This window comes from Cibotium barometz, chromosome 26 (assembly GCF_041138505.1).
Source record: "Cibotium barometz isolate CiBa-2024 chromosome 26, ASM4113850v1, whole genome shotgun sequence".
Lineage (NCBI taxonomy): Eukaryota > Viridiplantae > Streptophyta > Polypodiopsida > Cyatheales > Cibotiaceae > Cibotium > Cibotium barometz.
Genome location: NC_141071.1, coordinates 39581559 through 39653647, shown reverse-complemented (window position 1 = coordinate 39653647; position 72089 = coordinate 39581559). Strand labels below are relative to the sequence as shown.

The 72089-nt window shown below is 37.8% G+C and overlaps 2 protein-coding genes across 2 annotated transcripts; both read left to right on the top strand.

The window, feature by feature from the left end:
* The first annotated feature begins 20575 nt into the window (after positions 1–20575).
* Positions 20576–23777, top strand: LOC147623955 (glucan endo-1,3-beta-glucosidase 13-like). Its single transcript, XM_086820604.1, has 4 exons — positions 20576–20843; positions 21223–22485; positions 23287–23314; positions 23459–23777. Exons 1-4 carry the CDS (start codon positions 20786–20788, stop codon positions 23577–23579), a joined length of 1470 nt encoding a protein of 489 aa, XP_086676730.1. The 5' UTR covers positions 20576–20785; the 3' UTR covers positions 23580–23777.
* Positions 23778–41175: 17398 nt separating this feature from the next.
* LOC147623954 (profilin-2-like) lies at positions 41176–42608 on the top strand. The gene is made up of 3 exons (XM_086820603.1): positions 41176–41410; positions 41787–41924; positions 42393–42608. Exons 1-3 carry the CDS (start codon positions 41285–41287, stop codon positions 42525–42527), a joined length of 399 nt encoding a protein of 132 aa, XP_086676729.1. The 5' UTR covers positions 41176–41284; the 3' UTR covers positions 42528–42608.
* Positions 42609–72089: the final 29481 nt, after the last annotated feature.

The window sequence follows — 72089 nt, the reverse complement described above, 5'->3', positions numbered from 1 at the left end:
AAAAGGTGGAAAGGGCTGAGAATATCAACTGGCATCCCTGTGCTTCATAAAGTTGCAGAGAGAAATTGCCCACCTGGTGAAGATCAACAGCCACACCATTTTCCCGTTCGAGCGATAGGCCGCAGAAAAATCTACCCGATGAAGGCGAGCTTTCTACTACAGTAGCATGCCCTACAATATTAGCCTCTCCTACACCTCACCCGCCGGCTGTGGCCCCTCTGGCTCCGTCTGAACAATCCGATCTGACTTGCTACCTACTGCTACTGCCAAACAATTCTTTTGGAGATGATGAGCGGGGTGGAGGATTAGTGCCTCCAGAGCCAAGGGATCAGGAACATCCCCAAGCACGTTCGGGTTAGAATTTCTAGGAAGCGCAATGCTGAGGATACCAAGGAGTATCCCCAATGCACCCAATCTACGGGTGATTTACATTACCATACCGACAACATCAAGGGAATACTATGGGTTCAAGTCATCAGATTGGGAATTTGCCCCACTGGGTGTGCCCAAGTGTTGGGGCGCCGAAAAGATGGAACACCACAACACTTGGGCACACACAGTCGTGGCTAGTCTAGCACTTGTAATGAATTAGCCTTAGCCATCATGGGTGTAGCATAGTCGTTGCTGTTCAGAGCACGAGAACTTCTTAGTTGTAACTGTGCCTTGAGCAATATAAAACATGTAATGGAAATAAGAACAAGAGTTGTTGTTGTTGGTTGGTTGATCAGTCCAGTGTCTACTTTGTATATCAATCTTTTTGGTAATATATCAATGCCGATTCATCTCTTGTGACTGTATTTATGTTTTGTCTTTTGCTCTTTTATGTGTATTTCTTTTATGTTACACTGGTGTATGCTACATACATAACCAAAGAAAACTTAGTAGGTTATTGGGTAAAAATCACTCGATAACATCAGCTTTATAATGGAGCCCATACAAGCCGTTTTTGGAGTTTTTCATAGCTTTAACTTGCCAAATTAGAAGGCTTATTGGTTAAGTTTTTGAGAGGTATTTGGTTTAATTATTAGACCATTTTACTGCTATTTAAATCTCAAGGAGAAGTAAAACATTGGTTTTTGGAAGCTTCACACACATTGTATTTGCAAAGATTTTGTGGAGCTTAGAAATATTTAGAATATTTGGTTGAATTTATTGTTTATCTCAAACTAATGGATATAATAGTCAATGTGTAGGATTGTTTTGATTTAAGGTCAAAGTATGGTTTGGACTTGGCATTGCTTTGGTGTTTACATTGACATTTGGTTGATGTGGTAGGGCTTCCAAAGGAGATTTTGGACTTGGAATTGCTTTGGTGTTTACATTGACATTTGGTTGATGTGTTAGAGATCCTAAAGGAGATTTTGAGGACTAGTTGGAAAGGTGAAACTCTCTTAAAGTGAGTACAGATTTGGTTCTTTTACCCATAGCTTTTAACACATGTACTTATGTTACTTGTTTGGTTGTTATGGGCTAGTCTCTCGCAAAAACCATGTGTGAGAAGCTAGATAGGAACAGCTTCCAAGCATGGAAGTTGTGGATAAAAATTCAATGAGAATCAGGCACAGCCGTTGATCTAATCATTTGAGAAAGTCTTTAGGTTTTTATTTAACTACTCGAATTCTAGGCGTATTCCTATTATTTCAATTTCATTATTAATACTCCACTGATTCCAGCCTACCCCATCCGGCCCATGGGTTAGCCACCACCCAACCACTGGAATCAGTAGAACCAGACAATTACTCACCCACCCATAATTGAATGCCTTTCTTAACTTTTGCTTTCGAACACACACTCCTCTTTAAAACTTTAACTTATAAAACAATCCATTGACAAATAGTTATTGGTTACAGATGTCATAACTCAAAATTTCCATCCAGTCCCTTGTTTCTTAAAAAAAAATAGTATAATTCTGGACTCTCTGTTGAGACCAGCTGGTCAACAACAAGATCCAGTAACAGATTACAATAATCATTCGTCCATCATACATATCTTCCACGACATACGCATGGGTGTCCTAGGCACCGCAAGCCCGTGCATCGCCTGGTCAGAACCCTCCAGGATCCTCCTTAGGTGTCTTGGCACTTCACTCAGGGACCGCTTCATCAGCCCTCGTCCATCGTACCGGAAGCGCACCATTTTAACCGTACTGAGGTTGGTCAAGGCTTTGCCGCGTGAGCTGTCCTTTGAATACTCCCCGCCAGCTATTGCAACCGAACTTCCCTTAGAAAAACATATACCAAATGCTCCCTTCAGCATTCTGGTGTAAGACAGTCTTTTAAGAAAACAGGGTTTCTATGCAAGTTTTCAGTTTGATTTTCTTTTGAATACAAGGAGTATTTCTTGAATCAGTATCCCCAAAACTTCTTGATCGTAATTCTGAATTTCATAACAGAATTCCTCGAATTCTGTAACCTTGATCCACAGATCAATTCAAAGGGTCCTAAACTTAGTTTTTGATTTGGCAGGAGATTTGAGTGTATTTTCCTGAACCGGTCACATCTTCTTTCCTCGAAATTGACGAAAGAGTTTGGTCTTGGTCATAGTCTGATTCAAGGTTCGAGTCTGATAAGATTTTTCCTGAACTATCTTTCTCGAAAAGGGTTGATAATTCAATTACTAGCATAGAAAATAAATTTAATAAAAATAACACTTTTATAATTTGAAAAAATTTCCATTATGCATCTTTCTATGCATAGAAATTAAATTTAATGAAAATGACACTTTTATAATAAAAAAATTTCCATTATGCATCTTTCTATGCATAGAAATTAAATTTAATGAAAATAACACTTTTATAATAAAAAAATTTCATTATGCATCTTTCTATGCATAGAAATTAAATTTAATGAAAATGACACTTTTATAAGCAAATTTTCATTATGCATCTTCCTATGCATAGAAATTAAATTTAATAAAAATAACACTTTTATAACAAAAAAAATTTTCCATTATGCATCTTTCTATGCATAGAAATTAAATTTAATGAAAATAACACTTTTATAATAATAAAAAAATTTCCATTATGCATCTTTCTATGCATAGAAATTAAATTTAATGAAAATGACACTTTTATAAGAAAAAAATTTCTATTATGCATCTTTTTATGCATAGAAATTAAATTTAATAAAAATAACACTTTTATAATTAAAAAATTTCCATTACGCATCTTTCTATGCATAGAAATTTAATTTAATAAAAATAACACTTTTATAATTAAAAAAATTTTCATTATGCATCTTTCTATGCAATTTTAATAATTAATGTCAGTGATATCCATGCATAGTCATAGATGAATATGTACATGGAGTAATTAGAATATTTCTTTTAGATGCAAAAATGGTGGGAATTACTCTTTTGGAATAATATAAAAACAAACTTCTTTTCCCAAAACTCTGGAAAATTTTGCCATAACCTCCTTTGTATGGTTGACCATTTCTCATTTTTATCATTCTTTAATTGACTTAATTTAACCCAAATTAGATGTATAGGACTCTAATCTACACAATTTTTAATTTTCAAGAGAGTAAACAATAAGAAAAGTCTAATTAATCTTTTTGTTAAACATTCTAGGATTAAGAAAGGCTGGAATGTAAAGAAGAGAAGGGGGTGGCCTTATTCTAGGAATGTAAAGAAGAGAAGGGGGTGGCCTTATCCTCAAAGGCATAGCATTAGAATTTAATTCAATCAACAATAAAACATGAAAATCAAGAAAACCATAGATTTAAAAATTAAACAAGTTAGAAAAATTAGCTTACATGGAGCTTGTAAGCTTTCCTTTAGCTTGAGGGATTGAGGGTTCTACTCTTGTTTGAAGCAATAGTGGCCACCAATTCTCTTTGGAGAGGATTAGGCCAAAAACAATTGAACTATCAAGAAGTTCAATGTAAATGGCTCAGGGCAGGAGTAGAGTAAAAGTGCATAAACACCATTAAGCTTTTACAAAGGTGGAGGCTTCTATTTATAGGAAAAAGGGAGCCTCAACCCAAGCAAAGTGATTCTAGAATTTTCCAGATGAGTTTGGTCAATTTTTGACCATTTTTGGGTCAGTTCAGCTTACTTTTTGGATCTAGTTTTGAAATAGGAGAGAGGAGAGATGAAATATCTCATTTAATTGATTTAAAATTGGGGGGTAATGATGAGAAAAAAGTGCCTCCTTCATGAGGGGAGATCCCCACTCTGAGGTGTCGAAATTTAGTTTTTTAATTGTTTTCTTTGGTCCTTTAGTCCACTCTTCATCTTATGCGAGTATTTACTCATTTTTTGGGGGGGTTTCTTTTATTCTTTAATTTATCTCCTCCCTACATTTTGATTAATCTTATTGGTCCATAAGAACCTTAATCCAAAATTTTCAAAAAATCTGGACCCTTAGGCTAAGGTCTTTTGTGCAGATTATAATTTATTTCTAATGCACCTTAGGAATTTCTTTTTAAACTTCTATTTTGGGAGAATTTATTTTAATAAGAAATGATATTTTTCCATCCAAAGATATCTAAAATCTGAATTATCTCTCTCTAGAACTTTTTCTCTCTCTAGGCCAAAACAGGTAGAAACAAGATCTTTTATTATTCTGAAAAGGGGATTGATTACAAGGGAAGAAACTGGACATCTTGAGGGGCTTGGGAGGAATCTTAAAGAAATGCCTAATTTCGTTAAGAAAGAGTACAAAAATGTGGCTCAATTTATCAATACTACATGCAACTCTCATTTGATGAGGATATTGATGAAGAGGATGTTGATGCAATGCAAGCAAGGAGCTATGCATTGTCAATGCTTAGCGATGGAGGAGAAATGAGCACTTGAATGTCCTCTAGGCAAGATATCTTTGATACAAAGAGACAAAGATCTCAAGAGGGGACAAGTGTATTGAGAATTCCTATGCAACAAGGTGGGACAAATAAGAATCACATACCCATGAATCAAGTTGATATACATGATGAGACACATAGTCAAACATAATTTTCCTCACCAAAGGAAGTGTTAGACCATTGTTGGGATTGATGCTCTACTCCAATAAGCTTCATTGGTCATCACAATGGAAGAATATGATGTGGGACATGTTTGGCTAAAGTGTATACATCATTTGCGTCCTATTTCATGAAGTTTTCATGAATAATTTTTCAAAGGATTTCATCTACAACAAGGGCTACCACAACAGTTCCACACATATGCATTGGAGATGAAGTTTTATGGACTTTCTTACATTTGGAGAGCATATTTGGGCCTTCACGGCTTCCCATTAATTTCATTTGAGACTATGTTGAATTGCAAATATCTTGTATGATTTTAAGGACAAAATCTTTGGGAAGAGATGGTTTTTAATGAAGCCAAACCAAGGCCCAAAATATATAGATAATGGGCCATGGGCAAGGCTACTATAAATAGGGCCTTGGGTTCATTATAGGGATCTTTTGATCATTCTTATCTTGGACATTTACATGTACTCTTAGCTCATTTCATGGAGATGGCCTTTCTTGGTCTAGGGCTCATGGTGGCAAGCTCGAGGTTAAATCACTTAGGCCTTATGCACATACCTTCTTTGCTACATGTGCATGTGGATTTCTTCTCTTTTCATCATAATCACATGGATTTCTCATATTTGTTATCAAATGGATGCTAGATTTGGACTTTATGTGTTGATTTCTTTTATATTTGGTCTAGATTCATTTCAGAGTACCCCTGCTTTCTTACTTAAAGGGGGTGGGGTCAAAGGCATGGCCTTTGGGTCTCCACACACTCTCTTGGATTTAACATTTAAGGGTGTGTTTACAAAGGCTCAAGGCATGGTTTTCTTTGATCTTGGAACCTTAATGTAGGGGTTTCCTTTGTATAAGCCTTGGGCTTCTAGCAGCTTTATTGGGATCCACCATTAAAGTGTGGCCTGCTCGGATCTTTTTGGATATTGGCTTGTGACTTGGATATTTTTGGCTTAAGGGGTTGTGGTGTGGAGAAAAAGGTTTTTGGAACCCAAACATAAGGGTTTCCCTCGTAGAAGCCTTGATTTTTCTAGGAACTTTTGATTGGGATCCACAATGGAACTCTACTTTAAAGAAATTGATTGGTTATGGATTGGAATTATTTTACTACAACAAGGGTTATTGTAGATGGTGTGAGGGGTGGGTGGCCTAATGAGGTCCACGTATCCCAAGATAAAATATTATGGCTAGCCTTGGTGTCTTGGGAGAACTCTAGCTCAAGGCAAGTAGGTTCCACCATTGTTTTTGTCTCAACCAAATCATGAAGATCGGTTGCATGTATAGAGATCTATACACTTGGAGACCTATTGGCCCTTTTTGGTTGTTCTTCTATATCAGGTGCTTGCCTTGAGATGTTCCCTTTATTTTTCATTGTCAATATCTCATGGATTTGATAGAGCATGTCCTAGTGAGAGATTTATAGTAGGTCTTCAGCATGCTACCATTGAAATATCCTTCCATCTCAACCCCATCTAGGGTCTCTATCATTATTGCACCTTGAGGAGCAATTTATATGACTTAGTAGTGTAGGGACCATTGAAATGTCCTTCCATCTCAAACCCATCTAAAGTCTTTATCATTACTACACCTTGAGGAGTAGTTTTTTCTATGACTCAGTAGGGACCTTGGCCTCTGTATTATTGAGTTTTTGTTTGGTGTCCTTAACCTTACACATAAGTACCATTTCTCTTGTCTTCATGCACTTGTCTTTGAGTTGGTCGTGCCGTTAAACCATTCCTTCTTGCATCATAGTTTTTCAACCATCAAGCAGATTTTAATATTTTTTCCCTAAGTTGCTTTAAGGCAACTAACCTCTCCGTGAGAGGGTTTCCTGTGAGGCTATGTCTTGTTGCTACAATTTGAAGGCAAGTGGTCCATTAGCATATGAGGCTATGTCTTGTTGCTACAATTTGAAGGCAAGTGGTCCATTAGCATATGATTATGTCAAGCCTGAATACAAGCTGAATAAGGTGTGATGTTGACAACGGTGTAGTGATAGGCCTATAGAGAAAAGTACAACTTGTGTTCCTAATCACTCCTTGATTCCTCTACCATCTTGGTGGAAATAGCGCAAAAAATATTGTGTTTGTGCTTTCAACTTGGCCATTTTTATGGATAGTAAGGTGTTGAGTTTCTATGCACCACAAGGAACTCTTTAAGCAAGAACTCTGCCACTTTATTTATAAAATGTGTACCACAATCGCTTACTATTTCTAGTGGGAAACCAAATTGTAATCGCTCACTATTTTCAGTGGGCAACCAAAATGATTAAAACACATTCTCATAGTAGAGGAACTTAGTGGTAGACCTCTCTTTATCATTATACATAGCTTTAGCCTTAGCCCACTTCATGGTAGATCTCGTGTCAATATTTTGCGTAGCTTTGGCCTCGTTCCACTTTGATAAGTAGTCTGTGGAGCATAATTATTATAAAGCACACTTGATTCCCTTAATGGTTGGGCTAATGGGATCCATGAAATCTAAATCCCAATTTTTAAATGATGGTTGTTCCAAAATTACAAGAGTTGGGGACATTCAATCCTTCTCTTGGACTATTACATACCTTTAGCATATCGTATAGCATTTAACAAATTTGGATACATCTCCAAAGAGTGTAGGCCACCATAGTCCACAACCTATGGGAAGTTGTATCTCTAGAAAAGTGTCCTCCCCCTTGTGCCAGAATGGGCTTAATCAAGAACAATGATGGACTCATCTTCATAAACACATTTCCTCATGATGCCCTTGCCTTCTTGTAAAGAATTCCCACTATCAATAATTGATAGGGGTGCCTTCCTAATGAGTCTTCTCACTCTATCATTCTTGATAGGATGGCCAATTGAAAATCTATTAGATTAAGAAGTGGGCAATGTCTTCACTCCATTCCAACACGTAGTCAACATGAAATAATGGAGCATCAAGAAGATCATCTTCCACTCCTAGAGGAGTTTCTCCATTTGGAATTCAAAAGGTGATCATGGGCAACATGCACGGATCCCTTTTACATAGTAATGGTGAAATAAGACTCCAAAAGCATGAGAAACCATTTAGTGATGTGCCCCATGGTGCAAGGCTTATTCACTAAGTAAAGTAGTGATTGTTGATGGTCGACAAAGAAACCAAACTTGGTAGCCAAGAGGAAATGCATATACTTTTTTATAACATATACCATGGCTAACCCTTATCTCTTAGTATACCAAGAGAAAATGCATATACTTCTTTACATCATATACTGTGGTTAACCCTTATCTCTTAGTATAGTTATGTAGTTGTATTCACTAAGTAAAGTAGTGCTTATTGATGGTCGATAAAGAAACCAACCTTGGTAGCTAGGAGTAAAAGCATATACTTCTTTAAAGCATATACCATTGCTAATCCTTGTCTCTTAGTAGTTGTGTAGTTGCATTCATCATTGAGTTAAGGACTAGCAAAATTCATATGGAACTCCATGTTCTTCCTCAGCTATGCTAGCATGCATCCAATAGAAAATGTTGCTGAAGCATTATTATGCATGTCAAAAATTGGATCCTAGATGTGTGTGCTTGTAACTCCTTCTTTAGTTTTTCATGTGCCGATTGGAATTTATCTATCCATTCATAAAGACAATCCATAACTTATATAAGGGTCTGATACAAGAAGATTATTCTTTTATAAAACCCTACGTGCCTCGTGAATCTCTATAGCCCCCTTGTAGTTGATGGGTGGTGGTGATGATGACTCCAAGATCACATAGATTATGTTCTCATCTACGGAGATGCCATTCTTGGAGACAATGTGTCCAATGATGACACCGTGTTTAACCTATAAATTGACATTTAAGTGGGCTTAGTGAGATGTGGTAGAGTTTGCATTTCTCAAAGACTGGCCTAAGATGAGCAAGATGATCCTTACACTTTGAGTGCATGCATAGATCATTAATGAATATCTCTAAGATCTTCAGAAGGAAATCCTTGAAGGTTGTAAATATCACATGTTGGAAGGTGGAGAGGACATCGGTCAAGCTAAATGGCATGACACATAGATCTAGCCTCCTTGTCACATACCCTATCCCATAGTAAATGTTGTTTTGTATTGATTGGTTAGGTCGATCCTCACTTATTTGTACCCTAAGAAGCCATCAAAAAAGTTACAATATTTTTGTTGGATTTAGGGTTGCAGGAAAGCACACAAAGCTTGGAGAAGAAGAAGCAAGAATGCACACAACACACAGTGTATTAGATTGTGTCAATGTACAAAGATAAGTTAGCCCTAGAATAATAGGCGTATTTACAAGCCGGGGGAAAAAACCTCCTAAAAGGAGGGAAAAAGTGCCCCGACGGTCCTAAGTGTGTTCACACACATCACTGCCTATATGTATGGCAACAAATCTCCCCTGGGAGAGTGATGGTGTGAACGAGAGCTGGCACTCATGTATAGGGAAGTGCCATGCCCAAAGTAGATCAGTCCACAAAGGGGAGCAAGCCCAAAGCTTTGCGGAAAGCTTCAAACTTCTCACGAGGAAGCGCCTTTGTGAAAAGATTGGCGAGGTTGTCCTGTGTTTTATATGCCAAGCTGATCTCTCCTGCTGAGAGTCTCTCCCTGACATAGTGATAATGCACCTCAATGTGCTTTGTGCGAGCATGAAAAACTGGGTTTCTCGCAACTGCCAATGCGAGCATGAAAAACTGGGTTTCTCGCAAACTGCCAATGCGCTCTGACTGTCAGTTATGGTAGATAGACGTGGCACACTCCTGTCCAACACCCAAGTCAGCCATAAGCCGTCTGAGCCACACACACTCAACTGTAGCTGTGAAAGCTGACCTGTACTCATCTTCACAACTAGAAGTGGCCATAGTAGGTTGCTTCTTGCTCAACCAAGATATGCATGAGCTATCGAGCATGAAACAAAAACCACTTGTGGACACTCTTGTGTCATAGCAACCAACCCAATTTGAGTCCGAGAAAGCATGTAAATCTGGCGGCAACGATCCCCCCTTGGGATAAAACAACCCAAGATGTATGGTGCCACTCAAGTAGCGAAAGATGCGTTTAACTGCCTTCCAATGCGGAGACCCTAGGCTATGCATAAACCTGCTTACCTGTGAGACTGCCAACTGAATGTCCGGCCTCGTAATGCATACATAAATGAGGCAACCAACAGCTGTTTGATAGAGCGTGACATCAAAGTGATCTCCAGCATCATGAAGACTCAACTTCAAACCTGTCTCCATTGGAGTAGCAATAGGCTTGCAATCTTCAAGGCCAAATCTCTGCAACAATGTCTCAATATACTTTGTCTGACACAAAGCAATACCTCCATCACACTGCTTAAATTGTATCCCCAAATAATGATGCAAATGCCCCAAATCTGACATCTCAAAAGAGGCATTCAAATCAGCCTTAAAATCAGCAATATGACTCTCATTTGGTCCTGTGAGTAGCATGTCATCGACATAGAGAGCAATGATTAGATGTACATCATCCACACATTTAACATACAAAGTGCTTTTTGTTGGACTATTCTGAAAACCATGTGCAGTCAAATATGCATGTATCTTTTCATACCAAGCTCGTGGAGCTTGCTTTAAACCATACAAAGCCTTTTTCAACCTGCACACTTTGTTTTCCTGCCCTCTTTGAACAAAACCACGAGGCTGCGTTACATACACCTCCTCATGCAAATCTCCATTCAAGAACACAGTCTTTATGTCTAACTGATGTACATTCCAACCATTATGAGCTACCAATGCACAAATGCTACGAATGGTAGTCATACGACAAGTGGGAGCAAAGGTCTCATCAAAATCAATGCCCTTTTCTTGAGCATAACCCTTTGCAACGTCTAGCCTTATAGCGATCAACACTGCCATTCTGGCTTTCGTTTCAACTTAAAAACCCACTTACATCCAATGACCTTTTTACCAATAGGCAAATCACACAAAGACCATTGTACCATTCTTCATTACAGCATCATATTCACTTTGCATTGCAGCCAACCAATTTTCTAATTTTTGTGCCTCATCAAATGAAAGAGGTTCTTCCTCTTCACACATACTAGACACCGCCAAAGCATAACAATTTGATGCATAAGAGGATGCTAAAAACCTGAACGAGTACGACTAGAAATAGGTGCATCAATTTTACTATCACGCAAGGTTTGCACCGGTCATTTAGGCATACCTCTAGCCTGCTCATTTTCAGTCCTATCCTCATAAATTACATCCTGTAAATCTGCATCAGAAATAGGTTGATCTATGATGTCGTTTAAAATTTGCATAGGCTGAATATTTGCATAATTAGGACTTACATTTGAATTCCCACCTATAAACAGAGGTAACAACGTATCAAATACATCCCGTGAGCTCACACCTGTCTCTTTGGTACATGATAACAAAGGCTGCACAGCATCTTCCACAAAAACAACATCTCGACTAATCAAGATACGCTTTGACTGTGGATGATACAATTTGTAACCCTTGCTCTCAACACTGTAACCAACAAAAATGCATTTGACAGCCTTATCATCCAATTTTCTACATTGTTGCACAGGCACTAAAGCATAGGCCAAGCAACCAAAGACACGCAAGTGACCAATAGAAGGCTTCCTGCCATGCCAAGCTTCGTATGGAGTAACAGACTACAAGGTCTTAGTGGGACACTTGTTGAGTACATATGCAGCACACTTGACAGCCTCAAGCCAAAACGCATGTGGCAAAGCTTGGCTCTTGACCATACATCGCGCCATCTCCATAAAAGTAACCTGTTTTTCCTCTCAGCAACACCATTTTGCTAAGGGGTATACGGCACTGTACATTGGTGTTTTATCCCACGACTAGCCAGAAATGCATCAAACTCTTTAGACATGTACTCCCCCCCTCGATCAGAACGGAGGGTGCCCACAGTACAATTGGATACATTTAGAGCTGCTAGAACCTGCAACATCCTCAACAACAGATCCTACATCCACAGAACCTGGACGTACATCCATACCCTGCACAATGTTCCACACTCCTTTTGCAACGAAAACATGCTGCATCATGTATGCCCAAAGTGGGTAGTTGCTGTCTCCATCCAATTTGTCATTAGCAGACAACATGCGAAATACATCATTGCTGTTATCAGCCATGGCCACTGACTGAAACTGATGCAAAAGCTACCTGTAATGAAGCAAAGACTAAACAGAAAACAACTCGTGCTATGTAGCACGGTCCACAATAGAATACGTATGCCTGTTTTGCAGAAAATGGCACTGTCAAAATTTTTGCACAAAATGACGAAAACACTTGTACAGAACTTGTAATGCAAAATGACGAAAACACCTGTACAGAACTTGTAATGCAAAAACGGAGCCCGAAATAACCTCAGATGCAATTTCTGAGAACGCAAAGCCTATGGGCTTATCTGCAAAGTAGGGGCGTGCAAGCGCTCGTAAAAGCTAACCTCAATCAGAGAACGTGAGTCAGAGGGTGCTAGCGGCGTAGCCCTGGGGCCTGCTCTGATACCAATTGTTGGAATTAGGGTTGCAGGAAAGCACACAAAGCTTGGAGAAGAAGAAGCAAGAATGCACACAACACACAGTGTATTAGATTGTGTCAATGTACAAAGATAAGTTAGCCCTAGAATAATATGCGTATTTACAAGCCGGGGAAAAAAACCTCCTGAGGAGGGAAAAAGTGCCCCGGCGGTCCTAAGTGTGTTCACACACATCACTGCCTATATATATGGCAACAATTTTTCTATGGTGACTCTTTCCGACATGTGGTCAGTGTAAAAGCTAAGGGGTAATGACTGCAAAGAATTGTGATGGTATTAACTTTTTTGAGTTTTGAACACACTCTAAGGTTTCCATTATTTTTGGGAATGACCACTATCAGCAACATCCACTTAGTGTACTTGATTTCATACAATAATCTTATATTAATGAGCTTCTCTAGCTCCTCCTTGACCATTTATCTGTACTTGGGATTCATGTGATAGGCTCTCTATTTGTTTGGTTCTGTACCTTCATGGAGAGGGATAGTGTGTTTCATGACTTTTGGAGGAACTCCCTGTCACTATATTTCTAGCTAAAAGCATCATGAAATTCCTTGACCAAGGCTATCGATTCTCCTTCTTACTCCACAAATGAGGTCTTTGGCACATTAAACATTGGATGTGGTTCTTCACTTGGGCTAGCAAGATTTACGTCTTTGACCTCAATGGGGTCGTCATATAAAGCATGTGGCTCTTTGCCTAGGCTTCTTTGAGCCTTCTCACCATGTGTCTCATTATGTATTATGATGTTGTAAGACTTAAAGTACTCAGGGGCTTGCCTCAAATCTTCCTCTTGAGGCTCGGTGAGCTTCTTAAGGTTTGCTTCTTTCTTTGCCGCCACAACCTTGACTTTATTGAGCTTGCGTTTGGAAGTTTGGTAAATCATGGCTTGCTCAAAGCTCATGGGCTCCTCATGACTTTTATTGAACACTATCTTGGTCAAAAGGGTGATCTTGTTTAGGTCAGCTTTCCACTATCTAGATAAGGTCTCATGTGACTCCATGACCTAAACATAGCAAAGCCAGTGAAGATTTGTCTACTTCTTAGGCTTTCAATGTGGTTTTCTCCTTCTTGGCTAGGTGGCTGTGGGTAATGTAAAAGTCATCCTTCTGCGGAGGAGTCACTCCTAGTTCAAAGTCATTGCTGACTATCAAAAGATATGTTACACTTAGCATGAAATACAGAGGTTGTTTCCATCCCATCTAGTCTTGCAAACCTTGTTCCACTAGCTATCCTAGTTTAAAGTCATTGTTATGGCTCTCCCGAAAGGGACATTGCACTTAGCATGAAGAGGGAGGTTATTTCCATCCCATCTAGTCTTAAAAACCTTGTTTTGTAAGCTTTTGTGAAAGAGTGTCTATGGTTTCCCACCAAGACATGGACCTAATCCTTAGAGTCATTAAGCTCTTGAAGAGGCTCATAGTCTAGATTCTCATCTTCAATATCCAAAAACTTGCAACATTTACACATGTTGGCCAAAGGCATTTGGACAGTTATATTAGACTCATTGGCACAAGAATGCCTTGACCCATGGGATGAGTCTTCCCTATTTTTAGGTTTATCTTCAAGGACAAATTTCCTTTTTGTGTATACAAATCATGAATCGGCCTTGATTCTCCCATGTAAGGCCTTCTAAGGATCATCATGTATATGACCTTCTTCTCTGAAAATCCATCACCATAAATGACCTTCTTCTCTCATGTAAGGCCTTCATGTATATGACCTTCTTCTCTAAAAATCCATTGCCACAAATTTGTGGTGGAAGCTTAGTTTGAAGGTCTTGATATTTACATCTTGCAAGATGCCCACCAACAAGGGTTGGGTTGTGTTCCCACATTGACAATTGAGACCACAATGTTTATGCTTATACCTATGAGAGTGGTGGGCTTCTCTAGGCCTCCTAGATATCCTTGTCAGTGATTATGTTGACACCAGCACCACCATCCAAGATTATGGAGACTATCAGTCATGGGATTCATTTCATCGCTCTTAAAATAATACCCTAGTTTGTTCATGGAGGGAGGGTACTCAATGGGGCACGGATCATCCTCCTCCTCTTCAAGCTTAGGTTGTAGGCTCTTAAGCTCCCATTCATCTAGTTGGATAAGTCTCTCAAAAGTTAAAATTTTCCTTGAAAAATAGAATTATTGAAACTCGGACTTCCGAGGACAAGAAGGTTGTGCTTGCTATGTCCCATGGGTGATATTTACATTTTACTAGTCTTCACTTGATCCATACTCACTTTGAGGTGGGCTAGGAGCTACCAATGTGTAAGGGATTGCATGGATCCTACCAATGTCCCATGAGTGATATTTACATTTTCTTAGTATTCACTTGATCCATACTCACTTTGAGGTGGGCTAGGACCTAGCAATGTAAGGGATTTCATGGATCCTTCCCTAGGAGGTGGTGCCAACTTTCTCCTCCCATTGAGTTCCCTTTCACTTCATCTAGAAATGTGGTGGGATCTAGTTGGATTGGTTCCAGAGGCAAAGACTCTAGAACTTGCTATTTTTTTGAATTCTTGAATGGTTATCATTTTAGGTAAGCCCTTTAGAAATCTCTAAGGTTCCCTCCTAGGTTCTATGATTAGCTCTAGAATTAGGTTAGGGATACACAGGGAAAACATAAACTAAAAGGACACAAAAGAGAGTTCAAATGTCTTTCTAATCATACAAAGTGAAAACACAAACTAAAAGGACATAAAAGAGAGTCCAAATGAGACTAAGAGTGTATGACACAACCTTTTCCTAGTTCTATGATGATTGATAAGGGCTTTGGACCTTAAAGTATGCTTGTAATTGAGCCCAAGACAATTACACATAAATATATGGTCTTTAAATTATTAAATAAACATTAAATTTGTATTGTATGAGTTTTTCTTCATGGATTACCAAAGTAAAATATTGAACTATAAATCTACAAACAACCTTGATACAAGAGCAGCATCAATTCCAAGTAGGTAGTGCTTTCTATAATCTAGAGGACTCAATGGAGTGTGTTGTCAAGAGTGTTTTCAAAGGCATATTTTAAAGTTATTTACTAATACCCACAAAGTAGTTGTTTTCAATTTCATTTGTCCTTGGTTACATTAGTAATGGGATTTACATTAGGTAAAAACACGTGGACATGTATCGAACAAAACATATGATTCTATTTTTTATATTAAACATGAAAAATAATTGCAAGCCTCACTAGCTAGATCCTGATTTACAACACTTGCGGTTAAAATTGTGAGATGTCTTAGCATGAGCTTTAACATTGATTGAATATTTAAACAAAAAAAACATTTTTGGTCATATTCTTGTGCACACCTATTGCTATACTTCTTGGTGTGTCCTATTGCTATTCTACACCTATTGCTATACTTATAGGTGTGTTCACCTATTGCTATACTTATAGGTGTGTTCACCTATTGCTATACTTCTTGGTGTGTACACCTATTGCTATACTTCTTGGTGTGTACGCCTATTGCTATACTTATTAGTGTGTACACCTATTGCTATACATCTTGTTTTTGTGTATACATGTTTCTATACTTCTTGTTGTGTACACCTATTGCTATACTTCTTGTTGTGAACACCTATTGTTCATTGAAATATATTGCTATACTTCTTGTTGTCTTGGTGTGTACATCTATGGATATACTTCTTGTTATCTTGGTGTGTTCATCTATGGATATACTTCTTGTTATCTTAGTGTGTACATTTATGGCTATACTTCTTGTTGTGTACACCTATTGCTATACTTCTTAGTCTATACACCTATTGGTATACTTCTTGGTATGTACACCTGTTGCTATCCTTCTTGAAGTGTACACATATTTTGCTATACTTCTTATTGTGTACACATATTTTTCTATACTTCTTGTTGTATACACATGTTCCTCGTTGAAAGATATTATGCAAAATGATGTATGCATTAAAGTGTTTAGGGCTAGAAATCCGCTTTTGTTTGTCTACAAAACTTCACGATCTACCACTGACTTGTGCACATGAGAGTATGACTAGAAATTGATAGGATGTGTCAAAATTCCATCATGTTTATAATCGAATCCATCGACACAAAATTTTCTAATCCTTAGTATATTCAAAATGGGAACTTTTTATAGAATGTAAGAATTTAGTGTTTTTTTTACGTGGCAATTATTATCTTATAAATTTACCTATTATCTTTTTGAATCAAGTATTAATTAACCTTCATTATTAAGATCACAACCCTAGTGAGCTCTAAATTATAGTGATATACTAATCATATATACTGATATCAAACCTTATGTGGTAAAGATAAGTGACAAGCTACTTGCAAAAAAATACATTTGATTACTAGTGCTAAAATGGTGTGTCAACTCTTAAATTTTAAAAAATATACTTAAAAGTTCAAGTGATAGCAACATGCTAGTAATTACTTCTTTATTTAATTAGATACACATATCCGTATAGATTTTAAGAATAAGTAACACATATATGTATAGATTTTAAGAAGAAGTAATACCTTATAAAGCTCTTTAAACATATGAAGGAATAATGCATTATATCAAAAGATTGGACTTGCCTTAAGAGACTACTTTCTTTGATGACTTGAAAAAAATAATAAAGGCACTAATGTATTATGTTTTTGACAAATTAAGATAAATAATAATAAAAGGCACTATTGTAAAATATTTTGGATAAATACCCTCCTTTCTAGAATGATTGATTTGTTATTGATGCATCTAGTTTTATTTTTCAATGTACCAATTGTTGAGAGCAGTGAAAAATTAGATAAGATCTATATATCATATTTTTATAGCATATCTTATTGATGCATCTAGTTTTAATTTTCAATGTACCAATTGTTGAGAGCAATGAAAAATTAGATAAGATCTATAGATTATATTTTTATAACATATCTTAAACCTTGAAACCTTAGGGGTGTCTTTAAACTTCTTTTAATGCATGCTTTAACACCCTACATTTTTTCTTATCAATTCTATTAAGAATATAGCGAGGACAAGCTTAAAAATTTAAAGACAACGTAAAGATTTTATTGGAGGAGGTGAGCTTCTATCTTATAAAAGGAAAAAGATGGAATATACCATTTAGAGTGCTTAAAAGTTTTACATTGATTGAATTGTTTATTTTTAAGACTTAATTTAATGTTATCGCAAAGGGGAGTATCAGTCTAAAGAAATACGCATGAATCAAAAAAGCTAATTTTTAAAAACGATAATTTTATTTATTTTTTACATTTATAATCTCTTTTTATGCATAATAATAAATGATTAGTGCTTGGTCGTTATAGAAATTATATTACAATTTGATGAAGCTTAGTAGTGTGAACTTTAGATTGACACATTCACTTATAAGGGGTTCTATAATGCTTTTGGTAGTTTAGGACACCCAAAGTTGGCCTCATATGCCATAATGAAGCCTATCTTTAGTAGATTTTAATATGTAGGGGGAAGACAAACCTTATCAACAAGGGGAACACATAATGAAGCTTTTCTTTAGTAGATTGTAATATTGGGAGCATGTAGGGGGAAGACAAACCTTATCAACAAAGGGAACACAAGCTATGTTTAGAGCTTTATGAGATTCTCTATAGTTTGGGATAAAATTGCAAAAAATAGAAGAAGCGAACACCACTTTTTAGAGGTTTTAAATTTAATAAAAGGCCAAGAAAAGTAAGAAATATAATAATGTAGAACATTTGGGTTAATGTCTCTCGAAGGGTAGTAAAACTGTGTGAATATCATCTAGCCTCTATGTAGGTATTTAACCGTTGACCTTTTTATAAGGTTCCTCCTTTGTTACTCAAGTACTTGGTTGGGCTCAAATTAGACCTGTACGTGTGAAAGATATGCATATTTTAGGGCAAATCTTTTTCCAATAAGGACATTAATCATAGCCCAACCAAGACATCAATTAGGATGAGATTAGAACATTAATTATTAGCCCAACCATTTTGAAAACCTCTTCAGATTCTAATATTACCCTCATAGTTTTCTCCTTCCTAGTAACACTTTTTGAGAGGAGAAGAGGCTTGGTTAGCACGTGAAAAATTCAATATGATATCCCTATGTTAAGTACCTTGTACTAAGCCCTATGTTACATGTACCTGGTACTAATCCCTATGTTAAGTACCTTGTACTAAGCCCTATGTTACATGTACCTGGTACTAATCCCTATGATATCCCTATGTTAGTACCTTGTACTTAGTACCTTGTACTAAGCCCTATGTTACATGTACCTGGTACTAATCCCTATGATATCCCTATGTTACGTACATGTTACTAATCCTCAAGATCAGTAGCCTAATTTGGCAAGGTTTGGGTAGCCCTCGGATTAGTAGAAAGCCAACTAATACCAGTGGTTAAGGTTATTATTAATTATCCAAATACTAAAAATAGCATCTATTTTTGCTCGCAAATTCCAAACTTGTGATTGAAATAATTAAGGGAGTGAAGCTAGACAACCTTAGATCGACTAAGCTTAGACTGATTTTTATGTTGTGCAAATAAAAATTTAAGCATACGATTCAAGGTTTAAGTAGAAAGTCATGAGGTGGATTCCAGCAAAAAGTTGTAGGTAGAGAGAGAGAGAGAGAGAGAGAGAGAGAGAGAGAGAGAGAGAGAGAGAGAGAGAGAGAGAGAGAGGAATAGAGTGGGGTGCCAAGGAACCTTATGGTGTTAAGTAATTGGTATGTTATAAATAACCTTATGCGTAACCTGAGGTGTTAATTAACTGGCCTAGCCCTTTTTTGTATATATCGATAATTATAAATAACAGATCTATTTTTCTTGCTAACAAAAAAAAAGAACAATTCAAACTTGAAAGAAATGTACCATGTATGTGTTTCATAGAAAACAATTTTCTCAATACATCATAAAACTTATGACAGTTAAAATTTACATTTAAAAAAAAGTTACAAATAGTTTAGAGCCCTATCTTGCTCAGGGGTTGTAAATTGTAGGGATAAGAGGCTTTTCCCACGGCCAGGTAATTGCGCCGTGTATGATGTCAGCAAACTTGGCCATAGCAATTCCTAATTATGCGAATTTCAGAAGAGTTAGAAAACTTTGTTCAATTAGCTATTTGAAATCAAAGATTTCTTATATGAGAAATTAGAATGTGAGGAGAATGTCTTGTTTTAATTCACATTGAATACTCACATCCCCCCATTAAGAGTGTTTGGTAAAGGTTTTATTGTACCCATACATATATCCCCTTGACATCTCACTCAACCTGAACATGCTTTTTTTAATAATTGCACTATTAATGCCACTTTAGTGGTGGCAAGTTTCCCTTTGGAGTGAGGATTCGTCGAGAGTTTAGATGGCTGAGGCGGGCCGTTAGCATCGGCTTTGAGCAAGATTATTTACAGAGGGGCGAGATTTGAACCCATCACCTAGGGACACTCAAACTCCTTCGTTACCAAAAGAGAGTAGGATACTTTCAAATTTTCAGCCAAAGCCAAAAAAAGGATAATTATTGAGAAAATAGATTTTTTTTTAAAGAAATAAAGAGAGAGATTATGTGAGCATATAATGTGCAGACCCTTCTAGGCGAGTGAAGTCATGGGAAAGCATGCATGTAAATGTTAACGTGATGGATGGAATTACCTTTCTATCCGCTCTGGAATCATGAAGGACATCTCAGAGATCTTGGGCTGCGTGAGGTTGAGGCAGAGACAGAGACACAGAAAGAGAGAGAGAGAGAGAGAGAGAGAGAGAGAGAGAGGAGAGAGATACTGTCTGAGAGGGGCTCGAGAAAGCTTTGAGAACTTTGCAGAGGAAATATATATATATATAATAATAATAATAAAGATTTGAATAATTTAAACTTTGCAGGATAAATAATAATTGCAGTATGAATAATTGAGGGTTTTGTGGCCGTTGGACAGTAATCTCTCGTCGTTCTCTTTCCTTCGGAGTTTCATATGGTTCACGGGGAGATGAAAAGTCGGGGGTGTATGGTTCCTCTGCGCTCTCTCTCTCTATATGGTTCCTCTGCGCTCTCTCTCTCTCTCTCTTTCGCTCTCTCTATATGGAACCTCCAGCTCCAAGGCCCACTGTCATCTCCGTGCTTTGTTGTCTGTGGCTTTTACCACATGTAACCGTTTGAATTTGCGCTCTCTCTCTCTCTCTCTCTCTCTCTCTCTCTCTCACACACACACTCTCTCTCTCTCTCCACATTCTCTCTCTCTCTCTCTCTCTCTCTCGCACACACACATTCTCTCTCTCCCTCTCTCATTGTCTACCCGCTCCCTCTACCTTCTGCATCATTCTTTGTCGCCCATTACTGAAGCTTCTTCTTCCAATGGAGCTTTCATCAGCCCCTCTCGCCCTCCTCATTCTCCTTACCCTTGCAGCCCCAGGTATCCCCCCACCTCCCCCTCCTCTCTCTCTCTCTATCACTCACACACACACACACACACACTTGTTAGTAGAGTGTAATCATCTGTCGTTGGACTCCCTCTAAGCTGCTTGCATGTTGTTGTCGAGCTTTGCTTTGGTCTGTCAATGGGCATTTTACAAGTTTTGGTCTGCCCGAACTGCTTGCTTTCAACGTGTGTCAAATTATAAAAGCAATATATTGCCTTGTGTAGACTATGTACCAATTTTAAGGCTTCACATGCCTTGTGTATGTAGAAGAATAAGGGAAACTTTCTGGGTAAGAAGCCTTAAAATTGGTACATAGTCTCCTGTAGCGTGTAAGAATTCACTTCTAATCATTTGCCTTTGGCATGGTTGCAGTCATAGTGCATGCAGGGAGTATCGGCTTCTGCTATGGGAGGAACGCCGACAACCTTCCGTCGCCACGATCAGTAGCTCAGCTCCTCGTAAAGGAGACCATCACCAAGGTTAGAATCTATGACTACAATGCATCTGTCATTCAAGCATTTGCTGGCTCAAACATAGAGCTCATCATCACTATCCCAAATGAGGAGCTGTCCAACTTCCAATCCGAGCAACCAGCTGATGAGTGGGTAAACAGTAATCTGGTCCCCCTTCTACAATCTGTTAAAATCACAGTGGTCACAGTTGGAGTAGAGGTACCCACTCTAAGCCCTGATTTAGGTCCCCTAGTTCTACCAGCCATGCAAAACATACACACAGGACTAACCAAGGCCAACCTCTCTGACCAAATAAAGGTCTCAACTGCCCATTCTATGGGCATTTTGAAAACTTCATTCCCGCCATCCACGGGTGCATTCAATGATAGCCTTGCAACCTCTTTTGTAAGCCCCATACTTGATTTCCTGAAGGCAACTGGGTCTTTCTACATGGTCAATGCATACCCATATCATGCCTACATGTCAAAGACAGGTGATGTGGCTTTGGATTATGCTCTTTTTGAGCCCAAGGATGTGGTGGTAGACCCGAATACCAACTTATCTTATTATGGTCTGCTAATGGCCCAAGTGGATGCGGTTTATTTTGCCATGGAAGCAATGGGCCATGGTGAGCTGAGGGTTTTAGTGAGTGAGACTGGATGGCCAACACAAGGGGATTCGGACGAGGAGGCTGCCAATGTGCAGAATGCTGCCACATACAACAACAACCTTATCGAGCTTGTGCAGAACAACACGGGGACGCCTCACAAGACTGGGCAGCCTTTGGATGCATACATCTTCTCCATCTTCGATGAGGATAAGAAGCCCGGGAAAAGCTCGGAGCGCCATTGGGGCGTGTTCGATGTGACGGAGAACAGTCTCTACTATCTAGATCTCACAAACTCTCGAAGTGGGTCTCCTCGGAGCTTCAATGGAACAGGGAGCACTTGGTGTGTTGCTCTGCCCAGTGCAAGCAATGATAGCCTGGAAAGTGGCTTGAATTATGCCTGCGGGCAGGGGAATGTAGATTGTGGGCCCATTCAGCAGGGTCGGCCGTGCTTCAACCCTGATACATTCGTCAATCATGCATCTTATGCATACAATAGCTACTATCAAAGGAGTGGAGACAACACTGCAGCTTGTGACTTTGGAGGGACTGCTATGATCACCACTGCAAATCCAAGTAAGAGAAGCTACATTTCAATGAAACTTACATTATAGATTTGTACTGCATCTGCATGTGTGGAGCATGCGTGTGCGCATGTGCATGTGTAGATGTATGTGTGGCACATGCATGTGCATGTGTGAATGTATAGATACTCAGACACATTTATGTGTAGCGCACGTGCATGTGTGTATGTAAAGATATTTACACATACCCGTGTATCTGTGGTATGTGTGATGCATCAACGCGCATGTGTGTAGGAATAGATGTGTCCCTGTATGTATTGTACTTCATACATGTATGTGCATGTGTTTACGTCTACATCTGTACTCAGAAATGTATATGTGTGATGCATTGATGCAATCATGTGTACGAATAGATGTGTATCTGTATGTTTAGATGTTTGCATCAGTCTAGTTGCACATGCACACATGCAAATGCATGCAGCACACATACACATGTACTGTGCATACATAACATGTGTATTATGTACACATCTACACATACATGCACCACGCATCCACATATACTGTGCATCCATACACATTGTACATGCATGCGCCACACGTGCATGTGTGTCATGCATCCATGCACCATGCATCCACATATACTGTGCATCCATACACACATTGTACATGCATGCGCCACACATGCGCGTGTGTCATGAACACATGCATACATGCACCACGCATCCACATATACTGTGCATCCATACATGCACGTGTGTCATGAACACATGCATACATGTACACGCATGTGCACATGTGAAGTAGTTTCTGATGATTAAAAAATTCCTGGTTTTGGTTGAATTGTGTTCAGGTTATGGGTCATGTATATTCGCTGCAGAGTAAGTTTTTCAGCACTAAGAAACTACTGTAATGACAAGAATGAAAGAGAGATGTTCTATTTTATTAAAGAAAAATTGTGTCAGCGTGCATTTTTTTAATTTAATGGACATGCAAGATGACCCTTTATTATGGTCTTGTGACAGTGCGGTGTCATCCTCTGCGAGCATGAATGGAACCATGTCGTCATCATCATGGAGAAGCACTCCTAGGCATGGGATGGTGGGCATGTGGGTCATGCTCCCTGTGGTCTTCTTCTTACTATAATACACTTGATAAATAGCATGGGGGAGACCACATGCATGCGCCACACACAAACGTGTGGTCTTCTCTCTCTCTCTCCCCATTCTTTTTTAACTCCTCTCTTTTTTTGAGTGTCGCGTGAACCCATTCTTATGTGAAGTGCTTCACAATTTTGTACACCCATTCCTTCGATTAATGTGCACATTAAGTTGAAACCTTAGCAGTCCTTGGATTTACTTCAATTTACTGTGTGAATATATATATATATATAAAAGCAGAAAATTAACCCCCCAAGTAAAACTAGGTAGAGCAAATTATAATATTCGAAAAAAGATTTAAGGAACGCCTAGCGCTAAGTTTTTTTTTTTTTTTGTTGCGCAATTAACTAATGCAAATTAAAAGGGTTAAACGCACTACTCCCCCTTGCCAGTATTATTTCATGTATCCTAGTATTTTTTGAAAAGTTTGAAATTTGTTTAATTCACACGTGTGACACACACAGGTAAACAATGAAGAGATCCAATTTTTGTGTAATCTGTTTAATTTACACACGTGTGGGCAAAGTTTTGAACGCTGTTTTCTAGTCAACGGCAAATTTTTAAAAAAAATTTGAGCTTAAACGGTAAATATTAAACGTGTGGATAAAGCCGACTAAAGTTATTCAATTTCAGCATCAAAGTCAATTTGTAAACAAACCAAATAATTAAAAAACTTGTCGTCGAGTCTGTAACTATACATAATTTGTAAACACAAATTGGGAATAATACATAATCTATTTACATTGTGTCACAATTCAAATCCCTCAAGGGCAAGATAGATTTGTTCCTTCCTTGGATATGATTTTGATTTTAAGTAGCTTTCAATTTGAAATAATTGAAGACTACATTTATATGAGGCTAATGAATTACACACACATCAAGTTGAGCGTCACTATGAAGCTTATAAGATCTTGTTAGTGGTTTCTTGCTCGAGTAGCTTAGCTTAGCTCATTATCTCCCACCCTACCCAAGAGGTCATGGTCAAGCCTTGACACCATAGGGTAGTGTGAGAGTGGTGGAGTCTCTAGCTCGGCCACATCCCCTCAAAAGGGGGCTTTCGACTGAAAAAAATGTGGAGGATCTTGCCTTGACACTTGACACCGTAGGTTTGTGTGTGAGTGGTGGAGTCTCTAGCTCGGCCACATCCCCTCAAAAGGAGGCTTTCGAAAGAAAAAAACGTGGAGGATCTTGGCCAACCCAACTAAGATATGCATGTTCTTGGAACGCAATCATGTACAAATTATGTCTAGACACCAATCCCAAACTCCTTGGTCCATTAGCTTACAAAATGTTAGGTGCAGTCAACTTGGAAAACACTTTGATTAGAAGGATCACCTTCCCACTTGCAAAATTTGGATATTATAGTGGAAAGCATACAACTATGTAATGCCTGTATATGTGCACAATCCTAAGTCCCTTGCTCCAATGGTTTTCAAAATGTTAAGAAGCAATGAACTTAAGGAAATACTTTGTTTGGGATGGTTATTTCCAGTTGCCAAATTATGTATGGACACCAATCCTAAGCTCCTTGATCCATAAGATGCAATCAACTTAGAAAACACTCCAACAAAAAGGGGTTTATTCCACTTACAAAATTTGGGTATAAAAGACTAAAAGTATATAGTTATCCATAATATGCTAAGGTGCAATCAACTTAGAAAACACTACGACGGAGAGGATTTTCTTCCACTTATGAAATTTGGGTATAAAAGAGCAAAGCATATAGCTATGTAATTTTTATATATAACACAATCCTAAGCTCAAAGAAAGCTCTATACAAGCCAAAAGTGTTTGTTAGGACCTTTACACTTTGAGAAGAATTTCTAGTTCTCAAACACAAAACTTAGATCATAGCATAGACTAGCATAAATTCAAAGTATAAATCTTACATAAACAAAATTAAATAAACAAGAGAGCTATAAATTAGGAAAGAGATCACTGTTGACACAAGATTGGGCTGAATCACCCTTGGATGAGTGTGGCCCTTGTACCATTCACCCATATTTTTATATATTTATTATTGAGGTTGAATTCACAGAATATTATATATATTGCCATGTTGTGTATTTATGGATTCTTAAAAGAATTCATGGAATATTTTGTTTCCAGGTTTTTATGTTATGAATTCTCCTAGAGAGGCTTAGATTGGGACATCTTTTTAAATCCGAGCGACCATAGCTTACTTTACATGTACACAGGTGAATCCGTACATGCATGGAAAGTATTGGTTGCATCGGCTTACTTTACATGTACACAGGTGAATCCATAAATATGTGGAAAGTATTGGTTACATCGGCTTATCGATATGAAATTTTATATGGATGTTTATTTTTAATCAATTAATTTATTAATTGATTAGCTTAGTTGATGCAAGATCATTGGACCAGATAATGGAGGCAAGCTAGTGTTGGTCAAGAATATCTTGAGATGATCAATTTTGAATATCGACAAATATTTTATTTATTGCAATCACTATTATGGTTTCATGTCAACCTCCCACAACTGTGGTATCAAAGCCAAGAGTGATTGCAATTGAAGCAGTGAAGAGTTAGTGGATAAAGAAGTGGAAGAGCTTGGCCAAAGGTAAATTTTTTCATACAAAGTATACAAAGCTTAAGGTTTTTCAAGAAAAGCACATTTCTGTCCAATGGGTATAAAAAGCCATAAATCTATTAGCAATGGTCCATCCAAGGTGGAAACTCACTTGTCCATTTTGAAAACCACCTACCAAGGCTACTTCAAATCCAAAAGCAGGTTTTATGTTTTCAAATCCTCTTCCCGATCGGCCACCACTGAGGAGATCCCAGAACCACTTTCTGTTAAGCCTTTGGCTTCACTTCATATTCTCCTTCTCCTCAATGGCGTTGGGCAATTAAAAATTCATCGTAAGTTACTTTTTATATCTGTGCTACACGATTTGTCTTCTTTTCCAAGTTTGGCTTAGTAAGACTTCCAAGTTTTAGAATTAAAGCATTTAAACATTTTAATTATTTTTAAAGCATTTAAACATTTTAATTTTTTTTTAATTATTCCCCCGTCTTTTTCCAAGTTTGGCTTGGTAAGACTTCCAAGCTTTAGAATTAAAGCATTTAAACATTTTAATTTTTTTTTAATTATTCCCCTCGCTCGTAGCCGTCCCGTCTTCACCTTTCTCTCTGCCTCTCTCTTTGCAACCAGCTACCGCTACCGTCGCTTCTCTCATCGTCTTTCTCTAATCTTGCACAAAAAGCTTTAAGTAATCAAAGCTTCTTTTTAACGAAAATAAAGAGAACATTTGAGACTGCGCTATCGTCTCTTCTTCTTTTTCATCTTCTCCAACCCGTTCCATTTTCGCAGTGGCTCTCACCTTGTTATGGTTAGGCTAGCTAAAGCATAGCTTAGCTATTTTATAAACTAATAAATAACGCTTTAAAAAAAATCTAAAGCTTCCATTCAAAAGATTTACATTTTAAAGCTTTAAAACAATGGAAACACAGCCTAGTGGTAAGGTGTTGAAGTTCTATGCATGAGGTGCTAGTTCAAAACCTGCTGGGCTGTTGTTGACGGCCGCATGAAAAAGCACACATGCACACAAGCACAAAGATCCTAAAGAAAAACCTTTATACTCTACAAACTTTAAAAGCTTTAAAGCTTTCCATTTCACAAAGACTTTCAACATTCATAAATCTTAAAGCCTCGTCAACATTCTCAAAATTTTTCTTTCAATTTTCTAGAATCTCAATTTATTTGATCTTCCCATAGCTTTCGCCCTTTTTACACAAAAATTCCTCAACATTTTTTTTCGAAGTTTCCACGACAAATTGGATACAGTCTCGACAACTTACACGTGCCAAATAAAATTGAGGTAGTATTATTTTACATTTCTTTTACCACTAACATATTTTGACTTTCTTTTTGTCAGCACAATTAGTAGCATTCACAATGACTAATCCAAATCTGCAAAATCCACGACAGCTACTTGAACTACTACAACTTATGGCTGCATACCTGCATCTCGCATACATTTCTACAGGCAATGCATATCTATTCTAGGCATTATTCCATATATTTAATGACAAACCCAGAGGACGAATGGATAAGAAATCTAGGCAAATGATTACGAATCATGTTATATATTAATACCCATAGGCAACATGCACATATTTTTTCGAAACATTTAGTTTTGTCAACTTATGGTGGAACAATACGGAATTATTCGTGTGTAAAGAATAGAAGACAATACCACTATATACCGTGAAAATTTTCTTGATCACTTATGTTTCCTACAATCAATCCTTCCCCCTGAAAAGATCTTTGTGACCATGGAAACGAATGTTTTTAGAGGATTGTAGACTTATTTTATTATCCATAACCTATGTCACATCATAACACTTTACTCTGACTATATAATATTTTGTAAACTCTTTACTGAATATATTCATTCGTAACTTTTTCTTTTAAGACTAAATTAGACAAGAATAAAGGTAATGTTTATCATCGATATCTAGTCAAGTATAAGGACACCCTATCAAAGATTCTCAATGGCTACCTGATTATGCCCTCGCCACATATCCATCCTAGATTACATCTTATAGGGATAAGTTAGCCCATGATTATTATTGATGATTTTGTGATAACTGAGGATAGTTGCTTATCACCCCCGAGACATATTATTGAGGATGAATTCATGGAATATTATATATATTCCCATGTTCTATATTTATGGATTCTTAAAAGAATTCATGGAATATTTTATTCTCAGGTTTTTATGTTATTAATTCTCCTAGACGGGTTTAGATTGGGTCGCCTTTTTAAATCCAGGATGATCGTAGCTTACTTTACGCGTATGCGGGTGAATTCGTACATGCGTGGGAAGTATTGGTTGCATTGTCTTATCGATATAAAATTTCATATGGATATTTATTTTTAATCAATTAATTTATTAATTGATTGGGCTTAGTTGATGCAAGTGCAGATCATTGGATCGGATAATGGAGGCAAGATGGTATTGGTCAAGAATACCTTGAGATAATGAATTTTTGATATCAACAAGTAATATTTAATTTTGTGACGACAAGTGCCATTAATTTAATTGGACACTATTCATATTTATTAACAATCTGTATATGTTAATTGGGACATGTGAAAGATCCCTTGTGCATACTTTATTTTTCAAGACATGCACTTTTATAAGGTTCAAGGCTCACACCTATTTTTAAAAGAAGCCTAGTTTGTACCTTACTTTTGAAGAATACCAATCTTGAAGAAGTATATATTTTTGTAAAGCATACTATTTTTAGCCCCAAAAGCTACTCATGAAATATATTTAAGTATACCAAGAAGAAGCCTGGGCTCACTCTGCCTAGGGCAAAGACCTTAGCATTGTGTATAGTGCAAAGACCTTAGCATTGTGTATAGTGGTTTTGCTTTGTTGCCTAACTATATTTGAGGTATTAAATGATGCCCCGGTGGATTGTAATACCACGTCATTCCAAAAAGGTGACGGCTTTCCCACCAGTGTAGAACCAGGCGGTCAACAGTCGTGTCCGTCTCCCTTCAGTTATCTGTTGTTTTAAAGCGCAGTTTTAATGGCGATTTCCTCTTCTTTCTGTTGTGGCTCGGCTTCTTGGAGTCCTTTGATTGATTGATGGCCGGACTGGACGAGAAGCTATTTTTTTTTCTCTTTTTTTTAAATAGCGTGTAGTTTTAATGGCAATTTCTTTTTATTCTTCTTGTTTTTTTTTTTTTGGTTTACTAGCGAGCACTGGCCTGTGGTGGCCATGTAATTGTAATTTGTAAGGTTAAAAAATAAAAAGATTGATGGCCTCGGACGAGAAGATTTTTTTTTCTCCTTTTTTTTTTGGTTCAATAGCAAGCAGTTTTGCGCAGTTTTAATGGCGATTTTTTTTAATTCTTCTTGTTTCTTTTTGTTTAATACCGAGCACCCTGTGGTGGCCACGTAATTGTAAGGTTAATAATTTTATAACGTAGATTTGAAGGGCTCTTAATTTGCTGTATTTCGGTGTCTGCTGGCGAACTTGGCGTTTTGTAGAAGGGAATATTTTATTCAAGTCTCAATGTTTAATCTAATGGACGTTAATACGCTTTTTTGTGCTTTTTGGTGTGCTTGTGTCGTGTGATGTGGTTGTCCACATAAGAGTCCTTCAAATCAACGTTTATGTTTATTTTGTGCTTTCTTCATGCGGTTGTGTCATCTGATGTGGTTGTCCACGTAGATTTGAAGGTTTTTTATTTCTTTGTGGAAATTAAGGGTCTAAATTAAAGCAGTCACTAATCCTTTTTGTTGTCACTGCCTTGCTATTAAAGCTTTTAACTTTGTACTATTGTTTATAGAGTCTACAACTGTGATCTAAAGGATAGCGTAGTTGGGGTCAAGTCTATATAGGTTGTGATGCCACAACCATTTTCGATTAAGTTGAAGTATGTGTTGCTAAGTGTTTCTTTAACTATGTTGCTAAGTCTATTGCATTTGTAGTACTATTCAAAGCATGTTAACAACAGTGTGGTGTAATAACATAGCAAAGTGAAATTGAGGCCATTGTTTGAGAGTGGGTTAGTTTTAGATTTAGACTTGTGGTTGTTCTTGGGAAAATAGATTGAATCTCTTAGGTTAAGGAAGTGTAGCTTGTCAACACTAATACCTCAACACTAAGTACAAGATTTAGACTTGTGGTTGTTCTTGGGAAAATAGATTGAATCTCTTAGGTTAAGGAAGTGTAGCTTGTCAACACTAACACCTCAACACTAAGTACAAGATCGGCACAAATGACTCCCCCGTTGTTGATCCTGTCTTCATCGGGTAGGCTATGCAAGCGCACTTGGGTTCCAAGCTCTATTTCCAGGGCTCTTTTTGCACTGCGGAAAGAGAAGCCACAACCTAGTTGCTTCTTGTATCTCATACTTCAACTTTGTTTTAAGATAATTAAAGTCATTTATTCTTGTGTTTTATCTTCGTGTAGTCTTAAGTGTCAAGAGTAAGTTAGGTATCAAGTTTATTCTTATGTTTTATCTTTGTGTAGTCTTAAGTGTCAACAGTAAGTTAGGTATCAAGTTTATTCTTGTATTTTATCTTCATGTAGTCTTAAGTGTCAACAGTAAGTTAGGTATCAAGTTTATTCTTAGCTTTATGTTGATTTAGAGGCATGCCAACATTTAGTCTTATGTTTCTAACTTGATTTTGCAGTGAATCAGTCGTAGCTTTTTCTTGTGGTAGCTACCATCTGTGATGTACCTCCATCATCTACTTTGCAAATTGTAGAAGTTGGTGCATCCTCGTCTCCACTCAAGGCTATACCTGAGAGTAATAGTCCAAGTAATTTTACTATTTCTCCATCACATGTGTCTTATCTTTTAGAAGTTGGCACATCTTCATCTCGTAAGGCTATACCTAAATCCTTTGGTCCTTCTTTGCCTACTAGCATACCTCTACCTAAGGCAAATCCTAATCTTTCTGTAGTGCCATTTTCTCAAGAAAAACCCTATACGCTTCTTATCTCTGATATCTTAGAAAGTAGTGCTCACTTTGTTTTTGAGGGCAAGGTCCTAAATTGCTACGGCACTTACAAACAAAGTGTTCAAGAAGCTAAGTATACTTGTTATTTTAAGCTTGATCTTGTAGACAAGGCTAGTGTAGACACTATTACACTCATAATACCTGATGCATACATCTCGCATCACATAGACAAGCTTTAGGTAGATGACTACATCAAAATTGAAGGTGCATGCATTAAGCGCAAAAACAAGGTTGATGGTGGGACGTCCTTGTTTTCATTGTACTTATATGCTACCACCCTAATTATCAAAGCCTAAGGTTAGGTCTTTCTTAGAGACGAGGCCCAAGGATTGTATTCTAGTGATACTAGCCACTATCAAAGTACACTTGCATTTGTTGTTGTTAGTGTCACCAATGCACAAAAACAATCAAGGGGTGTTTTGGAAGAGCTTGTGGTTTGCTGATGGTCCAACATCTAGCGAGCGAGCAATAGTGAGTTTCGTTTTATAGCTTTTTAAAGTTGATGTATGCTTTGTTGTGAATTTCTTGTTGTGGCTAGTCTCAAAGTTTATTTTTTTCTTTTTAATTGTGGTTTCAAAAGTGTGCAGGTTGAAAAAGGCTTTATATGGTTTAAAGTAAGCTCCACGAGCTTGGTATAAAAAGATACATGCACATTTGACTGTACATGGTTTTCAGAATAGTCTAATAGAAAGCACTTTGTATATTAAACGTGTGGATGATGTACATCTAATCATTGCTCTCTATGTCGATGACATGCTGTTCATAGGACCAAATGAGAGTCATATTGCTGATTTTAAGACTGGTTTGAATGCCTCTTTTGAGATATCAGATTTGGGGCATTTGCATCATTATTTGGGGATACAATTTAAGCAGTGTGATGGAGGTATTGCTTTGTGTCAGACAAAGTATATTGAGACATTGTTGCGGAGATTTGGCCTTGAAGACTGCAAGCCTATTGCTACTCCAATAGAGACAAGTTTGAAGTTGAGTCTTCATGATGCTGGAGATCACTTTGATGTCACACTCTATCAGACAGCTGTTGGTTGCCTCATTTATGTATGCATTACGAGGTCAGACATTCAGTTTGTAGTCTCACAGGTGAGCAAGTTTATGCATAGCCCAAGGTCTCAGCATTGGAAGGCACTTAAACGCATCTTTCGCTACTTGAGTGGCACCATACATCTTGGGCTGTTTTATCCCAAGGGGGGATCGTTGCCACCAGCTTTACATGCTTTTTCGGACTTAGATTGGGCTGGTTGCTATGACACAAGAGTGTCCACAAGTGGGTTTTGTTTCATGCTCGGTAGCTTATGCATATCTTGGTTGACTGTGGCCACTTCTAGTTGTGAAGCTGAGTACAGGGCAGCTTTCACAGCTACGGTTGAGTGTGTGTGGCTCAGACGGCTTATGGTGGCTGCTTGGGTGTTAGACAGGAGTCTGCCACCTCTATCTACACTGACAGTCAGAGCACATTGGCAGTTGCGAGAAACCCAGTTTTTCATGCTCGCACAAAGCACATTGAGGTGCATTATCACTATGTCAGGGAGAGACTCTCAGCAGGAGAGATCAGCTTGGCATATGTGCCAACACAGGACAACCTCGTCGATCTTTTCACAAAGGCGCTTCCTCGTCGTGAGAAATTTGAAGCTTTCCGCAAAGCTTTGGACTTGCTCCCCTTTGTGGACTGATCTACTTCGGGCATGGCACTTCCCTATACATGAGTGCCAGCTCTCGTTCACACCATCACTCCCAGGGGGGATTTGTTGCCATATATATATAAGCAGTGATGTGTGAACACACTTAGGACCGCCGGGACACTTTTTCCCTCTTTAGGAGGTTTTTTCCCCCGGCTTGTATATACACCCATTATTCTAGGGCTAACTTATCTTTGTACATTGACACAATCTAATACACTGTGTGTTGTGTGCATTCTTGCTTCTTCTTCTCCAAGCTTTGTGTGCTTTTTTGCAACCCTAATTCCAACAGAAAACACATGGACTCTTTTTCCAAAGTAACTGTCTTTTCCAAAAAACACGAGTGCTCATTTCTCAAGGACATTCATTAGCATTAAAATTTCCTAACTACCAATTACAAACAGCTATTTTTTTGAACATCGAGGCTAATTAAGCTATTTTTTTGAACATCGAGGCTAATTATTTCTTATCTTTGTGTCGAATCATCTAGCCTATTTAAACCCCAACAGATTTGGCTTTATGTTTTTTTTTGGTATTCTCTACATTCCCAACAATGGTACTAGCGGCTTAACAACACATTGTTAGCATAACCTTGCTAACACAGGGTGGAAAACGCATGCTCCTACACACATAGCCATGGAGTACACATGTACACATGAGCATGGAGTAAGAGACATGGATCAAGAACAAGAAAAAGATACAAGAAAAACATTATAGTGTATTCCATTTTTCAATTTGCATACAAGAGGAGTTTTATATATCCATCTAACCATGTGACTCTTGGGATACCATGTGGCTATTAGGCTCCCATAACCTCCACAAGATCCTAGCTCCCCACTAGCCCTCTTGTAACAACTTCTTGTTGAGAAATGTAATGCCAAAGAGCCCAAGGAAAATATGGAGTGAGTGTGAGAAGCCACATCACGTAGTGAGAATCATCCCACATGCAAGAGAAAGGCCAAGTTATACTCTCCTCATATAAAAGGAGGACATTTCAAGCATTGGAGTATAAGCACAACATCTCAAGTCTTTTTATGAGTACATGTTTCCATCATGTAACCTAACTGAACTTGAGTCTAAACTTAATTAGCACACACTCATCACAATAAGTCTTGTTAATTTTTATCCACCTTAGCTTAGTGTTGTCATTAGTGTAGAATTAGTACATGATTAGGTAGATGTTTTATGAGTAGGAGAGCTTTATCCATCATTCTCAACATGGTATCAGAGCCTAGGTTTAGCTCTCTTAGTTTATGTTCAATTCATTAGGAAGAGATTAAGGACTCCATTAGTAAAAGTGTTTGATTAGGATTTGGATTAGATATTCCTCAACCTTCTTTATTTAAAATTTTTTAGGGTTTCTCAGTTTGCTTTTCCTTTCCACACGAATAGCTCTCACATATGTATACAAATCCTAGGTGATCATCCTTGAAATGATATGATTCCTTAATGAAGATCTGTAACTTGGTTGAACACTACAACATCATCTGTTTGACACTATTACACACGCTGTCGTTTATTAGTGCAAGATGGGCACTTGTATTGCTTAATATGCTCGACTTTGGCAGGCGTGATCTTCATACACTTACTATGGAACCATCTCTCACATAAATCACAACAAATCCTCAACTCATCTAGGCAATATTTCTCACCGCAGCTAGGAAGATTGGAGTGCTTATTGACTACGACACCAAGTAGGAGATTCTGACCGTCCACTTCCAGAACGTGAGCACCAACTGCAAACCGAACAAGAAGAAGTCGAAGCTCTTCCATTCTTGCCCTGGCATCAATCTCGCCGACTACATGAAGGAGAAGTCCTATACTTTCATGCCAAGGGGCTTAGTATGTAGACAATGAGGAAGGTTGTTGGCGCCAAAGCAGTAAGCGGCCGTCAAACGGAAGAAAAGCAGCCAAAGGAAGGTGGCCAACAAAGAACCGCATGAGTGCATGATAAGAGCGCAGGCTACAGCAAGGCATTTTTATCTCAGACCCAGCACAACAGATAAAAGGTGGATAGTGCATCGCACTCCAGCAGCAAGTATAAGGTTTTTAAAATTTTAAAACTTAAAATAAAAATACAAATATACAAATATCATTTAGTGTTATCCTCTTATGTCTCATAAGAGGCTGCTCTCATGGGAACCAAAGCAACAATGTCAATGAGCTTTATTTTTACATCCTATTAGCACAACTAGATTATGGTGGCTTGGCCACTAAGGAAATGTTCATAACATTTAAGATTTTGAAATTTTGTGTTCAAAGGGAAGGATTACTTCAAGAGTGTGTGCATAAAAACCTTGTAAGCGGCCAAATGAGGACGCAACCAAAAATCCTCACACTACCCCCATCTCTTAAACAAAAACGTGTTTGGTAAAAAATCCTGAGTAGCCCAAAGATTTGGCACCAAGGGGGGGCATTGAGAAATGTGGTGCCAAAGAGCACAAGGAAAATATGGAGTGAGTGTGAGAAGCCACATCACCTAGTGAGAATTATCCCACATGCAAGAGAAAGGCTAAGTTGTACTCTCCTCATATAAAAGGAGGACATTTCAAGCATTGGAATATAAGCACAACATCTCAAGTCTTTTTATGAGTACATGTTTCCATCATGTAACCTAACTGAACTTGAGTCTAAACTTAATTAGCACACACTCATTACAATGAGTCTTGTTCATTTTTATCCACCTTAGATTAGTGTTGTTATTAGTGTAGGATTAGTGCATGATTAGGTAGATGTTTTTTGAGTAGGAGAGCTTGATCCATCATTCTCAATACTTCTTGATATGACATCTTTTAATGACCAAATTCCACAACTCATTAACCTACGCTAATGCTAGTAATGCTAGGGAGTGTTCACACCCAAGCTAATGCCAAAATGCTAGGGGGTGTTCACAACTGTCAACACCTCTCTTCCCCTTTGTTTAATTAGGGGTGTACTATCTCCTCTATCAATGCCAATTACATCATGAAAATGTGTGAATAAGTGGTTGCTAGAAGGTACAATGCAAGACATTTCAAGTCATATAATATAATCATGTAAGAACCATATAAAATTGATGGTAGACTAGAGAGATGGTGGGAATCTTGTACATGGGCGCTCAAGTGTGCTACCATCTGTGTCAATGTAGCCACCTACTTCTTCTCCATGTGTCCGGGAAGTTAGCTTTATATCTGGAAGTCTAGGAAGTTTTTTTCTACTTTGGATGTCCACAAAGTGATTCCTCCCTTGGGTCCTAAAATTACAACACCCAACAAGTAAATCCATTCTAGAAATCATTACATCATTTTCTCATGCTTTTAACATTTTCATTTTGGTTTACATTCTATTTTGATTGGACTTATAGGCGACTCTGTAGGGACCTCGTTGGACCTCTCCTCTCCAGCCCTCATACCTCATTCTTGGACTTATAGGTGACTCGGTAGGGACCTCGTTGGGCCTCTCCTCCGGCCCTCATGCCTCATTCTTAGACTTATAGGTGACTCGGTAGGGACCTTGTTGGGTCTCTCCTCCGGCCCTCATGCCTCCTTCTTGGACTTACAGGCAACTCAGTAGGGACCTTGTTGGGCCTCTCCTTTGACCCTCATGTTGCATTCTTTTTGTTGTTTTTTATTCATACAATATTTCAAGGCAACGTACAATAATTAATGTATTTACAATTGGCCAATTACTCACCATCTATGTCCATTAGGTTGTCCACCCCGAGTTTCCCATAGAGGTGAAGGATACACTCTATGTACTCCATGCAATAGGCATAACTGAGTTGGATTATCAAACATAACATGTAGTATGCCATATGTGTGCCCTCTCTCCCATTATAGTCTTAGAAGAAGGCAAGATCCCAGGACCTCTGTCAAAAAGAAGTAGTAGATGCACCCCCTTGATATCCAATTTAAATAGCATGATCCTCTAGACACAGAGTCGACATTGACAAAGCCATTAGGATCATGGAATAGTGGTAGCACCTAAAACCTACCTTTATACTTTAGTAGGATCACTGATCTTGCCTCGATATATGCCTCATCAAACTTTATCTGAAACAGAAGTTCAATCAATGGTCCAGATCTCATTACAAGAAAGGGACCGAGGGGGATAAAAAATACCACAAGCTGGGTATCCCCAATAACACATGACCTCATGGGTGAGCAACCTATGTGGTGGTGACCCTACCTTCTCCAAGTCAAGTGTGTGGAAGGCAACCCTACCCTCTACCTATGTGGAAGGAGTATTGTTGCTATGCTCCAAGAAGGTACCTACAACCCTTTTTCTTAGGGTGTACATTTTAAAATATCTTAACCTAGATGTGACCTAGCCACCACTGAAGGCCTAGAAAAATAAAATCACACTCTGAGTTGTTAGTCCCCTACCCCACCACTCTATTTTATTTGACAATGTAAGACCTATTTTTTGAGAGGTAGAGCGACTTACTTGGGACCTCCCCTACATTATCTCATTGATTAGCTATCCCAGTATAGCAGTTCCCTAATGCTCAACTAGAAATAATCCCGTCTTGCTGAGAAACGTATGTGATTCCTCCTCTAAGAACCTAAAATTTCTATCCTTGGGAATTACCCATGTTTCCCTTCCCTAGAGTTCCTCGATCCATTGGTTAACCTAGTCCTATCTGATCACCATGGGTCTAATCATCCACCCAACCACTCAATTTATGATCTAGTTGTTAGGTTGTGCTTGGGGATCACACCCCCAAGCCCCCTAGCTAGCTCCTGGGTATTAAGAACTCATGCACACTTTAAAATGCAAGCATACCCACCTCCTACATTTTTAAAACAAGACGTATGATCCCTATTTGCCTGTTAAATAGGTACACTTAGATCCATTACAACAAAATTCCTTCAAACAAAAACATCATAAACACAATCCAACATAGCCTAGAATTACCCACCCAAGCTACTTGAGAATTACCCATTCGAGTTCAACATCCATATAGCCTAGGAATTAGCCATCGTTATAGCGTGGGAATTGGCCATCTAGGTAACTTGGGAATTGCCCATCCGAGTTTAACATCCTCATAACCTAGGAACAACTATCCAAGTTACTCGAGGATTACCCATTCTTGCGAATTTACCACCCGACCGAATCACAACAAGTGACAAAACAACGTATCCCACCACAACACAATTCATAAATCATTTTCAAACAATTGTACTAATAGTTTTATCCTACTAATCCTCTATAAATAGGACAAGGTAACTTGACCTTTCTATAGGGGTCTCTACTATGGCCCATATACTCCAATTCACCCTTCTCATCCTTTTAAAGGATTCAATAACGTTACTTTTCTCTCTTCTAGAGTCATTCTTTTATGATACCATCATAATTCCTCAATCACCCCAAAGGACTCTATTCCATTTTTCTTTCTATTTATATCATGTGAAGCTTCCCAAGAAATTGCATCAATCATTCTTAACATCATCAAGAATTGATCATTTTCAATTAGATATAACATTTTCCCTTTCCTTTTCTAGATAGAAGTCTTACTAATGATAAGGGTTCCATTCTTTCCCATTTTTCCATAATCATGGCATGTAGCTATATTCACAACATTATCGGGATCAATCCCTTCTTTGAGGACTACCCTGTTCCCATTACTTTTCCTCATCTCAGTTTAGTCCTTTTCAAAGGCTTTCTTGATGGCATAGCCTCATCCCTTTTCCTTGGAACACTTAAGCTAGAGTTTCCCTTATTCTAGTTTACAAGATCTCATTTCCTTGAAATCCTTTTTCCTTTTAAGTGGTTTGAGTTCCGATCCAAGATCAAGGATTAAGGATTTAATTCAGTCATTTATCTCTAAAAATTTCAACATAATATCTTTTTAAAAATTTATTTCTTAGGTCTCTCATAAAAGTTCTCAACGATTTTTCTAGAATACTTAGACCATTAATATCTCTTTCCGAAGTTATGACCATACAAAGGGTTGTCTAGTTAAATAGCATAGGTCTTTGTGTGCGAGCTTCTAACCATTCTTGTCTCCTTTTACCAATGAATTTCTTATGCATCGGATTTAGGAAAAGAAAACAATTTTACTTACTCTTGCAAACTGAGAGAGAGAGAGACAGAGACAGAGACAGAGAGAGAGAGAGAGAGAGAGATGTACATGTGTGGATATAATGTGTACATGCATTTCTTATGCATCAGATTTAGGAAAAGAACACGATTTTACTTACTCTTGCAAACTTCTAGAGAGAGAGAGTGAGAGAGAGTGAGAGTGAATATAATGTGTATATGCATGCATGTGAATACACATTACTCCCAACTTGTTCCTTCTCTAATGACATGGGTGGGCATAATGTGTATTTGCATTCATGTATGCATGTTCACACACACACACACACACACACACACACACACACACACACATGCACGCATGTATGCATGCACACAAGAATGTATGCACGTAGTGCATACATGCATGCACACATACTCTCTCTCTCTCTCTCTCTCTCACACACACACACACACACACACACACACACACACTAACACACTCTCACTTACTCAATCACCATTGACACGCACACACTCACTCAAACTCTCTCACACACAAACACACTCACTCACTTTCATAGCTACAAATATCCATGTCCTTGAAGACTTTTTTTACTAGGAGGTGATGAATGATAGTAATTTGAGATGTCTATGGTATTGAAATGCATGAAGGTATGCCATGCATCTATGGTATTAACATGTATGTGAAGGTTAGGAATAAAGAGAGATAGTAGGGAGAGGGAGGGGATACTATCACATGCATCTATGGTATAAACATGTATGTAGAGGGTTAGGAAGAGAGAGAGAGAGAGAGAGAGAGAGAGAGAGAGATAAAAGGGAAAGGGCACAAAGATTGCAAGCTACGAGATTTAAAAGGGGCCCATCCATTTGAGGTGGCTTGCCTATAGAATTTAGTGGGATGCATGCTATGAAGCTTCTTCCCCATTCCATTGAGGAAGTGGATGCCACTAAGCTTCTCCCCACCACCATTGAGCAAGTAATAGGTAGCATATATGGTGTAGACATATTTAGAAATCACTTCTAAAGTTCAAGTAAAAAGAAACACAATCATCACAAGGGTGTGAACAAGATAAAGTAATCGTTGTGTACAGTGACTAATAATAATGTTTTTTTTATCATGAATGCTTATAACCTAATAATAGTGATTTATAAAAAATGAGATGGTTTTTTTTTTGAAGAAGGTAAAGTAAATGGTTTGTGTATAATGGCTAAATAGCAATGTTTCATGTGCCAAGGCTTTTTTAACATTATGAATGACCATAACGTATAGATATTTATAAAAAATGAGGTGGTAATCTATATTAAGAGAACATGAATGATGTCCACTTTAATCGCCTCTACTAGTAGTTAAATATTTTAGATATTACTCTAATTCTATGGAAATTATGTAGTAAGATAAATAGTGATGGATGCCATCATTATATATAGTTTTGCATACGCATGCGAGAGAGAGAGAGAGAGAGAGAGAGAGAGAGAGAGAGAGAGAGAGAGAGAGAGAGAGAGAGAGAGAGAGAGAGAGAGTTATAAGTTTTAACAATCACCAAGATGGAGATAAGGAGCATAATTGGTCGAAAACACATAGAGGGTCGATAAATACACGTTTTTTCAACCCCATATACTTTACTAAGATTATATACCTTGTATATAACTATGAATACTACTATGTTTACTTTAATAAGTAAAGGGATTTCATAAATCCAAGCCTATTGTGCACAAATTAAAAGTCTGGAAAAGGCACATCTCAATTTACTTTTCGACCACCATCACACAACTTTTATGAGTGAGAGTACCTCCATCGATTTTGATGAGAGGTGAAATGCATGTGCCAAGAAGCAAGGTAGTTTCAAGGCCATGTCAAGGATAATTTCACATGGACGTGTTGAATACAAATCATGATCACAAACATGACAAAAAGTAAAGAGAAAGTGGAACTCCACTATAGTAAAAAAGAGAGGCTACAAAATACTTGGAGGGTGGGAAACTTTTCACAAATTAAGAATATAATATATCCATTAGAAACTTCTTCTTCTTTTTTTAAAGAAAAGTTCTTGATATTTTGTACCTTGTGTTGGAAATTCCTTTAGAGATATATGCAAAGAATTATGATTTAGAGAAAATCTTTAGTTAGGGATGTATCATTAATCTAGTCAAAATGAACAAGTAAACTCTTTTGGAAAAAAAAATGGCTTGTTTTTCATAGCTTGTTGAATTGAAGGATGAATGGAAAGGAGTGAGTTGAAAGAAATCAACCAAAAAAATTAAATATAGAAAAAATAATTTAAAAAAAAGGAGAAAGGAAAGGGAGCACATGAAAGGGTCATTGAAAAGGGGCATGATTCTAGCCTTTATATTATGTGTGTTTCTGAGCTCCTCCTAGCATTCAAAACCACATTTGAAGCCTCTTAAGAGTGAATTGGTCCTAGCTTTCAATAATATCACTAAACTAAGCCCTTAATCAAGATGTCTTGGCAAAGCTATGTGGATGAGCACCTTCTTTGCCAGCTCTCGGGTGGACACTGCCTCTCCTCTGCTGCAATAGTTGGGCTTGAAGGTAGCGTGTGGGCACAAAGTGAGAAGTTTCCTGAGGTAATAGATCTATTAACTCTCCATTGTTGCATCATTAATTAACGCCAATCTTCTTGCTTAATTGGAAATTAATCGTGTATGGAGCTTAGATTTCTAGACGTGTTTGCAGATTGGATGTTACTAACCTGCAGGCTAGTGCAATCTAATGCAACAAGCTAGGAAGAGCTTTGGATTAATGCATCGATCTGGCTAGGGAATGGGTAGTTTAATTTGATGATAATTAAGTTCAGTTTGATAATCCGATCTGGTTAGGGAATGGGTAGTTTAATTTGATGATAATTAAGCTCGATTTGGCAAGTTGATGGAATAATTAAGGATCGTAGAACTGGTAATGGTGGGTGGTTAACAGGAGCTTCATGAGTTGATGAACATGCAGGTAAAGGCGGAGGAGATTACTGGTATTATAAATGCGTTCACTGATCCGAGCACTTTAGCGCAAAGTGGGTTGTACCTCGGAGGCACAAAATTCATGCTGATCCAAGGTGAACCTGGGGCTGTGCTCCGTGGGAAGAAGGTCGATCGATCTCTGCTTTGCCTGCATGCACAGAGTTTAAATCTAATCACATCTAATTAGAGCTAATTAGAGCTAGTCTATCTACATGTAATCAAGCCCACTCACGCATTAACTGCAACTGTGCACAGTACTCGCTGTTGAAATGATTCTCGATCTGGTTAATACAGCCTTACTCGCATCTAATTAGAGCTATTCCATTTAGATGTAATCAAGCCCACTCATGCATTAACTGCAACTGTGCACCGTAATGATTGTGGATCCCGTCAATAGAGCCTTAATCACATCTAATTAGATGTAATCAAGCCCACTCATGCATTAACAACTGTGCGCAGTGATGAAATGCTTGCCGATCCCATTAGTAGAGCCTTAATTACATGTTTCCCACTGATGGATTAGTGTAAAATGCTTGTCGATCCCATTAATAGAGCCTTAATTACATGTTTCCCATTGCTTGTTTGTGTTAATCAGGGCCCTGGCGGGGTTACAATCAAGAAAACTAATCTGGCTTTGGTGATCGGCATCTATGATCAGCCAGTGACTCCTCCAGAGTGCAACATAGTTGTGGAAAAGCTGGCTGATTACCTCATTGATCAGCAATACTAAGGGCCACCCATGCTTACAATTTATAGAAAACTTTTGTATCAAGTTTTTTTTAATTAATAAATTTGGCACATAAATAAATAATTATAATGTCCTCCTCCTCACCTTTGTTTTTTAAATATACATGTGTTCCCTTTGTTTCCACTTTGACATTAGAGTGCATTAAAAAAAGGCAATTATTTTCACCAAGTTGAGCCAACTATTTTCAAATCTATATAGTGAATGTGGATAAGTAGATTGCACTTATGACTTAACCCCTACCCCCCCCACCCCCTTTAAATATAATTGAGAATAATTAAGTATAATTAAGTATAATTGACAGCATTATCTCCTTTACCACAATGAATTTGTCTAAGGTAATGGGTTGTATAACGATGGGTCGCTAGCCTGCACATGCCTCTCTCTCCATCCAATGGGTCTTGGCATCCTAGAAAAATGGGATCCAAATCCTTCGTCCATCATTGATTCCTCACTAGAGTAAAAGATCTCAATGTGCTTGGCCTTGGCAGTAAATATGGACTATAGGTAAGAAAAATACTAGATAGGTAGTTGAGGGTATGTTTTTGAGAATAATAGCAAGTCATATATGTTATTATCATTTGTTGTGCATAGGTATGTCTATCGTCATGCATATGGGCATCCATTTCTGTGTGTTGGAAAGGCAAGAGACATTTTGGGCCGCTAGACAATAGTAGACCAAATAATTTTTATAAGAGAGAGGGGGATTTCTCTATTACATAGTAGCCATTTTCTTGAAGGGTGAAGCTAGGATTTTTCGCCATGGGGATTAAATGTTGATCTTAAAAAAGAAGAAGGCATTTTTGGCTTTTAGACTTTACAACACACACACACACACACACACACACACACACACACACACACACACACACACACACACACACACACACACACACACACACACACAAACACACACACACACACACACACACACACACACACACGAACCCACACACATTCAAATAAATTCCTTCTAATGACACACACGCATATTCAAAGAAATTCCTTCTAATGAAATTCTCTCAACACATTATAATAGTTATTCAAATATATCAAGTAATTTTGGAAAGTATATTTTTTAAAGGTCATCATATTTAGACAATTTTTTAGTAAAGTTTAAGATTTTTATTGAAGCCAACTTGAATAATTTTTTAAGCATATTACAAAAATTCTTCTAGATGTCACTTGGCATTTCATCAATTGAAGATAAGCATTTCTTTGTACTTATCCTCGAAACAAGGATATTATAATGTTATTAATCATTTTCAGTACTTTTGAAAAAGGCAAGTTTTCTACATTCAATTCTTTTTAAACTCTTAGCATGTGGTGTAAATCCGTATGCATAGATTGAGATTATATGTTGAGGCATTGTCTAGAGCCTATGCTCTGACACCATGTAAATGTAACTTGTGCATGAACACAAACAATAAGATTTTTCACAAGGTAAATAACTTAAAGCAAGAAGAGAGATGGAGAACAATACTGAATTACTATTACAAATTGAATAATTGATGCTCGTGTGCTCCGACAAATTGAATTACAAATTGTATGCCCACTCTTGTGCTCCAACAAATTAAATTACAAACTATTGACGTATGCCATTCTTGTGATCCAACAAGGAGCTTTGATGGGGATCTAGGTAGACTTTGAGGAAGAGGATGACATGCACTAGAAAGGGTGCACAAATAGACTAGTTTTTCACACGGCCATGAACATCTTGAGATATTCACGTCAAAAAATGTCATCATCTTGAAGAAAAAAACATGCTAGAATGGTTCACTAATGCATAAGAAGATGAGATCAAGGTTAATAGTGCCATTCCTGATAACTTCCACTGACGTGTGAAAAACCTGAAAGTTTTTAATGACGTGAATATCTCGAGATATTCATCTCAAAAAATTTAGCATTTAAAGACAAAAAAATATTAGAATGTTCTAGTAAGTCAAAAGAAGATGCAATCAGTGTGTAAATTGTCTTTTTTATAATCTTTCTGACATGAAAACTAGTTTGGTTTTTCACGACGTAAATATCTTGAGATATTCATGTCTAAAATTTTATTTTATCTTGTCAATATTTATGCATATTAGTAGTACAAAAATCAATCGGATGATGAGTAAAAGATAATGAGCAAAAGTTAGTAGATCATGAAATTTTTAAGATTTTTATAACGTTAAAAACCAAGGTGGCTTTTCATGCATGACTCGTTGGAGAAATTCACGTCGACTAAAAGTTAGTATTATGATAGAGAATGGCATTGTTGAATGTAATGAGGTTAGAGAAAATAACAGATATGAGAATTGAATATTTCATTTCCTAAGACTTAAGCTTAGCATGAAAAACCAGTATGGTTTTTCATGGCCATGAATATCTTGAGATATTCATACCAAAATTGTGGTCACCAAAATGAATGAGTACATAGCTACAATGAAGATGTGAATGTGCAAGTACATGTGTTTCCCTCATAATTGGGAAAGGTCATTCTAGCTTGAAAAACAAGCTTGGTTTTCAACCGCGTGAAAAACAAGCCTAGTTTTAGACTAGTTTTTCACGCACCTTAGATATCCAAGTTTGCAATTCTTTCGGGGGGGTGAAGGAGAGTGTAAGTTAAAGGAAGGGACATGAAAAACAAGCTTGGTTTTTCACAGCGTGAAAAACAAGCCTAGTTTTAGACTAGACAAGATGACTTTTAGAACTTAGTTTTAGGGTTTCCTTCCCTCTGATGTGTGCGGCCAAGAAAGTTTGTGATATGTAAGTTGGAGGAAGGAGAGTGTAAGTTTGTGATATGTAAGTTGGAGGTGAAGTAGAGTGTAAGTTGGAGGAAGGAGAGTGTAAGTTAGAGAAAGGGACATAACAACGTGACTTTTAGAACTCAGTTTTAGGGTCTCCTTCCCTCTGATGTGTGTGGCCAAGAAATTTTGTGATATGTACGGTGAAGAAAGATGTGTTGGGGTGGTCCGAGTTAGAAAGAGAAAAGGATAGAGGCTGACAGAGAAAGAGAAAGCTTGAGCATGTTCATGGCATTACACTAACTGAGATGAAGATATTGTTTATGTTCGTGACTATGCGACAATAGGAGAACATATTCAACCACAAGAAGGTGATGGAACATGTGATGTTGGCCCGATTGTTGGAAGCATGGGAGAGATGAATATAGGAATCTAGCGATATGATGATTGCATAAGTAATAATGGAGCAAGAGCTAAAATAAAAGGAAAAAAGCGAAAGACAATTGTTAAAAAAGGTCAAAAATAGTATAATATACACATTGAGGGGTATGGGCAATTAATTCATTGGGTGGGCAACACAACAGTTAATTGGTCAAGATAGTCACATGTCAAAAAAAAAGTTTATTGTTTTGTTATTTAGACCACATGTAGGTTTTCTTCACACCCTATGGAGGCTTGTTGTGACCTCACTTTATAGAATTATATAACTTTTTTGGACGTTAAAAATTGCAAATTCTCATAGATGTGAACTTCTATTGGTTTTTTCATGTCAACTCAACTTTTGAATTTCATGTTTCTGAGCTAATTTTGTGAAGCATCTGATCATTCTAAAGACCTTGATATGATTTACACTACTTTTGAACCATCTTTTTTGGATGCCTTAAATATCTCGAGTTTTAGGTTCTTCCTCCACTTCACTCTTTCCTTTATCATCATGGGGCTAGTCATTGATGCATTTGGTTCTTCATGCCCCTTCTGGATGGTTCCTTCATCTTTTCTAGTAAATAGGATGGAACTTTGACCTTCTTCCTCTAGACTAGCGGACTTTTGTGTCCCTTTTGAGTTCCCTTTGATGTCCCTTCCTCTAGACTAGTGGAGACTCTTGTGTCCCTTTTGAGTTCACCTTCGCTTTTCCAAGCATGCTTTTGTCTTTTGTATTCTCCCTAAGCTTGGGTGTTTCTCAAGTATCCATGTGTAGTTAGAATGGCCTTAGATACCCAACAGCCATGGCTTAATTTTGTCGCTTACCTTTTCCATGTTGGTTTGCTGATGTTGTAGGCTATTTTGAACTTGAGCTAAGGATTTCTTCACTTTCTGTTTGGGTATCCAAATATGTTCATTCCCTTCATAGTATCCTTTTATCTTTGAAAGGTTCCCAGGAACCCATTTCTTTCTAGTTGGTGGGCTTAAATAATGATGGTTCCTAGGAGAAATTAGAGAGGTTACCATGATTAGGCTTTTCTCAGTGTAGACCTCATGGTTCCCATAAACCTTAAGTGTTTGCAAAAGATGAACACTTCTCAGTACTTGGAGACCAAAGTGGTACAACTATTTTATATCCCTTTGTGTGTATTTGGATGGTTTGTTCTTTCCATTAAATGGAGTAATTGTTGCACCAATCCATGCCCTTCCCAATAATTACATGCTATTCCATAACTTCTACAAGCATAATATATACCTTTTTGGCCACAAGGTTATTGCTACAAAAAAATGAACTTTTGAACTCCCTTCAACTTTTACCACACTTGCAAGGAAAAACTATAAACACTTGCATTTCTTGGTTCCAAGCCTAGTTTGCCCAAAGCTTTCCATGTTTCAAAGGCCATCAAGTTGTGGTTACTCCTGTGTCAATTAAAACTATGATCATGTTATGGTTTCCAACCATAAACACTTGAATGTTTATGGTTTCCAACCATAAACACTTGAATGTTGACCCTTGCATGCTTAATATCTAGCCAAATCTTCATCTTCCATGGATGATAGTGTAGCCAAGTCTTCATCTTCCATGGATGATAGTGTAGCCATATTGGTTGACATAATTTTTCCCTAGAACCATTATTTAGCCTTGTTCCTTTTCTTCATGGATGAGCCTTTTCATTTTGTCTTGTTCTTTTTTCTCCTCTTTCTTCTTATGGATTTGAGCAAGTATGCCTTGGTGGTCTATACTAGTTTTTTAGCTTACTGATGTACCCCCATTAGTCTCTATGCCATCAAGGGTCTCAAATCTTACAAACCCTTGGTGGAGTTATGTTTGTGATACTAAAGGGTTCCACTCCTAGAGCTTTAGATTTTTTAATTTATTGTTCCATGTTCCAAACAAAAGCACTAAGTTTCCCTCCTTAAGTTCTTTGTCCTTAATGTTTTGGTCAAACCATATCTTCCATCTCAAAGATTTTTTACTATAGCATTTTGAGTCAACCTCTCACTGATTGTGACTCTCAAGATAGGTACTATGTATTCCATAGGCATTATAGCATAACAACCCCATAGGTCAATCTAAATGGGAACCAAGTTGCCACTTTGTACGATGTTTGGTATGCCATAGTGGAGTTGTAATCTTAAGCTTCTAATCCACTCTACTAGCTTGAACAGTCTTTGCTAAAATGCCACATAAGAATTTTTTGTGCTCTCTACCTAGCCATCGGCTGTGTGAGTAGTATAGTGAAGATTTTATGTGTACTATCATAAAGCCTTTCATCAGGATATCAATTTTGTCAGTGACAAAATGTGACCCTTGGTCACTCACTAGCTCCAATGAGCATCCAAACCTAGAAATGAATTGCTCGTATATAGGAATAGTGCTAATCAATCATGTCATTGACAAAATGTGACCCTTGGTCACTCACTAGCTCTAACGGGCATCCAAACCTAGAAATAAATTGCTTATATATGGGAATTTGGCAATAGTAGTACATCAACTTTTTTGATAGCCCTAGCTTTTGTCCACTTTGTAAAATAGTATGTTTCGCTACTATAATGTAGCAGGATTGGGTTTTATATGTAGCAAGACTCATGAGTCCTATAAAGTGAATTCCCTATTTCTCTAATGGCTACTAGGCTAATGAACCCTATGAAGTCAATTCCCTATTTCGCTAAAGGTTGCTGGACTATTACTAGAGCAAGGGGACCTTTTGTGATGTCACTTCCCCAGAAAAATGTCCTCTTATAACTCCGGAGTATGCATCCTTTAATACATGCTGGAGTTTTTCCTATTGGACATAGCTCTGCAAAAACATCATCCACCTAGCTTATATAGTTGGGGCCACTACCTTGATGAGCCACTACATCTTATCTTTTTTCAAGCGTCAACCTTGTATAAGCAATGAGGTATCAAGATATTTTATCGCTCCAATCAGGCACCATGTCAATTTTGAACAAGCATGCATCCGAGAGATCATCATCTATTCCAGTGGTGGTGGGTTCACCATTAGGAATTTGCTGTGACATATGATCAAGTAAAACATGTTGTGTTTCTTTTCTCGCAACAATGAATGTAAAGTCAAATTCCAAAAGTAAAAGGCAACCATCAAGTAATCTTTCCCATTGTACAAGTCTTGTTAACAAGATATAAAAATACATGGTGGTTTATAAAGAATATAAATTTGTTGGCCAAAAGGTAGTGTATGTGCTTTTTCATAGCATAGACCATGGACAACCCTTCTCTTTCTATAGTTGTATAAGTTGTATAATTCATTTTTGCCTCATTGAGTTGCCTACTAGCAAAACAAATAAGGTAATCCAATTTGTATTCCTTTTGTTATCCTAGTACGTGGCTAATGATAAAATTTGATGCATCAATAAGCACATGGAAGATTATGTCTCAGTTTGGGGGTCTCAAGATAGGTGCACTTACGGGACCTTCTTCAACTCATCATACACCAACTAATAACCATTCAAAGACTACTAATAGCCTATATAATGGCCTTGCAATCTTCATCACATAGAATATAATGAACCTTCTATAGTAGCCGACATAGAATATAATAAACCTTCTATAGTAGCCGACATCATGTCCCATGAACCTTTACATCCCCTTAAAAAATTAGTTATGGTGGAGGTAATTGTAAAATCAATTTGACTTTACTTTCATCTATGGAGATACCATTTTTAGCCATAATGTGTCCCAATATAACCCCATGCTTCACCTAAAATTAGCAAATCAATGGGTTTAAGGATATTTAATACAATCGACACCTTTGAAATGCTTTTCTTAAGCAAGCCAAGTGGTCCTTCCACTTGGAATCAGCACATAAATCATCAATGAATACTTCCAACCACTTCTGTACATAGTCCTTAAAAGTTATGCACATAAGCCGTTGAAATGTTGCGGGGGCATTAATTAATATAAAGGGAATAACTTGATAGTTAGGCAAATATGCTACCCACAGTGGTTGAATGCAATCTTGGGCTAGTCTTTAAAATGTGATGGACACTTGTTCATAGCCCAAAGAAGTTAAGGGCTTACTTATTGGCAACTCTCTCTAAAATGTGTTTAGTATACAGAAATGGGTAAATGATCATGTGACCACATTGATTTTTTTCAAGTCCACACATACTCGTAGCTTTTTATTTTTTTCAGCACAATGATAATGGGTGACACCCAATTAGTGTGCTCAATTTCATAAATGAATCTCATATTAATAAGTTTTTCAATCTTTTCTTGTATAATGGCCGAATCTTTGGGATTCATTTGGTAAGGTCTTTGCCTTGTAGGTCTAGATCCATTTTAGTGATCGGGATCATGGGTTGTACCGCCTTCTTAGATGGTATTCCTTTCATGTTAGGGTATTTCTAGGCAAAGGAATCCTCAAACTCTTTTAATAGATCTACCAGGTCCTTTTCCTCATCCAAAGTCAGATCTTTAGCAATGAACAATGGTTTGGCCTCCTCTCCCTAGGTTCAACTAAGTCTACCTCCTTGACTTCTATGGGTCCATCATATGAAATGCCTTCTTGCCTCTTCTTAGATAATTAAGCTCTGAGATAAACAACCATCTGGTTGCCCATGGTATGTGATTATTGATAGAGCTCAAGATATGGTCTTAGGTCCATTCCATCCTTAGTATAGTTCAAAATCCTCTTGGCGTTTTGTTCCACTTCTATCAAGGCTTTGTTTCTCCTATGAATTTTACCTCGGTCTAGGCTAAAATCCTCTTGGCTTTCCGTCCCACTTCTACCAAGGCTTTGTTTCTCCTGCATCTTTCCAATCTAAACAGCCAACATCTCAACCTTCTGTGGAGATTGGAGTCTTTCTTGTGTTTTACCAAAGATTTTATTTTTCTAGTTCCTTGTCCCAATTCTCGAAAACCTCTTCAAGTACATAGCCTTGACGTATCTTAGCCACTAGGCATCTATCCATTTACTTTGTATCATATTATTACATCTATCTTAATAACATATTTGCGTTAACCATTTTCTAATGGGCTTCCCTTTTAGCGATGATTTGCCTATCAGAGATTGTTAATAGCTTTGCTTTGGAAACATCAACAATGGTCCCAACTCTTATCATCACTCAAGACAGAAGTCGAAGGAACTTCCTTTGTTAATTCCACATCAATCTAGTTGGTTCCCCATCAATTGTGATAACATGTGCATCTAGTTTTCCTTAAATCTAGAGGAGGAAGGGATGTATACATTATATCTTCCTCTCCATCCTTGTCTAGAGAACACTTACATGTGACACGTGGTAGATAGAATTTCCCATTTCTATAGTCATTTTCCTTTGTGAATATTTTCAAGTGTAATCACTCGATTTTGTGATCATTTTCATGTTTACGATCAGCCGATCCACACTAGTCAATCGACCAATTCCATTTAGCCAATTCCTAGTTCAAACGATTCCACTTTTCTCATGAATGCAAAATTCATATCATTCACAATGATGCAATTCCAACAATCCTACCCTAGCTTACCCCTATCATCCTACTCTCACTATCCTACCTTGACAATTCCACTTTTTGTGAGATTGATCGACTCTACTTTTTGTGATCCTCCAATTCTACTTTCTGTGACCACTTCTACTTTTTGTGATCCTCCAATTCTACTTTCTGTGAACACTTCTACTTTTTGTGATTGTTCGATTTCCTTTTCTCATATTGTTAATTTCCTTTGCGATTCTTTCTCGGTGATCCTTCCTCGACGATTCTACTTTCTGTGATCGACTGATTAAACTTTTTAGATCAACCGATTTGTTGGAATTACACACACAAGATAGAGAAGCTTGAGCACACATAAACTCACTAGATTAGAATGAACCAATGTGTGCCAGATACAAAAGATAATTACACACCCCAAAATGAGTAGATAAGAAGGTGTACATATGCACGGGGGAAAAAACGTCCTAGTGAGGAAAAAAGTACCTCGGTGGTCCTAAGTGTGTTCACACACATCACTACCATATAATGCTACAAATCCCCCATGCAGTGATGATGTGAACATGGACAAGGTATGGCCGATCAATCCTGAAAAGGCAGAAAGCCCAAAGCTTTACGAAAAGCTTCAAACTTTTCACGAGGAAGAGCCTTCATGAATAAATCTGCCACGTTGTCATGTGTAGATACATAGAGACCAAGCTAATCTCTGCTGCATAGGGTCTTTCCCTGACATAGTGACATGAATAAATCTGCCACATTGTCATGTGTAGATACATAGACCAAGCTGATCTCTGCTGCATAGGGTCTTTCCCTGACATAGTGGTAATGCACCTCAATGTTCTTAGTGTGAGCATGAAACACGTTCCTCACAATTGGTAATGCTCTCTGGTTGTCAGTGAAAATTATAGTGCTAGATAACTATCCAACACCCAAATCAGCCATAAGACGTCTGAGCTACACACACTCAACTATAGCTGTAAAAGCTGCCCTGTACTCAACTTCACAAGTGAAAGTGGCCACTGTAGGCTACTTCAATCCAAAAGTCATTATAAGACGCCCCTATTTCTTAGTTTCTCTCTTTTTGGTGTTGGTGCACACACCTTTCTATTCTTAATCATGTAGTGAATTCATATAATGTGAATGGACTTGTCCTCCCATCATAAAGGCATGGTTCTTAATGAATTTGTTTTTTATTGTTGTCATGGCACTCTTGCCCACTCTAACTCAGTTTTCTTTGTATTTTCTCCCATCATAGATTCTCTAAATGCAAGCTACCTCTCGTGAATCTCTCATTCACTCAAGATATGGTCATATAGTGCTCTCTAGTTTCTTGTCTCTTCTAGCTCTAAAGGCTCCTTACAGGTTTCATCTTTGGTTCTAGGATCTTTTTGTGCTTCCTTGTTTTGCCATTATTATCTTGAGTGATCCCTTAATTGTTATCTTTTTATGATTCTTTCCGCCGTAAGACACTACCCTCATGAGATGCTTCTACAATGGGGCTCTAGAGGCTTTGGTGTAGGAATCTTTTATGGAAAAATCATAATAGGTCATGTTGGTCCCTCTATTTCTAGTTGGGCCAATATTGGAATCTAGAGCAAGATAAGAGAGTTTACCTTGGTGCATTGATATCTCTCACAATCTAAATACTCAACATAGAATTCAGGTGTGTTAGTTAATTCCTTGATAATTAGCTTAATCTTGCCTAGCCTCATAGAAGTAGTTCTTAGAGGTGGAATCTCCATGTCTCTATAAGGATTCCTAACCAACAATCGGGTTTTTGCTTGAGTAAGTTGTATATGCACCACTCAGAGGTGGGTACTAGAAAAGATAATGGTTGTGGGGGTGCCAGCACTACTAGCACTCTGATCTTCCTCATCATTCATTGGGCATGGTAGTAATTGGTTGATTCATGATTTTTGTATCTTTTGCAATACCCACACCACTAGTTTTCTCTTGATTTGAGAATTGGGCATTCGTTGGGCATGGTAGAAATTGGTTGATTTATGATTTTTGTATCTTGTTCAATATCCACACCACACTAGTTTGCTCTTGCTTTGAGAATTGGGCATTTATGGGTTGCATGGTTTCTTCTACAAATAGCACACCTAACTTTGGCACTCTAGGGTGCCTCATATTTCCTAAGATAATGGGCTTCATCTTGGTTTTGCTCATTCTAACCTTATGCTATCTATGGGGTTGGGATGGGAATATATATATAATCAAAGTATATGGCATCCAAGCAACATTCCACTAACGTTTGCAATACCTTTTGGCATATAATGCACCATGTAGTTGCTTACTCCTTAACCCTTCCAAGAAGAGTAAAATTAACCTGGTTTGGCTTGGGGGACACCTTCTATTCCCATTCAAGTTCTTGATATGGTTGATATAGTCCCTTATTGTTTCCTAGTCTTAGAGAATCCTATCATAATTGCTAGCTCCAAACCATGGTTACTCTTTGGGAATCTTCTCCCAAACTTGAGCATTGCATTATTCTTCTACCAAACTTGAGCATTATTCTCTAAGGTTAAGCCAAAAGCATCTATCTTAGTTTGAGGAATCAATCACCTTTTTTGTAATATAGATCTATTTAGAAGTAGGTAGATGGCTATAGGGATCTCCCAATCCATAAAACTTTAAAATTAACTTAGCTATTAGAGAGCTTCATCTCCTACTACGATGACCATATTCCACTTCCTCCCTCAACACTCGTAGGTATAACTAATGCCAAAATGGCATTGATGTTTATTCTTGATTCTAGGGTTATGTGAGTTCTGAACCCAATATTTATCAATTCAATAACTAGCTTAGGAGGCATTGGGGCCATGTGCATGGGTTCCATTTTGAGTGTGTAGGATGGTCCAATATATCCATAGGCTAGCACCCCAAAAGATGCTTCTCTTGGTTGTACATGAGGTGCAAATCTTGATGCATCATTGGGTACCCATATACCGATGCTTCATGAGCTATTGGTACATGTGAGGCTCTATTACCTTGGTCTCTACTCTTACAGTTCCCCGTCCTAAACTAAGATGGCACTACTAGTTCAACTGTTATTACCGACCTGAAATCTCTCCCCCTGATGGTTCCCATTCCTATTGAAGTTAAATATCACTTGCTTATTGGGTTTATAATGTAGAGTGAAGCCTCACCTTGGAGATGAATCTATGCTTTATTTTCCACTTGCTTATTGGGTTTATAATGTAGAGTGAAGCCTCACCTTGGAGATGGATCTATGCTTTATTGTAAAAAGAAAATTCTCCTCTTATCGATGTGCATCTTGGTCTTGAGGTGATATTCTCATGAGAGAGACTCCCTTCACTTGGCCTCCAAGTCCTATGTTCCAAGTCTATATTAGATGAGAAAACTCCCCCTTTCCTAGACCTTTTCATCCTTCTCACTTTCTTATCCACTCTTGGGATGTATGTGTTATTGTCCTCATCTACATATGTCATTTGATCATTGGCAGCAGCGAGATGATAACACCTGCTAACTACAGGTACATCTCAAAACTTATGGTTTCCCTCCACATCCCTTTATATGTTGGTGATGTTGAAGAGATTTCCCTAGGCATCCTTGTATTGACCTATTTCACCTTGTTTATTGACTCTAACTCTCCTTTTAAAATAATATGTCTATCACATTTAGAGGTTGAGTCACTATTGGCTCCATGCAAGCTCTCAAACTCTCAAGGGCTCTATGAGGTCCGTGTGCCCCTGTTAATGCTAGAAGAGTCATGTGTAGGGATGTACATATTTTCCTCCGGATCTACATAGAACTTGTGGTTTCCCTCTGCATTCCTCTGTGTTTTGGTGATGTTGAAGAGGTTGCCCTGTGCATCCTCATATTGGCCTATGTCATATTGATTGACTCTAAGTCTTCTCAAAAAGAATCCATCTATTACATTTGGAGGTTGAGTCAATATTAGCTTCATACGAGCTCTCGAACTCTCAACAAGGACTCTATAAGGTCCTTGTGCCCCTGTTGTTGGTACACTAAACGGTCATAGATACTAGAGGAGTCTTATGTAGGGATGTACATATTTCCTTTTGGATCTATATACAACTCGTGTCCATTTCCTAAAGTAATGCGATAACTTTTGATTTATGTAAGATTTCTAGTTCCACGTCCTGGCATAGCTAAAAGGGATCATCGCTCCAAAGAGCACCCTATTATGATCAATATATATGGGAACTTTTGAAGTTTCATAATAACCCTAGCATTGTAGCACATAGGTTTCATTTGTCATTCAACTGCAAACTTGTTCCCCAACATTCTCACACTGATGGCTCATCTCTCTCCATTATGATGAGCTACCTAAACTCTTTCATCCCTTTTTGATGATTCACCGATGAATATGACTTCATTCTTACTTATTGTGGAAGCTCTATATACCCAACAATATTGATCCCATTTTTGTTTTGCAAAGGACTCTTGGTTTGCTACCGAACTAGTATCAACTATAATCAGGGAGGTCAATTCCACTTGTGGCTCCCTAACGTCAACACGTGACATGAAGTCTCGTATTTAAAGGTTGGGTTAGAATAGGACTGGGCAATGAGTCAACCCGATTGCAAATACATAAGCACTTGATCCAACGCCATAATCACTTGCAGGAATTCTTTTTATGATGATTTTGTGTTTTTTAAGTTATTATGAAACTTTTAGTCTTTTTATAATGTTTTTTTATATTTTTCAAGATTTCTATAACAAGAAAACCCTAAGCTTATAGAAGAAAAGAAAAAAACATGCAAGGCACATGTACACAATGCAATTATGAGTTCTTTTTGTTTTTTCTTATTTTTTCCATACTCTAGAAAAAACAAGAAAAAATAATTCTTTTGTTTTTCTTATTTTTCCATACTCTGGAAAAAATAAGAAAAAACATACAAGGCACATGTACACAATGCAATTATGAGTTCTTTTTGTTTTTTCTTATCTTTTCCATACTCTAGAAAAAAAACAATTCTTTTTGTTTTTTTTCCACACTTGTTTTTTCCACAATGCAATTATGAATTCTTTCCATTTTTTTCTACTTTGGAATCTAGTCAAATCGATGATCCAGATGATATATGAACTATTTAAAAGTCAAACAATCCAAATAGCAAGCGACCAAACAAACAACGATCTCAAAATCCAGCAAATTAAGATATCTCAAAATCCAGCAAATTAAGATATCTCAAGATGATCCAAGTATTGGATCGATAATCTCAATATAGATGCAATCAATAATCTAGAGGCTTTCAGTTAGGAAGGTGAATGATTGGTCCACATGGCATGGATTAAAGATGGGTTGGGTATATTTGTTTCTTCACGTGTTTTGCATAACTTAGACTCATCCAATAATGTACTACTTCACCTTAGGAATCTAACCTTTAATAATTTATCTATTTCTTCCTTCACCTATTGACATAATTTAAATTTCGATAACGCTACTTCTTCACCTAAATTGCACCCTCCTTGCGGTTGGATTGATGTGATGCTAGTAAAACTAAGGATTCGCTCCCTTCTCCATGCAAACACATCCACATATAAGTGTAGCAACTTATTCATCTTCTTTTAAAATTATGGTTCCAGCTTTGCACTTCATTCTCATCTCCTAAATTCACATCTTCTAGCTCATCCTAGTTGTTGAATCTATGGGTGTGATGCATTTCTCTTTCATATGCTTCTTCAGCTACTATGATAGCTTTAATCTCATGCAGCATGCAGCAACATGTATGCCTCATCCAATAAATGGGACTCACGTGCTAGTGATGTATGCATACCAACCATTGAGATGCATTGAGATAGGTGTGCTACATTTCTCTTTCATGTACTTCTTCAGCTACTATGATAGCTTTAATGTTATCCAACATGTAGCATGCATGCTTTATCTAGTAAATGGGACTAGCGTGCGTGCTAGTAATGTATGCAAACTAACTATTGAGGTGTATTGAGATATGATCCAATAGTCAACATCTACCTTAAAAAATTGAGACCAGATTCAAATTCTAGTGTAAGATCTCTTCCTCCACATCTTCATCCACCCTCTCTAACCTATTCAAACCTTTTGCATAAATCGAGCATACTACTGGCTGTTATAGAATAAATACTACGTTTTTTATTTTTATTCCATATAGTTATCTGATCTATGACTCATTATGCTTAATTTTTGCCTAACACAACCATGATTGTCCCATTAACATGGGGAATAATCCAAAAATGTCTTCCATTTTTAGAACAATAAAGATTAGTGAAAATTCAGAACATCATGCTATCTAGATAGCTATAGCTTGGATGAAGCCAAGGGGCTTCACTCTTACTAGTTCACTGTTAATCCAATTCTAGGATTAACAAGAGCTACCGCCATTATCTTACATCAAGGAGTCACGGAAGATACACCAAAGGGTCATACATTCAAGATATGAAGTAATAGTGTCCAAAGCTACAACTTGGACGGGTGCCCATAATGGTGTGATGGAGTATTTATGGTGATTCCCATTTCAAGAGCATGTGGTAGCAAGTTAGGATGAAGTCCAAAGTGATGTACTTCATGGATATATTATGAGAGTAGTCATTGTAATAGCATTAGGCCTCTTACGAGCCTAAAGTGCCCGACCGGCCACAGTTTAAGTGAGTGTGAACACTTATGGCCATGTATATAAGTGAATTTCTCTCATAATACAACATACTCTCCCATTGTGCAATTAAGTCTTGCTCTTGCTAACCCTCTTGCTAATCTCTCTCCCTAATGTATGCCCATACCCCTTTCATTTTAAATTCCCACTTACCTTTTTGGAAAAATGCCCATACCCCTTTCATTTTAAATTCAAAAAATATTCCCTCCCGAAAAGAAAAATTCGTATTTCCCACAAGACTCCCAAAAAAAAAATTCGGCCATGAAAGAAATTCCAACAAAAAAATTCCAGCCGTGAAAGAAATTCCAGCGAAACAGTTTCGGCCGTGAAAGAAATTCCAGTGAAAAAATTCCAATCATGAAAGAAATTCCAGCCATGAAAGAAATTTCGATGAAAAATTTCCGACCATGAAAGAAATTCCAGTGAAAGAAATTCCGACTGTGAAAGAAATTTCGGCCATGAAAGGAATTCCGCGGCGAAGAAATCCGGCCACATGAAAGAAATTTCGGCAAAAAATCCGGCCGTGAAAGAAATTCCGGCGTGAAAGTTTAGCCGTGAAAGTTCAGACGTGAAATATATATATATATATATATATATAAATCAAATTTAATATTCCGTGGAGTCCGACTCACGGCGTGAAACATTGAACGTTTCATGGGAAAAAAAATCGAATTTAATATTCCGTGGAGTCCGGTTTCACGACATGAAACATTGAACGTTTCACAGAGTTAAAACCTAAGGTTTCAACGTGGGAAAAAAAATCAAATTTACCACCCCTATTTGGAGGCCCGTATCTCCTAAACCGTATATCGGATGAAGGCGCTCTAGGGCCCATTGAAAAGCTGACATTGAGCCCTTCGACTTTGGACTCGATCGTTCGAAGTTAAAATTGACCATTTTGGCCTCCGATCAGCAGCCTCAAAATTCAACTCGAAAATCGACAAAAAATAGCCCAAAAACCACGAAAAATCGTAAAAATTATCGCAAAAACGACAACGAGCCATATTCGGGCTACTTTTTGAGGGTCTAAACGACAAAATCATGGACGACTCAGTGAAACAAAGTTGTAGTACTCCAAAAATACTACAACTCCCTCATACAGAGTTCTTCAAAATTCCTTTTGGAACACCCTCAAAAACATGCTGTGAAACAGGAAAAAAATTCTCAGAAAAAATTTTCGTCTTTAGACAATGATGGAAAATAGGTTTTAGGACCTCCTCTTCAATCTAGGAAGTTCCTAGCATACGCTTTTTCTAGAAAAATATCTTTGAGGTCGTTCACATGCATATAGCGCCTAAGCTAATTAGGGCGAACGGACACTCATTTGACTCAACGAAGAGTAGGCCAATCCTCTTGAGGCTATAAACGAGCTGTGGGAGAATATAAAAAGCAAAAAAAAAAAAACTTAAAAAAATTGTGATTGCTCATTAAGGAGCATTTAGGCACTCTGCCATGGCCACGATAGAGGGGATGCTAGGGATCACATAAGGACTAAATCCAATGGCTGACATCTTCGAGCCATTGAGATCTATGCTGCAAATTCACCTCCCAATACCATTGGCCATGCCTATAACAAGCGTGTCATCGGATTTTACACCCCCTATCACTTCGATTCCATCGAGCTTTGGCCCCTTGCCTAACATTCTTGCAAATCCTATAAGTACCAATCCTTTCCTGAATGCCCACACCTTGGACATACTAACTAGTCTAGGAAGAGGGTGGGCCCAAGGACTCACTGAGTCTCTTCTCCAACAAGAGCACTCACATACGGCCTCAATGATTCATACAGAAATACGGCCGTACAAATTTCCAAAATTATAGACAAATATGATGGAACAACAAACCCTGTTCAATTCATTCAAATGTTTGAACAGAGATGTAAAGCCTTTGAAAATCCCAACTGCCCCACTAAGGTATATGTGTTGAGCTTATGCTTAGAGGGAAAAGCTAGTCGATGGTTCATCGCACATTGATGTCGACGATCAAGACCAACGTCAAAACCTTAAAATCAACCTTTATACATGGCTTTTCTAAACAAGGTGATCGGTGGAGTGTAGTAACAGAACTCTATTCAATTGAGTGTCAACTAAATGAATCCATTAGAGATTTTATCCTTAGGATAAAACTCTTGGACTCACGTTGTGAGTCGTGGGAAAAATTAAACGATGTTCAATTGAAGAGATGTTTCATGATGGACTTAAAGAATAACAGCTTACACAACTTGATCATTGTATCCAATCTAGAAACATTCGATCAATGTTGCAAAGAAGCAATACGTTTAGATGACAACATGCTAGAAGATGATCATGCTATGATGTGTTCCTCATCTAAACCAAGTGAAGCAATGGCAAAAGAAAGATCGATCTCGAAATTGACTTTTCTCGAATTTTATGCAGCCTTGCTTAAAACCTTATAGCAAACATCTCTAAGAGAGAATGAAAACCTTCAAAACCAGACATCCTTAATGCCTTTAAAAGTGAGGAATGAAATGCCTTGTGTTGAATGCAAAATTATGGACAAATACGACCATCCCAATCCTCATTGTGCATACAAGACACATGTTCTTCTATACTGCATATATTGTAATACCTTTGACCATGATACTAAAAAAATATCCTGCTTTATCCACAATGTACTCAAAACCTCCATCTCCCGTGCACCACAAACAAAAATAGTCCAAAGGATAGAAACTACTCAGGAAGCAGTTAATCGAACACTTCAGTGTTTCTATTAGCGTGGACCTCACAAGGTGGCAGACTACACAGTTTGGAATACTTCCATGTCCATAGTTACTGACACCTTGCGACCAATGTGTGAACAATGTGGCATTGATCACATGTTCCAAGATTGCCCAAGACGAGTTGCTCTTCAATGCAACTTGTCTCACAAATTACAACATCTTAAGTGTACAAAATCGGCAACTGGCTATGGTACCCTTGAATGTGCTTACATGCTTACAAGCTAAGGCATGAGAAACAGTCAAAAGGAAAGCAAAAGACAATACCTCAACATCATGGGTAAAAGAACATGCTTCAAAATAGAACCCAAAAGGAGCAAAACCTTCTAAAACCAAGAAAAACAAAGAACATCAAACTGTCGAAACCAAGGTCGAATTAAAAGACAAGGAAAAGAAGCCTGTAGAGGACATAAACCCAACAGGGGACATAAATACAAAAGAGCCAAAAGCTATACATGATGCAGAAGCATTCACCTCAAAGACCACCACACAAACCTCGACACCTATACGTGCGACACAGGATACAAAAATACAAAAGAAATTCAATCTCGTTGCATGAGTAAACATAATGAAAAACTGACAAACCAAAGAAAGCCAGAGAATGAAACAAGTTCTAGTACATCAGAGACCTTGCAAGAGCTGGAACTTTAAAAATATCTTACTGAAAAGATCCCTAGGATTCTGGTTGGATTGGAAATTTCAAATAAAATCACCACAGCTCAAGCACAACTTTATCCAACACAAGAACACAATCTCATGACCCTCAAGATTTGTTAGGTCAACCAACACTCACAGCACATCCTGAAGGAATAAACTTTACACAAGACTTGAACATGCATGTTTGGGGTACTTTGAACATACGATGTATATTGAAACTAACCCCCTCACTTGTAAGTTTTTTGTGGTTGAGTATGTATTAGAAGCAGATTTGATCTTGGGGCATAAATGGACTATTGCTACACCACTGTGCTTTGCTAGCGATAGAGTCATCATGATGGTCAATGACAAAAAGTTAACAATACCATACTGCAAGGAAGAGGATCCAACTTTAACGGATATCTATGATGCTGAACGCAAAGGGATACACGCCTCTTACACAAAAGCCCCTCTACATAATGACCTACCATCTGCATTAACGACAGACTCCGATAAAGCATCTACTCCTTCAACCCCATCCTCACCTACGAAATTTTATGCCAAAACCTTGCAATCAGCAGCTATTCGAGAAGAAGTTCCCACAGCCAAACCATCTATCTCTAACAAGGAACTCAAAGGAAAGACCCTAGAACCTATGCATCTTTATCGACAAACCTCACCTCAAAGGCCTCATCATCTCAACAGCCACTCCATAAGAGACTCTAACATCATCATTATCAACAATGCCCATGAGTCTCAAACTTGCAGGCTCAGCGCCGCCAACCAAAGTTAAGGATGGCCCCAAACCTTCTACATCAACCCAAAAGAAAATTCCACCACGACCAATGATAATCAAGGTATCTTAATAGTATCCAAATGTGGGTGGAGAAGCAGCTACTTGTAGCTCAAGGCTACTATGAAGGTGCCAATCAAATTTGGGTGCTCGATAGTCAAAACATCTTCCTCAACGTAGCACTCAGAGGCCAAGGAAGAAGAAAAGTACTCCACAACACCGTCCACAAAAGCCTATGTGAGTTCCTCAAAGAACTCCACCAATGCAATAAGTGTGGATACCAAAAACACTGCTGCATTCACAAGGGTACTCCCAAAGAAATACCAAAGCTTGGGTGCCCACGCGCATCACAAAGTCCCCTACGCTTGCACAAAGGAGAAAGCCTCAACACCAAGCACATTGGCCACCAATTCATAGTGTTCATCAAAGATGGGTGCCTGTGCATGTGCTTCAACAACAAGGATACTATGCCTGTGCATGTGCTTCAACAACAAGGATACTATGATGGTAATTCCATCATATGGTTACCAAAATCAAACAATGTGAAGAAAACCTCACCACCAACTTCAACCTTAACAACTTCACCTAAAGTTTGACAAGAATGGAGGACCAAGCTACGACAAGCAAATCACTCAACAACTCTCGTGCATTCAGCACCAACACAAGAGCTTGTGTGTTCAACCAAACAATCAACAGTCTTCCCTACTGCCTCGACAACATCTGAGCAACAAATTCCAGAATCAATACCCACATCTGCAATGGAGACTTATGAGCGCATCAAGGACAAAATAACAATGCTCTTGTCACCCCTCTAGATGTGAGAAATAAGTGCATAAGAAGACGTTGCTCGCAAGTCATGACCTAGCTGATCAATTTTTTCAAAAAAAACTATCAAGGTCAAAACCTGCAACTTCATGAGGTCAAAACCTGCAAATTCATGGAATTCCATCTCACAGAATTACAATTCACGGAGTTCCATCTCACGACTTAAGAACCTGCACTTTCACAATTTAAGCCTCGTCCCGGATTAAGCCATATCACGCAATAGCCATTATATATTTTTTAAGCTTATTGCTTACTATTCTTTTAGCTAAATTAATGTAGCAGCTGCTCCATGAGTACATATCCATACTCATGCACTGGAGAACATTTGCACCAAAGCCTCACCATCAATAACTTCCAGGTACATTTCTGGATGGAGGGGCCATGGTGGGCGAAAGCCTGGTCAATGGTACAACCCCTAGCCTGGAATTTTCCATCAAATTACAAACCTCTCCAAACGACGCCACCATCTTCACAAGTCAATGATCTTCAATCTTTAGTGAAGATACCTATATTAGCCTCGTAATTCATCGTAATTCTTTCAATCCTCACTAACAAGTGGCTACTTCAACATAGAGCAGTTCAATAAGAGTCTATATGACTCAATTCTTTTACTTCATGTAAATTTGCTTCATAAGAGCACTTAAATATACATAAAAACATAAAAAGCACATAGGCAGAAGAAGACAGGAATAGGTCCTTCTTAACAACATTTGACAAAATCCTACCACACAAAGAGACATCATCGAAGGCCAAATTCTTCAAATGATGAATGTCGCTTCAATGAATCAAATGAGGAACTAAGAAGCACCATCTCATTCTGATGATTAAGTCTACGTTCCTTCGGATCCTTCTCTCTCTTCTCTCCAATTATTAACATCTCTTAGTGTCCCCACTAACAAAAATCAAATGTAACCTTGTTGATGATTGCCAAAAACAAAGTGAGAAAAAAAAAAGGGGGGGGCTCACACAAGTATAAAAATGCAACCATTCGCACACAAAACCCACCAGAGCCCGTTAAGAATTCCCAATACACCACTAACCTATTCATTCATTAACTAGCTTTTCTTATTTCTTCCGAAGGAACAAAGACCATTGAACGTCGCTCATCATCAATGCCATCGACAAAGCTTATTCATTCTCCCCACACAAAGGTCTTTAAAACGCGATCACACGGACGCGATCGCCATAAGGAAGGGGGGATGTTAATCCAATTCTAGGATTAACAAGAGCTACCACCATTATCTTACATCAAGGAGTCATGGTAGATAAAGGGTCATAGATTCAAGATATGAAGCAATAGTGTCCAAAGCTACAGCTTGCACGATCGCCCGTAATGGTGTGAACGGAGTATTTATGGCAATTCTCGCTTCAAGAGAGTGTGGTAGCAGGTTAGGATGAAGTCCAAAGTGATGTACTTCATGGATATATTATGAGAGTAGTCATTGTAATAGCATTAGGCCTTTTATGAGCCTAAAGTTCTCGGCCGACCATAGTTCGAGTGTGAACGCTTATGGCCATGTATATAAGTGAATTTCTCTCATAATACAACATACTCTCCCATTGTGCAATTGAGTCTTGCTCATGCTAATCCTCTTGCTAATATCTCTCCCTAATGTATGCTAGTGAGTGTGTGTGAGTAAAGTGAGGTGAGAGGAGGGACGAGGACCCGTAGTGCAACGCGACGGTGTGACAATGCTCGCAGGAGACGCAATGGAGCTTGGAGACCTCAAGGAGTTGTAGAGCTTGGAGACCTCAAGGGTTACAAGCTCGGCCATTGGAGAGATCCTCACGACAATTGCGGTTCACGAGGTAATCTCTTTTTGGATGTGTTTCAAGTAGGGTTAGGATGAGCCATAACATTCACCATCCTGATTAAAAATGAGGGTGGCTCCATATCCATGATGCCCAGTTCCCTCGCACGTGGCATTTGAAAGAAATTTCACTCTAGATCTATCATTCCAGGCTGCTACATTGATGGTCTGTCCATGTCACTACATTGTGACTTCTAGAGCTATCACATCCCAATCTATGGCCATAGACTACACCTTAAAAGCTATGCTATCCTAAGTAACTTCAATTTTCCTCTCTTTTTAGGATTTTCTTCACCAATATTCTCTGTATCTACCAGTTGTGTCCTATATAAGGCACAATAGCTATGTCATGTTCATGTTTCTCTCTTTGATATCTTTCCCTTTGATTTAATATCATGAATATTGTCCTTTACCGTCTTAGCTAGTTGAGGCACATCAACCTTGTTATGTTCATCTTTCCCTTTGATTTAATATCCTAAATACTTAATCCTTTACCTTCTTAGTTGGTTGTTCTAATTCTATTGACACTATCTTCCGAGGGGCCTCCATTTATTCTAATCTTTGGTGCCTCTAGAATTTTCTAACCTTGCTGTAGAATTTTCTACCCTTTCTACTAGTGCACTTGATCTAGAATTTTCTACCCTTTCTACTAGTGCACTTGATCTAGAATTTTCTACCCTTGCTCTTGGGCTCCACCAAATCTTATGTTGTCACATTCCTTAGCAAGGATTCCATTTAATTTATTTATCTAAGAGAGCGATAGAGCTACATGTCCATCCTAGACTTGTAGACTCATCACCCTAGATTCTCAAAACCATCTTGGACTTCTTTTATTCTCACTAGATCTAATGTGGTCACCTTATTTGGCAAGGATTCCATTTCAATTTCTTTAATTTATTTATCTAAGAGAGCAATAGAGCTACATGTCCATCCTAGACTCACAAACTCATCACCCTAGGTTTTCAAAACCATCTTGTACTTCTTTTACTCTCACCACTTATCACCTTAGGTTTTCAGAACCATCTTGGACCTTCTTTTACTCCCACCACCCAACCATCTTGGGAATCCCCCCAAATACAACAATTATGCTGGACCCTTTAATCATGTGTCTACAGGCACTTGAAGATGCTCTTTCTTGCCAAAATTAGCTCAATGAGATGGCTAAGTGTTAGGAGAATCCATCCCTTAGTATGCGGGGTTACATTATGTAATTCCTATAGATGTCACTATGTCATAGTGTGCAATCTGTCTTCCACTAAAATCCACCCAGCCTCACCCCCTTATCCTTTTTGCCCCATCAATGGAATTAATTGCCTTGGTTTTGCAAACTCCTACTTAATTCACCTAGCTATGGTTCCATGTCTTATTGTTTGGTTTATTACCATTACTTGGAATGTACCTTGGAATTATAATAATAGGTATTTGTAGAATGAGTAGTCATGCCACAAATAGCACAATACTTGTATAGCTTTATAATCTTCCCTAGTGTGACCTTGATTAGAACATTTGGTACACTAGAAGTCTAGATAGACCCCTAACCTCTTGAAGCATTACGCACTTATCTTGGATAAAGTGGCTACCAATTGTCAATCCTCATCAGTCTTCTAGGATCGGTCGTCTTCCTATCCTTTTTCATCCAAGATTTTGCCAAATTTGGAATCACTATGTTTATCAGAATCATCCAAATCAAAATTTCAAAGATTCATGTTACCTCTTCTTCTTTTCCTTACCATTCTTGGGTGAATCATTAAAGTCACACTGGTCTGATAAAACAAGGGATCACTTGTGAAAATAAAAGCCAAGAGAAGCACAATACCACCTCCATGCATAAAAAGTAACATGTGAAAATACCTAAAGTAGACTAGAGAGGGATCACAATATACCCAAACTCTACACGGAATATGTATCGCCCATACTGGGATTCAATAGAGCTTGAGTAATTATAATTTGTCTACAGTATATGGGTTTGTAGATGATGCTATCTTAATGTGTTAGGATGGTCTATGTAGGCTTCTTGGAGTGCCCATGTGCCTTAACATTGAAGAGGATGATTTTCCTTGATCTAGGTGATGTGCATGAAGATTTTGTAGGCCTTAATCCCCCTTTGGATGTGGTTCTATTGTAACAAAGGGAAATCTATAAAAAGTCAAGTTTTATTAATACTACATACCTGTCCATATGTACTTGCCCCAAAAGAGATGAAGGGGTGAAGGAAGATTGGAGAAGGATTGCTGAAGATGGCTTACATGTATGTAGAGAGTTGCAGCAAATTTGCCAAAGTTTCCCCAAATCTTTAAAATATAAAAATGTGAAAAAGATGTAGCCCAAGGAGTATTATGTTACCTGTAGTAATGGGATGTGTACCACTGTAATCATCCTTGGAATTATATATAGTCGGTCCATTGGAAACACACACCAAACCATTTAAAAATGCCATGCATCATTTGAGACACTTAGGAAACTTTCTATGCAGAGACCATTGAGATGTACATTGGAAGATTTTAAATTGTGCATCAAACCATTTGAAGCTTCTTACAGTGAGCTTATCATGTACATAGCCATAAACCATTACACTAGTATGGCATACCAATGTATTTCTATTTGACGCTGACTATGGTGGTCCATTACAACTGTCTAAATTAGAAGAGGACAATGTATTATACTCCTATGCATGGTCCTTGGTAAGAGAATATATATATATATATATATATATATATGGCCAATAGCTCCTTTTCACTTCCCACATTTTCAAGCAAGCACCTAAACTAGCCTTGAATTTTTCTAAGTCTACATATAATATCATATTATACATCTATGATTAAACTCTATGCATACACATCATCATGTTGTATGCTTTAAAAGGTAGGAGTCTAGGATACAACAGTATAAATAAAATCAATAGTCCATATTATACCACATTGTTAATGGTACACATGACTCCAGGTCAATCATCACATGCTTCATATTATACCACATTGTTAATGGTACACATACGACTTCAAGTCAATCATCACATGCTTCAAAATGGAACAATGCATGAATGGTACATGAACAACAAGGGAGGTCCATCAATAGCTAATACATATCAATGATGAATGTTGTACAACATCAATTATCCATGTATAGTTGCTTAAGTTGGTTCAAACCATACCATTCCTAATGTACATGTATGATTGCAAAAATCCCATTGTCCCTATGACATCGTTTGTTTCATCATAGTAACCAAACTCTACCTCCTATGTAAACATCCTCATCATCACACCATCTCCTCCACCTCTCCAACTAGGAGAGTCATAAAAAATTGGGTTCTTCCTAATTGATTACTAATCACTTTAAAATCATAGATTATGCATAACTAATTATACTCTACTTTTGGGAACTATTAGCCACTAGTGAGGAGTATCGTCAAGTTGCTAGCTTATATAATGCTACACATTTGTAGAAACCCCCATGTTTAATCACTAGATCCTTGACCACCATCAATATGTCTAAATATTTAAATATAGAATCACTAGATCCTTGACCACCATCAATATGTCTAAATATTTAAATATAGAATTGAAACAAGAGAATACACCTCTCACATCCTCAACAAGACATAGTAAGAGGAAGGGTGAATTTGACTCCTTCTTGGGCAATGAACTTATCCTATAACATCCCCTTAATAAGGCATAGTAAGAGAAAGGGTGAATTTGAACTTATGTAGCATCTTAAGGCAACATCTTAAGGGGGTGCAATTCAAGACAACCATAACAATGAAAAATGAAGGCTGAACATTTCTAGTAGCTCATCACTTTTTAGAGTGTTTTGATGTTTCAAGAGGCTTGGTGCCCATAAATAAGATACCTAAACGATAGAGACCTTACCCTATGGCACGGGATATACAAAGAGTGGTCCAATATGTTTCATCACATATAACCCAACCACAAAGCAAGATATAGTTAAGTATGACCAAGGTAATGAGTTGCCAATATGGCTTAATGTGGACATGGACATGGACATAGTCCACAATCTTATTTTAATTGATGGAAAGTTTAAGAATCAAAACAAAGCTGATCAAGAAAGACAATGAAAATTTACCTACCAGAGACCTACTTTTAATTAATTAAAAGTTTAAGAAGCAAAGCTGATCAAGAAAGACAAGGAAAATGTACCTACAACCATAGCACCTACTAGATCCCTACAATTGATCACAGCAATGAAACCAATGGATAGATGAGTATATCCCCCATGTGTGACACCTACTCATGAGTATGGAGGCCACACTCATGATTAATATGAGGATGGCCTCATGTGTAACAATGCATTTCTTAGTGAATGTTAGCTCTCTTTAGTTTAAATATAGATCTAAGATCATTAATCCTAGTTTAATTGTGTGTTTTTTGTTGAAATTAGTTGGATTAGAGTGTTAGCAAGCATTAGGAGTAGCTTAATCTTTCAAAAAATTTATTAAAACCATCAAAAACCCCTTGAATTTTACTAATTTCTCTTAATGGACTAGTTTTTGTCATTAAGGATGATTAATCTTGTTCAAGAGGCCAAAAAATTAGAAAATGTATTAATTAGGGTATAAATTGATCATAGTAGTCGAAATTGGGATTTTGGAGTGTTTTGAGAGCATCTAGATGCATCAAAAGACTTAATCACATCAACTTTTTGATCAATTGGAGAAATTTGACTCTCTTTGCTTAAATTTGCCTTACAAGAAGAGACTATAATTAAGAGTCTAATTAATCTCCTAATTTAGATTAATTTACACAATTGTTGATGCACAAAGATTAGTTTTTCCTTGCTCTATCCAATGATGTGCTCAATTGTGTGAATTAATTAGGGATTAATGGTTAATTAGAGTCCTTGATTAGTGTAAAAGAGGGAAGGATTAGTGAAAGGATTAATCTTGGATTAATACTTAATCACTTTTTTTACATAACTCATTAAGGCTAATGAGCATTCAATGAGTAGATGCTCATGAGTTGTCAAAATTATCCATTTTGGGAGTCATTTATGAAGGGTGTAAGGTGTGTCATTTAAAAGGTTGACTTTTTTGATTCCCACTTACCTTTTTGGAAAAATTTTCATACCATTTTCATTTTAAATTCAAAAATATTCTCCCCCAAAAAAAAATCATATTTCCCACTAGACTTTAAAAAAAACGTGAAAAGCCAGGTCGTGAAAAGGTCCGGTGTGAAAGTGCAGGACGTGAACGGCTCACACGACGTGAACGGCTTGGACGTAAACGGCTGGGACATGAACGGCTGGGGCATGAAAGTGCAGGACATGAACGGCTTGGGACGTGAATGACTTGGCACATGAACAGCTTGGCACGTGAAAAGGTCCACCAAAAAAAAAACATGTGATTGCTCATTAAAAAGAAGCATTTAGGCATTCTGACATGGCCACAATAGAGGGATTGCTAGGGATCACACAAGGACTTAACCCAATGGTTGACATCTTCGAGCCATTGAGATCTATGCCACAAATTTACCTCTCAATGCCATTGGCCATGCCTATAACAAGCATGTCATCGGGTTTTACAACCCCTGTCACTTCAATTCCACCGGGTTTTGGCCCCTTGCCTAACATTCCCGCAAATCCTATAAGCACCAACCCTTTCCTAAATGCCCACACCTTGGACATACTGACTAGTCTAGGAAGGGGGGTGGCCCGAGAACTCAATGAGTCTCTTCCAATAAGAGCACTCACATATGGCCTCAGTGACCCATACAGAAATACGATCGTACAAATTTTTAAAATTATGGGCAAATATGATGAAACAACAGACCCTGTTCAATTCATTCAAATGTTTGAATAGAGATGTGAATCCTTTGGAAATCCCAACTGCCCCACTAAGGTACATGCGTTGAACTTATGATTAGAGGAAAAAGCTAGTCAATGGTTCATCACATTGATGCCAACACTTAAAACCAACTTCAAAACTTTGAAATCGGCCTTTATACATGGCTTTTCTAGAAAAGGTGATCGGTGGAGTGTAACAACAGAACTCTATTCAATTGAGCGTCAACCAAATGAATCCATTAGAGATTTTATCCTTAGGATAAAGCTCTTGGACTCACTTTATGAGTCATGGGAAAAATTAAACGATGTTCAATTGAAGAGATGTTTCATGATGGACTTGAAGAATAACAGCTTACATAACTTGATCATTGTATATCCAATCTGGAAACATTCGATCAATGTTGCAAAGAAGCAATACGTTTAGATGACAACATGCTAGAAGATGATCATGCTACGAGGTGTTCCTGATCTAAACCAAGTGAAGCAATGGCAAAAGAAAGATCGATCTCGAAATTGACTTTTTCTGAATTTTATGCAGCCTTGCTTAAAACCTTACAAAGAATGAAAACCTTTAAAACCAGACATCCTTAATACCTTTAAAAGTGAGGAATGAAATGCCTTATGTTGAATGCAATCACTACGACCATCCCAATCCTCATTGTGCATACAAGGCACCTGTTCTTCTATACTGCATATATTGTGATACCTTTGACCATGATACTAAAAAAATGTCCCGCTTCATCCACAATGTAAACTAGGAGGAGATTACTTTTACAGAATGAAACCAATGGATAGATATAACATGTGTAACATGAATATGGCCCTCGTATAGAATAAGTTAAGGTTAGCTAGTAAACTAGGGGGAGATTACTTTTACACAATGAGACTCATGAAGCAAAGGTGCAAAATCCCCAAGTGTTGACCAAATTTATCTACCATGCATTTGAAGAAGGAGATGCCACCATTAAGGTGATAGAATAAGTTAAGGTTAGCTAGTAAACTAGGGGGAGATTACTTTTACACAATGAGACTCATGAAGCAAAGGTGCAAAGTCCCCAAGTGTTGACCAAATTTATCTACCATGCATTTGAAGAAGGAGATGCCACCATTAAGGTGATAGCCGAATGTGATAGTGAAAAAGGAAATCCAACAAGTAAGGTCCATGACTGACAAATTTTCCAAACACAACAAATGGTAAGATCTATTTTTGGAGAGTCTTCTCAAGGGCCAAGGAGGGAAAAGCTAAAGAGGGATTAATTCTAGAATCTACACTAGTAAAGCCAATTGTAACATTGTCAACAATAGAATAGGAACCTAATGTAGAACCTAATGCTCCTAGAGGTGCATCAAAAGAAGCACAAGGAAAGTAGCAACAATAATAATAGTTTCAAGTCACCACTCAACACTAACCCTAAGGAGATGCATACATAACCTCAAAAACCATTATTCAACTACCTAATTTATCTTCTATCAAGACTCCAAAATTCACTTCTTCTTTTAGGAGCAAGGGGAATCTATTTCAAGAAGGGACACAACCACAATGAGAAGATAAGAGATGCTTATACTTGTATCCACCAAATAAAGTGCTAATATTTATATCTCCAAATGAATGAGGCATGTATTTCATAGGGAGGCATGTGTAATGCAAGCACTATGCTAATACTTATATCTCCAAATGAATGAGGCATGTATTTCATAGGGAGGCATGTGTAATGCAAGCACTATGCTAAT

Excerpts from the sequence above, each read along its gene's own strand:
- LOC147623955 (XM_086820604.1), top strand. The coding sequence starts at position 20,786 with ATGGAGCTTTCATCAGCCCCTCTCGCCCTCCTCATTCTCCTTACCCTT. Across the intron at positions 20,844-21,222 it reads CCTTACCCTTGCAGCCCCAG|TCATAGTGCATGCAGGGAGT; the intron begins GTATCCCCCCAC and ends GCATGGTTGCAG. Across the intron at positions 22,486-23,286 it reads GATCACCACTGCAAATCCAA|GTTATGGGTCATGTATATTC; the intron begins GTAAGAGAAGCT and ends AATTGTGTTCAG.
- LOC147623954 (XM_086820603.1), top strand. The coding sequence starts at position 41,285 with ATGTCTTGGCAAAGCTATGTGGATGAGCACCTTCTTTGCCAGCTCTCG. Across the intron at positions 41,411-41,786 it reads AAAGTGAGAAGTTTCCTGAG|GTAAAGGCGGAGGAGATTAC; the intron begins GTAATAGATCTA and ends ATGAACATGCAG. Across the intron at positions 41,925-42,392 it reads CTGTGCTCCGTGGGAAGAAG|GGCCCTGGCGGGGTTACAAT; the intron begins GTCGATCGATCT and ends TGTGTTAATCAG.